At 35.5% G+C, this 72089-nt stretch overlaps 4 protein-coding genes and 1 long non-coding RNA gene across 10 annotated transcripts; 3 read left to right on the top strand and 2 right to left on the bottom strand.

The window, feature by feature from the left end:
* The first annotated feature begins 3280 nt into the window (after window positions 1-3280).
* LOC127809921 (S-adenosylmethionine synthase 2-like) lies at window positions 3281-6828 on the top strand. Its single transcript, XM_052349097.1, has 2 exons — window positions 3281-3424; window positions 5282-6828. Exon 2 carries the CDS (start codon window positions 5291-5293, stop codon window positions 6473-6475), a length of 1185 nt encoding a protein of 394 aa, XP_052205057.1. The 5' UTR covers window positions 3281-3424; window positions 5282-5290; the 3' UTR covers window positions 6476-6828.
* A 1882-nt stretch (window positions 6829-8710) lies between these two features.
* LOC127810323 (probable receptor-like protein kinase At2g42960) lies at window positions 8711-40621 on the bottom strand. 2 transcript variants are annotated; one of them, XM_052349740.1, is made up of 8 exons: window positions 40112-40621; window positions 38852-39538; window positions 38644-38748; window positions 38298-38420; window positions 38058-38228; window positions 37790-37919; window positions 36743-36955; window positions 8711-9214 (listed from the first exon to the last, which is right to left on the bottom strand). In XM_052349740.1, the coding sequence occupies exons 2-8, from the start codon at window positions 39517-39519 to the stop codon at window positions 9116-9118; spliced, it is 1509 nt and encodes a 502-aa protein (XP_052205700.1). In that variant the 5' UTR covers window positions 39520-39538; window positions 40112-40621; the 3' UTR covers window positions 8711-9115. The 2 variants fall into 2 exon arrangements, with proteins under 2 accessions (XP_052205700.1, XP_052205699.1); XM_052349739.1 differs by lacking the exon at window positions 8711-9214 and adding an exon at window positions 34658-35164 and having other exon boundaries at window positions 40112-40556.
* Window positions 14215-14881, top strand: LOC127810324 (uncharacterized). The gene is made up of 2 exons (XR_008025405.1): window positions 14215-14347; window positions 14428-14881. It is a non-coding gene; the product is annotated as an uncharacterized LOC127810324 (long non-coding RNA).
* Window positions 40622-44989: 4368 nt separating the features above from the next.
* On the top strand, window positions 44990-46742 carry LOC127809969 (PLASMODESMATA CALLOSE-BINDING PROTEIN 1-like). The gene is made up of 4 exons (XM_052349177.1): window positions 44990-45301; window positions 45401-45943; window positions 46054-46168; window positions 46260-46742. Exons 1-4 carry the CDS (start codon window positions 45244-45246, stop codon window positions 46444-46446), a joined length of 903 nt encoding a protein of 300 aa, XP_052205137.1. The 5' UTR covers window positions 44990-45243; the 3' UTR covers window positions 46447-46742.
* A 1761-nt stretch (window positions 46743-48503) lies between these two features.
* LOC127809967 (nuclear envelope-associated protein 2-like) lies at window positions 48504-53095 on the bottom strand. Of its 5 annotated transcripts, none has more exons than XM_052349174.1 (6): window positions 52875-53095; window positions 52069-52334; window positions 51815-51922; window positions 49448-49909; window positions 49218-49319; window positions 48504-48931 (listed from the first exon to the last, which is right to left on the bottom strand). In XM_052349174.1, exons 2-6 carry the CDS (start codon window positions 52234-52236, stop codon window positions 48758-48760), a joined length of 1014 nt encoding a protein of 337 aa, XP_052205134.1. In that variant the 5' UTR covers window positions 52237-52334; window positions 52875-53095; the 3' UTR covers window positions 48504-48757. The 5 variants fall into 5 exon arrangements, with proteins under 5 accessions (XP_052205134.1, XP_052205133.1, XP_052205132.1 ...); XM_052349173.1 differs by having other exon boundaries at window positions 52870-53095; XM_052349172.1 differs by lacking the exon at window positions 52875-53095 and adding an exon at window positions 52484-52777.
* Between the last annotated feature and the right edge of the window lie 18994 nt (window positions 53096-72089).

Below are 72089 nucleotides of genomic sequence, written 5' to 3' on the forward strand. Positions count from 1 at the left end.
ATCATGCTCACTTGGCATGGCACGTGTCGTACAATAACAATATTTATAAGATTCACTTACACAAATAAGTAATATATATATATATTTACAAGTAAGTCTCATAAATATTATTTATTATTAAATGACATCTAATGTGTTAAGTCAGTATGAACACAATTCATCTAAATCGATTATATATATTGAATAAAATTACACCCAATTGAATCAATTTGAAGCTAATTGCTAAGATTGGAAGGAATGAATAAAATTTTAAATTCATGAATATAATTAAATTATTTTTAGGATTAACCCTTAATTTAAATGGAAGAGATAACTTTTAGACAAATAAATATATCTATTCATTTATTTTATCATAACTACTCTTCGTGGTTCTGTCATCTCTTCCTCTCAAAAATATATTAAGTTACTCTAAAAGGAAATTTTAAAAAATTGTTGATTGTAAATTTCTGTTTCTTTAACAAATTTTGGAGATAATTTGTTATTAACCCTATAACAAAAAAAAAAAATAACATAGAAAATCGAGAGGTCTCCGTCGCAATTAGCCTTCAGCTCTAAACGTCTCACTTTCTCTATAAACTCATGATTTGCTTATTCTCTATCCTGTCCTAGATGAATGAATAGGTCAATTATAGGCCGAAATTTAAGAATTGACCTTTTAAATAAACACAATTAATATACAATCTTGTTTGAGGATGGAATCAGGCCAATGCCTCCGCCTTATCCCAAACTTCAGAATGTGTGAGAAGGACCAACTTGGAAAGGTTGCTATAGTAAATTGGCAGTGGTCAAAGTTATGTTATAGCTCTTTGCATATTTTTCTCTTCTACCAAATAATATAAATTGTTAAATTAACAATGACAATTATGAAACGCTACTCATCATTTGCTCAATTTTGACTAAAAAACTAAACGGTCAAACTCAAATAAGCACCCAAATATTTTTAAAAAATAAAAAAAAATATGGATAAGATAAGAATAATATAATAAACAATAAAAATATTTAAAAAAAAAATAAAACTCTTCCCTTTGACTTATCTCGAAGATTAAATTCAAAGCAGTGGATTTGAATCTTCAAATCCGATAGGGTCCGGATGACATGGTGGGGTTGACCTTGGACCCGACCCTGATGGTTACACCCGTAAAAACAATCTATTCGATCTTAAGCTCCGTACCGAACAAGCCGTTTACTGATCATCATGAACAGCCGCCGCGTTGATCACGCACGTGATTAAACTATTCTCTTCAATTCCTAAGTAAAGTCCGGGTCAATCCGGTTGTTGATTAATTATTAGTACACTCGGTGCACTTGATTATTTACGGGAAATTCACGCGGCCAGAAGCCGCGACCCCACGAACCGGACCGGGTTTGTTCGGTGGGGGTTGGTGGAACCGGTTCGTACTTCGTACCAACCCGAACCACCGAAGGAGCAATGGCCAATAGGGTCGTTGTCGCTCAACGACTCCGCACGATCTCAGCCGTCCGGTTCCCCCCACCATCCCACGGCTTACATTCCGGATCATCTCTCAACTACCCCTCCCTCCCATTACTCAATTCGGGGCCCCACGCGTCGTTATCCCTTAATTAATACAAAAAAATACTATTTAAATGTTAAATACTGTTTTAACATTTATAGCATGTTTAAGTTTGATATCTTATAAATTTACATGAATACGACATGAAATATAAAATATCAATATAAATTATGATGATAAATATTAAATTTAAATATCTAAATAATATTTCTGTTTAAATAACGTTTGTTAAAATGAATAAGATAAGATTATATCAAAATAACATTAGAATATTTTTCAAACCAAAATATGGAACGGTCAAAATAAGACTGAAATGCATTTCACGATTTTTATCAAACTATTTATTAAATCTTTTAGAATATACTGGAAGATATATTTATCATTTTTTTCTTATATATAAAATCTAAAATATGCTTATCTTAAGAGGAAAAAAGATAAATATATCTGAAAAATGACAAATAAGAAGTCACGTGACTTATTTTTTAATAGTTATCATATAAGTTTAACAAACACATTGAAAATAACAAAAGTTTGAAATGTTTTTCACATTTTACCTTTTTCGATCTATATCTGTTGATGTACGAAAATCGTCAACTGGAGTCCGAGAGCTCACAATGCGACAACGGGTGCCAAAGAATAAGGAACAGAAGCAAAAGAACAAACAAGAAGCACACAAGATTTTTACGTGGTTCGGCCTGAATCGTGCCTAGTCCACGACTGTTCTTTGGTTATTCTAGCAGAGTCACAGTATGTAATTCAATCATCCTTTTTTTTACAGTAACGTATCCTCCTTTATAAATAGAGTCGTGTTGTTTACAATTCGAATCAGTTCTAAGTATGGAAAGAGTTCATTCCGTTGATGGCGCTTTCCTTATCGTTCGGAATATCATGATAGGTTCCTTCTTTTCAGGGATTTGAATTACTCCTAATAGGCAGGTGTATATCGTTTCCGATTATCTCGCGATCTTTTGGCTGTTCTAATCTTTGGCGCGTCTTTCGGCGAAGCTGAAGTCGTGATGTTGTGATACTGGGATGTTGTTTCGAGTGAGTTCGCTGTCTTCAAACGACCTGACTTTTTACCGTGAGACTCTTCATTAGTGGTCCTCGATCTCTAGGTCTGGCGGGCCTCTAAGGAATTCCGGCCGGTCTATTGGGCCTTGGGTATTTTGAGTTCACCCTGCAGGACCGGGTCCAGCCCGTTAGCTGATTCCCGAAGATCGCCCATAACATTATCTTAATTAACAAACACTATTTTAATAAATTCAAAATTATCCGAATCAAAAAATTATGCCACTTAACATTTAGATTCTCTATTTTAGTATAAACAATTATATTGGTGTTGTTTAAGATAAAACAAAAGTTTAAATTCATGAATATTTATATTAAATTCACTCATATAAATTCTATAAAAAGGTTTTTTGGCTTAATAGTTTTTCGAACTTCCAACATCTAAGTGAGTCAAACTCATAATTTTGTTCTTGTATTTTTATGTCTTTTTTGTGATTATTTAATTTTTTTGTTATTTTAATTATATTAGTAGATGATATTAAATAAACTCTCAGTCCCACCCCAAAATTTCTATTTATTACTAATTTAAAAACTAAATAAAGAGAGATACTGACTAACGAGGATATACGCAGCGTAGACCGTAGCAAAAACGTTAAGGTACAACGAACGTGGACAGAGACGACTGAGATTTTAAAATTATCACTATTAGTATTTGTAAAGATTATGAGAATATTGTCACTCCGGAAAAACTCTATAAATATGGGACCCCTGGCGGCTTACCAAAGCACTGGGGTTGTCCGAACCGAATCATCTCGCAATATCTCCCTCTTCTCTGCGCTGTCTCCGTCGGCTGTGGCTGTGGCCGTGGGGTTTATCGTTTTCAGGTACAGAGTTTGATTCTCTCTGTGATTTCGATTTTGTAAACATTACTCGCATACTCTAGAGAAATCAGATCTGGCGGTAATGGTGTTGATTTTTGTTCCGTCAGTGAGATCTTCCGAGATAGCTTCCAGATCTGGATAGTCCTTGTGATTCTGTTTCGATTTGTGGTTGTTTTTTTGGTTTCTTCTTGCTGGATCAGTATTTTGCGCTTTGAACTACTTCTTGCATACGCTCAAGTGTTTTTTCAATCTTCGTTTCCTGGTTTTGGCTTCTGGAATCCGCTGGTTTTTCGAGGTTTTACTTTTTCGTGAACTTGTTTTTGGCTTTGGAAGCTCGTTTGCGTCTTCTTGATGCTGGAGCTCTTTGAAGCGGTTGGAAAAACATCTACGTCCGTGGATCTAACTTTTTGGCACATTTGGCTAGATTTTTCGGCATGGTAGTCTTGAATCCTTCATCTTCATCTAGCTTACGTGAACTTCTGCCTTTTTTGTTTATTGGCCTTATTATGTGTATGTCCAAATAGGATTTGGTGAAACAGTACAAGCTTTTTTATTCGGTTAGATCTTGTAATTCAAGTGCCCATTTGGCTTAGATCGAGTTGATAGCGAAGGGGTTGGATTATCATTCAACTTTGTTTCATAATTTCTTAGGTTGAATTGAAATAAGTACGTATTATTACGTGCAACTCTAGCGCAAGTGTTAAGAATTGTTTTTGTTTTTTCCATTCCTTTAAGGCCTAAATGGATGTGTCCTATTGCATAGCGGGGGCTTCTTTCTCTTTTCTTTCTGCCGTAAGCGTGAAGCGTGAGTGGCAATATGGGAGATATCCACCTAAGCGTAACATCTTGCCTATAGTTAGGGAAGGGGGCCAGTGGAACATTTTTTAATGATTATATCAGCATGCCACAAACATTTAGGCATTTCCAACTTGGCGGGTTCTAGTGGATCTGCCTCAAACCACCCTAAATGGTTCATCAGTTGGCGACAAATAGGAGGCCTATCTTCAAAAATGTCCAACCGTAAAGAATCTAAAATTAGACTTTCAACCTACAGATCCAATCTGATCTGAATTTGCTGCATAGAATTTTCATAAATTGATCCCAAAAAAACTGGACCCTTTCCCACACAAAAACATGGACTCATGCATGTTCATTAGCATTAACTCCTCTTTATTCTGCTATGATTTGCATATATTCGAATTCCTGATAGATTTTTTATTCCATCCTGTGCCGGACCACTGCCTTATTTTGGGAGTATCTTTGTTTCCTTGGGTGCCAATATCCTTTTTGCATAGTTGCTCCACTCGGCCTGTTTGTAATTTTAGAAAGAAAATTCCAGTGGACCACCTATAAGTATAGAAGTAAAAGAAATTGCAATTATACACCTAAAAGTTATCCGATTCTGGATTCCCAGATGTTTGTATGGTTCGTTGCAGAATGATGTTCAGAGACCTATCTGGAGGCTTTAACTTTATCCTTGTTGTCCCCGACCACTGTCTGATATTAGCTTCCCAACTATCTGTTCCACACTTTAGCTTTTTTACTTTTTATCTTTTATCTTTCTCTTTTTCTTTATTTTTTTGGGTGGGTGTTCTGAACAGCCTAGCACCCTGTTTTGGGATTTCTCAGTTATCCAATATTTTCATAATTTCTTGAAGCATCTTTGTATATAGCAAATTATTCTTTCATTGGTAAAATGAAACTAATTCTTTATTCCCATCAATCAATATGGGTTATCCCTTTGTTCTTGGCCTTCAACAGGATACATTTCGTTGACATATCCTTCTTTTTTTTCCACTTGCTTGGTGCCGGAGGAATATTCCTCTAATGATTCACTTTATGGTTGCTTTGCGTTTTCAGTTTCGGAGAATGGATACCTTTCTTTTCACCTCTGAGTCTGTGAATGAGGGACACCCAGACAAGCTCTGTGATCAGATTTCTGATGCGGTTCTTGATGCCTGCCTTGAGCTAGATCCAGACAGCAAGGTTGCTTGTGAGACTTGCACCAAGACTAACATGGTCATGGTCTTCGGTGAGATCACAACCAAAGCCAATGTAGACTATGAGAAGATTGCGCGTGACACTTGCCGCAACATTGGATTTGTTTCCGAAGATGTGGGTCTTGATGCTGATAATTGCAAGGTTCTAGTCTGTATTGAGCAACAGAGCCCTGATATCGCCCAGGGTGTCCATGGTCATCTCACCAAGCGCCCTGAGGAGATAGGTGCTGGTGACCAGGGTCACATGTTTGGCTATGCCACCGATGAAACCCCAGAGCTGATGCCCCTCAGCCACGTCCTTGCAACTAAGCTGGGTGCTCGCCTCACTGAAGTGCGCAAGAATGGAACTTGCCCCTGGTTGAGACCCGATGGCAAAACTCAAGTCACTGTTGAGTATCAGAATGACAATGGTGCCAGGGTTCCAATTCGGGTTCATACCGTTCTCATCTCCACTCAGCACGATGAGACTGTTACTAATGATGAGATTGCTGCTGACCTCAAGGAGTATGTGATTAAGCCTGTCATCCCACAGAAGTACCTTGACGAGAAGACAATCTTCCACCTCAACCCCTCTGGCCGATTCGTCATTGGTGGGCCGCATGGTGATGCAGGCCTTACTGGACGCAAAATCATCATCGACACCTATGGTGGTTGGGGAGCCCATGGTGGTGGTGCATTTTCCGGAAAGGACCCCACCAAGGTGGACCGAAGTGGAGCCTATATCGTCAGGCAGGCCGCCAAGAGCATTGTTGCCAATGGCCTTGCTCGCCGTTGCATTGTGCAGGTCTCCTACGCCATTGGCGTGCCTGAGCCACTATCAGTGTTCGTCGACACATATGGAACCGGAAAGATCCCAGACAAGGAGATCCTGAAAATTGTGAAGGAGAGCTTCGACTTCAGGCCTGGAATGATTTCAATCAACCTGGATCTGAAGAGGGGTGGCAAGGGAAGGTTCTTGAAGACAGCTGCCTACGGTCACTTTGGAAGAGACGATCCTGACTTCACATGGGAGGTGGTGAAGCCCCTCAAGTGGGAGAAACCCCAGGCCTCCTAATCCATCAAGATTAAATCTGCCTCTGCTGCTATTGCCATATGCTATATATATCATCATCATCATCTAACCAAAGAATCGGCATTATATTCCTATTTAAGCTTTGCTTGGTAATGTTTTCTATTTCTTGTCAATTTTATTCCCCTTGTTTTCATGTCTGTTTTTGCTCATTGTAAGAACATGATGAAAGAATCTGTCATAATTGCTAGAAGAAGCATGTATTAATCTAGGAAAAGAGCATATTGTGTTGCCAGAAAAAAAATAGCAAAAATGTGAGAAGGGGCCCAGCAGCAGCTGCAGCCTCATTATTGTATTATTAGTGATTTATATATATATTGTATTTTTTTGGGTAGCAAGGTCAAGGTGCCTTTCACATAATTGCGATATTGTTTTTAGTAAGTGGCCTATGTATACATTTCCCTTTTGGCGGATTAAGGAGGGAAAAGTAATCAAATTATACATTTCCCTTTTGGCGGATTAAGGAGGGAAAAGTAATCAAATTAATTTTTTATTTCCAAGTGAGCAATAGACACGATAGAACATAGAACCCAAGAATATTAAACAATGGGTATTCATTATACCATTTTAATTAAGTCAATGGCACATTTAAAACTTTTCTTTGAATTGGTTACTCCACAAACAATTTGGCCATTAGGTTTTCATAAGAGTGTCTCCAATGCATTGTCAAATTGCTCGCCAAGCTAAATAGATAGTGAGTTGTGTCGATTTGGAGGCTTCCAACATTGTTTGTCATTGCTGAAGTTTTGGTAAAGCCCAATCCTCTCACCAAATTTGACTATCGATTTTGGCCAAATCACTCTTGCTATCTCTCCCCACAATGGTCATCTCAATGCCTGAAGAGATCCACCATTGTAGCAGATTGAAGATCATCTAAAAGAGAAAATCGATTGGAGAAGACAATTGACAAACGCAACAGAACATATACAGATGTAACAACAATAAGTAGCAAATCATGTGTGCTGATGACCACTAGATTCGATAGCGACAACGAGTAACTTGTTTGACGACAACCACGAAAGGAACAAATCGATCTGGGTTTATGATTATTGATTTTGGGGAATTTTTTATTTATTTGTATATTAAATTAGTGATATTATGTATTTTTATATTTGACTATTGATTTGTATATTTAATTATTAATTTTGTGTATGAGCATTTGATTATTAATTTTGTGTATACATATATTTGATTATTTTATGTATTAAGTGTTCAAAAATAATTCCATGGCTAGATTATTTTGTGATATTATTATAATTTTAATTTTAACATATTAAAATATTAAATTTATTATTATGAAATTATTTCAAACAAATTTTTAAACAATTATATTTAAAAAATCTTACTAAATTGATTTAAAATATATTAAATATTATTAAAATTTAATATTGTAATATTTATTATTAAATTATTAAAAAATAAAAAAAATATAGTAGTGAAAATTATGAGTAAGTTAAAATAAATATAATTAAAATTTATTAATAAATAAATGAAATGAAATAGGGAATCAAATAGAGAGGAGAATAGAAGTGTGGTTGAAGCAAATACAATTTTTGAGATAAAATTAAAATAAAGAGTGAATTATTTATAATACAATGGGGAACAAAATAGAGGGTGGTTAAAATTAGTTTATTGTATATAAAACAAAAGCAACTTGGAAAGCCAGAAAGATGGTGCTCTTTGGTTATCATCTCTTTTTATTTTTTTACCCTTTTTGTTTTTACTAGTTTTAGAAAGTGAAATTTTGGGGTTAATTATCGTCTGATCTATGCTATAGTTATGCTCTCTCGAGATAGTCGTAACAATCTTCAAGCCCGAACTTATCTAAACTAATTCTTAGAAAATGAGTGAGAATGAGTGAGATCTTGTTCCTTAGTAAATTCTCTAATGTTTAAATCAGTTATTATGTTCGGAACAATACAATAATAATGTAATAAATACATAATAAAGTCATACCTTCTCTTAAGAGACGGCACCTTTATATGAGCATACCAAAAGATCATTTTAAGTCAAAATAATGCCGGTAAATGGTCAAATTCGATACTTTGAATGGATTGGACAAGCCAACAATGGACTCGGCCTCGAGCCCTCTTTGGTACTCCTTGTTTGGATAGTTTTGGCGTAGTTTGTGGAATCAATTTTCCCAACAGGTTGTCCTAATTTATACAGCATTAAAAGCCAGAAAATCAACTACAATCAGTTGACCCTTCAACAACACACAATGAGCAACAGTTTAATCATCTTCCAAAGCAGAGAGTCTCTCATACACTGAAAACGCCCGCTAAAAGAACCTGTACACACATACTCAATGGTTTTGGTTTGCACAAATATCAACACCTCCATACAAAAACCAATCATCTCTCCATCTACTTTAAATACACAAATGGAATACAACAGATAAAGAAGAAAGAATTGAATTCCTTCTATTCCCCCTTTCACACAAGCAAGCCCCTTGCCTTTATTTTCTCTTCTTAACAAGCTGCTACAGATCGGCTTAGGATGGAAAACCAGACATTTCAGAAAGGTTGGAAGAATAGTAAGGCATTACCATTCGAGGATACGATCCCTAGATCTTTGAAAGAATGACATGATTCAGTTATGCTCTGCTCTGTAGTGTCCACTCTCTCATCTTGTATCTTGATTTTCGCTCTTGTCAGTGTCGTAATTCTCCTTCTGGGATTCGATCACCATGCTACCTGCTTGAGTTCTCCGGTGCCTTCGATCCTAAAATTTAGGAGTAAACACAATTAATATGCGCTCACAAGCTTACAAGGCTCAAGATCAGGACATGGTTGTGCACAGAAGGAAGGATACTGATAAATTAGCTTGAAAAGGTTTGAAAAACAAAGACCATCATGCAAGAACAACTACATAATTCCTGTATTATCTCTTAAATTAGACTTTATATAGATACAACCAGGGGCGGATCCAGTGATGGATTTGGGGGAGGGCTGGCCCCCAGATCCAGAAGCTATTTCAGCCTCTAACGATCCAAATCCCATGACAGATTTGGAGGAGGGCTGGAGCGGGCATGAGCTGCAGCCCGTGCCTGCCCCCCTAGATCCGCCCCTGGATACAAAAATAGTTTATTCACAGAAAGACAGGGAGACTTCAATTTGTATACACAACTAGGAAAAGAAAACCAGTAAGTGTTTGCTGGGTTCGAATTCACAGGTAAGAACCAGAGATGAAAAAAGGATTCTAAATCATAATAATATGAGGGCATTATAACTGTAGAAACATGTTTCTAGAACAAATTAATGTAATCTGTGCGTGCGTTTCACTAGCAAAAACCAACTCATTATAGTAAGGAAGTCAGTTCTTGCATAGAACTCTTGTGAGATTCAACTCATTAAGCAATCTCTTCACCTCCAAAAAGCAACTTGGAAAGTGTAAACAACAACAACATATCCAGCATTTATCACACTGTGGGGTCGGCTACATGAATTCTAGACTTTCATGTATTTATGTCTTTTGTCATATCTTCATTTAGATCTATACACTTTATATCAAACTTTAATGTCTCTCTCAAAATCTTCTTGGATCTGCCTCTACCTCTTTTTTTGACTAATTGTTCCATTTCATCAACTCTCCTCACATGAGCGTCTCTTGATCTCCTTCTCACATGACCAAACTATTTTAGCCTAGTCTCTCTCATATTCTTCTCGATTGGCACTACTCCTACTTTATTATGAATAACTTCATTTTTAATTTTATCTTTTCTTGTATGGTCGCACATCTATTTTAACATCATTATCTCCGCTACGCTCGTCTTTTGCTCATGCTGGTATTTGACTGCCCAACATTCTGAACCATACAACAAGACTGATCTTATAGCTATCCTATAAAATTTTTCTTTCAGTTTTAATGGAATTTTACCATCACATAACACCCCCGATGCATTTATTTATTTTAGCCAACCTGCCCTAATTCTATGTGTGTCATCCTCATGAATTTCTCCATCTTTTTGAATCACTGATCCCAAATATCGAAAATGGTCAAGATTTGGTCTTCCAATTTTATTATAACATCCTCCATTCTTACATTTTTACTAAATTTACATTCCACATATTCTGTTTTCTTTCTACTTAATTTAAATCCCTTAGATTCTAATTTGTTTCTCCACAACTCAAGCTTAGTATTCACTCATTTTGTTTCATCCACCAACACTATGTCGTCTGCAAATAGCATATACCATGGCACCTCTGTCTGAATATCTTTAGTGAGTTCATTTATTACTAAAGCAAATAAGTATGGACTTAGTGCAGACCTTGATTCAGTCCTATTGTAATTTTAAATAGTTCAGTATCCCCTCCGCATGTCCTGACCTTTGTTTTTGCACCGTGATACATGTCCTTAAGGGCTTGCATATAGGCTATTCGAACTCCTTTCTTCTCTAAAACCCTCCATAATACTTCTCTAGAGACCCTATCATAGGTGTTTTCTAGATCTGTAAACATCATATGTAGATTCTCCAACTGTAGCAATCTTTCTGGATTGTACACAAAAGTACACTTCAAGTACAATGGAACAAGGTAGAAGAACTAAAGCACGAATTCGTGTCTCCTGCAGCGCCATTAAAATGACCAGGAGACAGAGAAATAAACAGAACAGAACAATCAAGTCTGAGTTGCATTCTTTAGAGAAGCAAACATATAATCGAGGAAAAGGGTAACAAACACGAAATTGAGGGATGCCATTAAAAAAAATGGACAAAATGAAAAGCATGTGCTGGCACAGCCACATATTTTAAGTCCTAAGACGTATACATATACGCCCTTGAAGTTGGCATAATCTCTTTCTTAATACTCATTACTGAATCTCCTTATTATATCTCATTACTGATGATGAGGCCCAATTCATGCACAAGTCAAAATCAATCCATCCAAAAGGCTACTCTGACACAGTCGAAAGATACTCAACTTAAAAAATTTAAATTGTTCCAGTCAATGTAAAGAGATGCATGGAGAAGCACAGAAATGGATGTAAGCATATGGCAGGATGGAAGAATTTGAATGAGTTCTTAAGGTGTTGTGGGGATGCAGTAACATTCACATGAAAGACCAAACAGGTAGAAGAATTTTACCAGATAAGACAAAGGGTTAAATGGAGAAAAGAGGCACGGTAATGTGAATGAAATGTACCAAACAAGATATTTTTGAACAAAGAAAGTTTCTTAAGTAATTCGAGTGAAATTTAGCAGGCAGATATTTTTTTTATTCAAAAAAGCAAGCACAGAAAGTCAAAATGATTTGAGTAAAATTGTACAGGCAGTCATTTTCTTTTTTGAAAAATTCAAACATAATTCAGGAACAAACCTCTCTTGGTATTGGATATTCCTCTGATTCAAGCATACGAACAACTAATTGGCTCATCTTGGGCCTTTTGTCAGAATTTGGGTCAACACATCTCAAAGCAGTCAGAAGAGCTCGTTTAAGGGCTCTTGTGGATGGCCTGATTTCAATATTAGGGTCCACCACTTCCTCAGAGCGCCTGCTTCCAACCATCATTTTCAGCCAATCAACCAGATTAATTAACCTGCATTCATTATATGGTTTATGTTCAATGCTGTGGAACCGTGAATGCTGAAACAACAGCAGTATCAAATGCAAAGAAATTAGATAAAACAAAAAAGAAGAAAAAAGCTTACAGTGGAATATTTAACAAAAGAAATGAAGTTCCATAAGTGCTATTTTGTACCTTTACCTAGGGAAGTAGTCATGCTTTTGAATGATAATTGAACTTCTTGTTTCTCTCTCAATTTTCTGATCTTTGTCGTTTCCCTTTGATTCTCTCTCTATCTCTGTTCTGTCTATAATTCTCTCCCAATTATTGTCGTTATCTCCCTCTTTCAATCTAATTCCCCCACGATTTCTTCCAAATTCCTACTCAAACCCTAGGATCGTGACAGTAGGGTCTCTCTATCTACATATTCTTCCCTACTTCATCCTCTTTCTTCTTTGTTCTTGTATCTCAATGCTGCCCCTGTGCCAGAATGCCCTCTTCCTTGCCATTCACTTCTCTGCCTTCTGCTCTGCTGCATATTTTTCTTTAATTTGTGCAGCTTCTCCCCCCTATCTATCTCCTATGTCTTTTCTTCCTCTCTGTTATTGCTGCAATTCTCCTGTTTCGTTTCTGCCTTTTCTCTCACGAACACACTGTCATGTTGCCACCGTGCAGTTTTTGATTGTGTTGTGTTCTCTCAAACTACTTCTTTTTGGTTAGGAGAGAACTACCTAGTTGTCTTGATTTTTATTAAATGGTGTACAATCAAAGAAACTTTTAGGGATATGAAAACATTGTACAACTGAATTTCCAGTGTGAATATATTGTCATTAAAAGCAGGTTTATAAGAGAAATAAACAATAGAAGAATGTCACAAATTTTTTATTTGCTGCTAAAGGAATAAAATAACAACAGCAGCAATCATAAGTCTTAATCCCACTAGACGGGTTTGGCTATATGAACTCTAGACCTCCAGCCTACTAAAGGAAATAATAATAATAATACTAAAATTTAAACAAACATCTATATTGTGATTTAAATATAATAATTCTTGTAGATTAAATAAGAAAAATGACCAATTCCTAAAATCAATCAGTTGAACATGTTTAATAATCTAAATATATTGTTCCTTAATTAGAAAAACAGTAATGGGTCAGTGAACTTACTATTCCCAGGACATCACTCACATCAACAGATGCAAATTCACAGGATAGTGCAGGAAAGCTACACAAACAATTTAAGGAATGTTAGTTGCAAACACACCAAAGTGGATTCACGTGGCTGAAAAGAAAGTAAAGCATTTTTACTAAAAATGATATGCACAGCACGCAGTCCCAGCTCCTATAGAATAGCATCAACTAAGAAAATACTTAGAAATAAATTTATAAAATAGCATCAACTGAGAGCATGGGGCACAGCTGCTACAAACTAAATTTGCACAAGTTTGTTAGGCGCTATCACCATGCCCATAAGCCCATGCTTGCACATGTCGTCACTGGGTTCATGAGGGGCTCAGTAATAGCCCAAAAAACAGAAGTTTCAGTCTTCCCCAGTCCAATCCAATCACTCACTGCATTTATGACATGTCCTGTGTATTGAGGAAGTGGTCCCACCTCCCAAGGGGTAGGGATGTGCTATGTATTAGAAGGGATGCAGCTCACAGAAACCCTCCATTCAAGTCAAAGAACATAACCTTACATCCCTTTATTTACCAAAGCAAGACTAGTTGGGTTTTTACAGCTGCTTCTAGCAATTTTTTTTTCCTTTATCCAAGAAAAGAACCAACCAATGAAAATGAGAAAACTAGAATGTATTTTCTTATGAGAATAGAGCTGCAATTATAAAGCCACACCTGATTAAATTCTATCCGCAAGAATTCCCCATCGACTCCTGTCAACAATGAATAATGCTAGATGTCTCGGGACTCTTACAGGGACTCTTACAGAAAAAATTTTATTTTTTTTATTTTTATTTTCTTCTCTCAACATTTACGTCCCGGATAATGCTACACGACCAATGTGGCCGACAATGTTGTTGACAATGTGGGATAAAATTACATTTATATCCCTTGAGACAATTACAAGTATACCCCTGAAATATCATAAAGTCAGACTCGACTTCATCTCAGGTTAGGGTTTTACTGTGCGCCCAAAATCCACTCTTTGTCTCACTCTCTCTCTCTCCCTAGGCCTTCATCTTCATCCTCAGATCGGTGCTTGAGATAGAGGACGCAAAAATCAAAAAAAGGCTTAACGGTGGATGCAGAAATTAGATCAGTGACGATAGATGCAAAAATCATATCGGTGGACGCGCATGAGACGGATCTCCCTCGTTCCCGCCGGCATCTGCAAGGTCCACTATCACTCTCTGTCTCTGTCTCATCTTCATCCGCATTCTCTCTCTCTCTGATTGTGTGCCCAAACGGCCTGCAGTAGGGTTCTCTGTGTCCCTAAAAACCAAGCTAAGACGCCCTATTTTCGGATAGATCTCTCATCTTCATCTTCATCTGCAAGGTGCACGCTCTCTATCTCTCTCTATCGACACAAAATATATATAAATTGTATTACAATGTGAGATTCTTGCATTTTTTTAATTGAGATTCCGTTGGTTGAGGCATTAATGGAGATGAGGTAAATAAGAGCATCATCGAATATGAAAACCTCACTGTTTAGGAACACTTGCAGTGAACAGATGGTGAAATATATTCTGTTAACCCTCCCCTACGGAACTCTTACTGTTTAATCGGGAGAAGAAATTGTTTGTTCTCACATATAAATTTTTTTAATTGCTTACTTGCAGTGAATAGATGGTGAAATACATTTTGTAAATTGTTTGTTCTCACAGTAATAAGGCATTACTGTTTACTGTTTAGGAACACTTGCAGTGCATAGATAGTTGAGGCATACATGTTTACTGTAAAGATTACTGTTTATTTAATACTAAACCCACATAAATTCCATTACCCCCCCCCCCCCCGCCGTTGACCGTTTGGTTTGATTATGTGAATACATTTTTTGTTCTTGAATTTGTTGTGAGTTGTTGCCGTGAATATAATTTATTATCTATATTTTCTTGTAGATAATCAATTCTATTTTACAAAACAAAGAAAACAAAAGTATAAAGCTAATTGGTAATAGTAATTATTAATTTACTATGATTTCTAGCAAAATAAATTGGTATCATACACAACCACAAAATGTGACACCAAATCCACCATTCTGTCCACTAGTTGGATAAACATAGGCTTTCTAATCACTGAGACAAATGTATGTGCATCATAAATTAAAATTACTAAATCTATTCGCTGAGCCAAATTAATTAATGTGCATCATAAACATTTTCAATTAAACTTATATGTATTTATGCTAAACTTACGGAGGACCTGGAGGCTTCACGTGGTGGAGAGACACCAAGGCTTCGCATGCCGAAGGTCGAGAGGGAGAGAGAGACTGAGAGATAGGGGGATCGGATGCTGGAGACGTCAGATCCAGACCAGCGAGAGGAAGAGAGAGGCTAGCGGTGTTAGGGACGCCAAAGATTTACCGTCAGATCCAGACCAACAAGAGGCAGAGAGAGGCTAGTAGTGTTGGGGACGTCGGAGATTTGCTGGAGAAGGCGACGTGGCGGCGGAGGAGAGACGAATCCGACGGTTGCTGGAGACACGGCGACAAAGGCGAAGAGACAAAGAGATGGGGAGGCCGAGCTCGACAGAAAGAGAGGGAGGTCGAGGTTGAGGTCGAGGGGGAGAAGGAGAGGGTGAGGTCCGACAGAGAAAGGGCGAGGTCGACAGATTGCAGTGAAGAGACAGAGTGGGAGGTCGAGGTCGAGAGCGAGAAGGAGAGGGAGGTCCGAGAAAGAGAGAGGCAAATAGGTCCGAGAGAGAGAGAGAGGCAAATTTGTGGGTCTCCCAGTTTGAGCGGGGACTCAAAATAATTGGGCAAGAATTAGCCTTCAATTTCTCCCGAGAATTTAGTTTAAATCTCGCAAGTATCCCACACTGTCTACAACATTGTTGGCCACATTGGCCGTGTAGCATTATCCTTATGCCACCCTCCCTCTTTCCCCCTCTCTCCCCGCGACCCCTTGCCTCCCACCTCCGCCGTTCGCCAGAACCCCATCTTGGCCCAGCCCCATCATCGCCCCCTCCCCTCTCGGCTTAGCCTCGCCGTCGACGCCCCTCCCTCCCCCGTGACCCACCACCCCCTTCTCAGCCTAGCCCTGCCGTCGACGCCCCTCTCCATTGTCCCTGCCACCCCCTTCTCTTGTTGGCTTGTTCTCTATAACAGAATCCTCCCAAATCCCATGAGATTGAGTAGGATAATGAATGTAGATGACATATCTTTGCCTACCAAACAATCTTATTCTTTATGTTAAAATGCCAAGGAAATTTGGTCCATTTGTGGAAGCAAAAAATTGCTCTAGAAGCAGCTGGATATGCCTTTTTGAGGACTGGTTATCCGAGCTTGAAACCAACTGCAAAAAGAAGAAATATAACCACACTTATGAACGTGTTAAGAGGTGAAAGCAACAATAATAGGTTGGGCAAGATTACAAATTGAGATTTAAGGAATAAACACAATGCAAATTGTTTGCACTACACCCATATTGGGTTGGAGTTGCAAGGAGAGGTAATACATGGACAGCGGGAACATAGGTCTAATATCTAACTTTGAACCAAAGAGGGTTCAAAACCTGTAGAATCCACAAAATTTCACCCTTTAACTTCTTATGCTATCGAGCTACCAAAATGAATATGAGTACACGATTATTAACACCCCACAAAAATTAGGGAAACTTTGTATATTGCAAAATTTCATCTCCTACACAAAGAGAAGAAAACAGAAACACAAGGTTTTCTCCCAACAATTTATCTGCCATGAGTTTCATACTCACAGTGGCAACTTCCAGTTAGCATATACAGTTTTGTAGCCATACTAATGCAAAAGAACACCAAAAAGAGAAGAAAAAAGAATCGCCATATAATCCATGGAATGTTTATGGGAATTTTGAGCGTGAATAAGTCAAGAACATGACAGGTCAATTGGAAATGAAGAGTATATAACATTTCATAATCTAGGCCGCTTTGAAGGAGATTGTAGCAACGTTGGTGATGAAGATGGTATGGGGGTCGATGTTCGATCGCAGGCATGCAATGTTGGCGACAACGATATCAAGGGAGATGATCATCTTGTTGCAGCGACAGCCGAGGGGGCGACGATGGGGCTGGGACGGAGGTGGGTGGCAAGGGGTTGCGGGGAGAGACGGGGAGATGGAGGGGGGTGGGGGGGTTGTAAATGAAAAGAAAATAAAAATTAAAAAAAAATCTGTAAGACTCCCTATAAAAGTCTTGGGACATCGAGCATTTTTCAATGAATCATGCTAGATGTACATCACTTTTGTATATCTTGGACTACGTGAAAGGGTATTATAACCAAAATATCCCTCATCTCCATGCACGCACTTCTATGCGCCTCATCAGGGACTTTTGCACCTCATCAGTGATATTTTACTCTTGAGTAATAAAATGGTTTTGATAATGACTATATGAAAATCAATCTATGTGGATTATATGAATGAGAAAATGAATTTTTAGTATATAAGTCTTAAAGCAAGATATGAAATCCTATAAAGGAAATATTGAGTATGGCTTGTTGAGAGAGATTTGTTTTAAAATATACTTTTAATAATCTCATTTTGCTTTCAAAATAATCAAAATGAGCTTTCAAAATAATCAAAATGAGGATTCAAAAGAATCAAATGAGGATTTGATAAATTTTCAATCTTTTCAAAAGGATAGTCGACTATGTTTTTCATTCTGTTAACTATGCCTGAAAATAGTCGACTATTCTGTTTGATCTGTCGACTATTCAAGGCATTTGTTGACTATTTTAGCATCTGTCGACTATCAAGTAAGGATAGTCGATTATGCCTTTTGGTCTGTCGACTATTTTTGTTCATAACTTTCAAAATTTTCTTCACATTTTTGCATCTGTCGACTATTGGAATGTGTCTATCGACTATTGAAAATTTGTGTTATAAGATAGTCGACTATTCGTTTTGTCTGTCGACTATTTCTTGCTTTACATGTAAAAATAGTCAACTAATCCTTTTCTCTGTCGACTATTGTGTTTCACAAAATTTTATAACAGCTAGTTTTTCAACTCCAACGGTCACAAAAACGGCTAGTTTCTTCTTCAATCTTTATGGATGCTTAAATATACAACTCATGGATGATCAAGGAGAGGCTAATGGACGGAAACGAGATGATCTAGCAATTGCAAACAATTTTATTCGAGCTTACAGTGTTTGGGCTTTCATTGTTTTATTTTTCTCCAAGGCTTTGCTGTTCTATCATTGTAAATTTATTGTTAAGCCTTGTTTTTCATTGTGAGAGAACTTGTAACTAAGAGTGTTAACTCTTAGCTTATCTCTTTCATTTGTATCGTTTCTATTTTCCTAGCTTGTGTAGCTAGAGGGCCCATTAAATTGGGAGGTTGTATTTCCTAGCTTGTGTAGCTAGAGGGCCTACTTGTGTAAGTAGGAGGTTTTAGTGAATTGGTTTAAAATCCTTAGTGGGAGCTAAGGTAGTGGATTAGGCTTGGTTTAAGTCGAACCACTATAAATCTTTTGTGTCTTTTATTCTTCTTGCTTTACATTTATCATCTCATATGTTCTATGTTTTAAGTCACTAAAACCTCAATTGGGTCAAAAAGTTTTCAAGTTCTATCAAGAGTTTTAATTATACCAATTCACCCCCCCTCTTGGTGTGTGCCATAACATCTCCCGCTCCAACAATCAGGGACTTTTTTGTCATTGGTACACCTTTATGTAGCCAATAGTATTTTCCTTTTTCAATTCTTTTTTTTCTTCCTTTACAAGGCCCAAGGAAATATACCCGCCAAAGCCATCTTCTTCTCTCTCTCCCTGCTACCCGCTTAAAGCCATCTTCCCTCTCTCACTTGTTCTCCCCTTCGTAGACACCTTCGACCCAGTCGTCTTTCCCTCTCCGATCAACGTCGGCCACCCCTCTCACGGCCAGTGTCTATCTATCTATCTATCTCTCTCGCCCAAACAAACATTGTTGCCCCCACCTGCCTCTCTCGCCCAAACAAACATTGTTGCCCCCACCTGCCTCTCTCTCTCCAAACACTGTCGCCCCACCCGCCGACCACTGCTTGTCTCTCTCTTGCCCAAAACAACATTGTCGCCCCCACCCGCCTCTCCCTCTCACTACGACCTTTGACTCCAACTGTCAGCCACCTCTCTCACGACCACCATGTCTCTCTTTCTCTCAAGGGGCTGCAAGTGTTATTGGATGCCCCTACTTTGCCTCCTCCAAACACACACAGCTTCAACAACAGGCATGCCAAGGTCATTTGGAACTGTCCCTTGTCCAAGATGTTTGTTTATAAATAGAGCAGCCCACAAAAATCCAGCTCGACCACAAAGAAGATCATAGCACATTCCAAAACCTCCTTCCTCAGGGCCAACTAGGAGGGCTCTTTCTTATGCAATCTAGAGAAAGTGCATTGGATAAATGTTAAGACAACTTGTCCAAAATTAGATGCAAGTATCTCATATTTATTACGAAGAAACTAAGAACTTTACATGCAATCAAGAACTCTGGGAATCATGGTTTATCTACTGAGGTGGTTACTCTGACAGATTGAATGGTTGTGAAAAACTAAAAGACCATGTTTGTAGACCAGAAATGAGTGGCTGCTTGAATGATACAAATTAATGTTGGTAAGTAATCATACAAGGATCATATATATTGATGTAATAATCACATTTTAATTATAGACAAACCTGGTAATGTGATGTTGTAATTCGTATTTGTAGGAGTGCTAAAAATCATTTTCATCTTATTATTTGGAACTGGCAAAATACAGGTTTGGATTGTTTTTCCGCTATTAAATCTATGTTAGGGGTTGATTATTTTGTTTCAAACTTCGTGTTGGTATTGGTTTCTTTTTGGACATTATTATTTTTTTTAATAGCTCTATAAGATGCAGGATAACTTCATTGCCATATCTAACTTAAACTCAATGTAGCACGGTGGCTGGCATGTGGGGGCGACAATGTTGTTTTGGGCAAGAGAGAGAAAGATAGAAGGTGGCCGGTGGCTGGGGGAACGGTGTTTAGAGAGTGAGAGGCAAGTGGTGGCGACTGTAACGCCCCGTTTTTTCGAGCGTTAAATAACTTATGAATTTTGGGAATATTTTTTTTTCAATATAAACCATTTCCCGATAATCCCGTTTTACCTTCCCAACATACTAAATAAGAATCAATAAGCCAATACAGATAATCATCATAAATGCAGAAGATAAAATCGAAACCTGATATGGTATAGAATCGTAATCCACTTTAATCATAAAATAAGAATTCGTACCATTACATCTTTAAATACTTAATTACATGGAGATTCATCATCAAGAGATAACAACTAAATACCTCAAATGATACAATCTAAAGATACCTCAAAAATACATTAAACTGTAACAATTATACATGATCGTTAATATAATAATATATCATGATTCCTCATGAGGAAGCAAATACCGGGATAACTCGCCAAACCCATCGGCCACGTCATCACGTGTTGTTACGTCTTAATCATCTCCTTACCATATTTGCAAGTCTTAACTGGAACATTGAATATTCCAATGGCATAACCCATTAGAAGATGAAGCTTCTAGTGAGGGTTTAAAAACATGATACACGAATGTATGATGCAAATACATGAACAAACATTTTCCCTAATGTAACTTCTCAGGCCCAACCCGACACGGAACCCTTGACAGAATCATGAACCTCTGCAGGATAAGCCTAACGTTGTTCCATCAATTGCTCTTGGGGAATTACAGCTACACTCTGAGGGTGGCATCCCATTCCCATGCACAAATATCAATATGACAATAATATCGTACCATGCAAATATCATGATTTTCCATGAAATGTGATAAATTGAATTATATCTTTCGTAAATATCATGCATATATAAGCAATCATATTTTTCATAAATATCATGCACAATAAACAACTATATCATATTTGATAGGATAACTCACATTTTGAGATAAACTCAATTTTTCTCGAAAAGCGCGTATCATCTCAATATGCATGCCCGACCTCGATTTCAGTGCAAACTCTCAAAAGTTGCACCAATCACATCATCTCGATCACCTAAATAATAAAAATGATATTTAATCACTAAATATCCCAATATTCTATTTTCTTCCTATTTTCCTTTATTTTCCTTCATAAAAATCCCAATAAATACCATCGAGACTATTTTCTCAAATCTATCTTCACAACAATTCATAATATACTATGAACTTCAAAGGAAAATTATTGAACTTATTCGGATGTTGCATTTTCACGCAAAATGAGGCTATTTGGTGCAAATATCGAGACATTAGAAAGGCAAATACCAAAACTTTTTGCATAAAACCTCATAAAATATTTTTCCAGATTTTTAGGAACTTTTTTCAAATTTTTCAGAGGCCCCACGCACCCGTACACGCCTGCACGTGCCTAGGGCAATTGGGCGTGCATGAAGACCAATGCGTCGCCGGCACGCACCGGTCATCTTCTCCAGCGACGGCCTTACCAACGATGCTAGTTTCTTCCACCCCTCAAAAGCCTTCATCCAGTCGATCACCATGGCGCCTCTTGTGCCTCGAAAGGAGCACCGAAAGGGCTCCGATTTGCCGGCTAAAGGCTCGGCCAAACCGCCGGCCTCCAAACTCCTGCGAGCCTCAAATCGCCTTCAAACGACTTCCAAAATGCATCAAAATACACAGAAATGATCCACTACTCATGGGCAACAAAAGCCCCTTATTCTCATTGCCCAATTCGTTTATTAAAGCTCTCGATTTGAAGATTCATTTCTTCCCATTTTCGGTCATCGTGGAACCCTTATTTATAGGCATTTTCGATGCTTCAAATGCCTGAGATCAGCCAACTCATGAGCCTTAGAGCTTAAAACTACCCTAGATCAACCTGATAGCATCATTACCTGACCACGAAAAGGAAATTTTCAGGCACTCAATCGCGCGACCACTTTCGGTCGCATTTCTTCATTTTTCTGGCACCCTCCTGGTTGTTGTCGGCCAAGCCCTTTACCAAAATTCATCCTCGACCAACCTTCATGCAAACCCAGTGGCTTTCGGCGACTCTCGTGGCCTGGTCAGTTTCCCATTATTGCCATCTTTGAGTTTTTTGCACTTTGGCCCATCAACTTTTGGCCTTTTTTACTTAGCCCTTGAACTTTCCAATGTTGTATTTAAGATCCTCCAGTCCTAAAACATCAATTTGACCCTCGAAAATTCCAAAAAAATATCGTTTTGACCTCCTTCTAACAATTTTAAAAAACTGCACTTAGGCCCGAATCTTTGTTCTGACCCTAAACCCTTTCGTTTCTTCCTGAAGCTGAAGGGTTGTTTCTTATGAAAAATCGAAGCCCCCTCAAGCTTTTGTTGACTTCCTGAAAGTCGTCTATAACAATTCGGTATTGCAGCCTAATTAGGAGCTGCATTTTAGCTGTATCGAAAATCATTCTCAATCTCATTTAGTTTGATGCCATAAATCATGCCTCGAAATACTCATCACGGTCATATTAATTTCCTGAGACATCTTGACTCTAGGGCACTCCCTGTAGTCGATTCGGTCAATTTTTTTGGCTATTTAGATACAAATCTTCCTTGAAATTTCATTTTCTTAATAAAACGCTTATTCTCCAATAATCCCAATTTATTGGGTATTATAGCGACGGTGTTGTTTTAGGCGAGAGAGACAGACGATGGCTGGCGGCTGGGGCGACGGTGTTCAAAAAGGGAAAGGTAGTTGGGAGCAACGGTGTTGTTTTTGGGCGAAAGACAAACAGACAGACAGACAGTGGTCATCAGAGGGGTGGCCGACAGCTGGGCCGATGGTGATCGGAGAAGGAGAGGTGGCTAGGCCGACGGTGTCTACAAAAATGGGCGCAAGAGAGAAAAAGAGTTTGCCGTCATGTATAAGAGAGAGGAAGAGAGGGAGAGAGAGAAGATGGCTTTGGGCGAGTAGTAAAGAGAGAGATAAGAAGATGGCTTTGGACGAGTACATTTCCTTGGGCTTTGCAAAGGAAGAAAAATAATTTTAAATACTTTTGGTAGCCCAGGGTGTAACCCGTGGCGTACCTATAGCATTACTCAAAAGAATTTAAAAATAAATTTAAAATACTTTTGATAGCCGAGAGTGTAGCCCCTGGCATACCTATGACATTACTTATTGAGTCGTTTTGCACGGCCCGACGGGCCTACCGAGCAACTCACAGAAAGAGGACAAAAAAATGATTTTGTCCCTGCCCGCTTTGTAAATTTGCAAAGCAGGCCATTGCCCCCGCCCTACTACTCTCGTCTCCCCTGGCCGTTGCCGTCGTCACAGCTAGCTAGGTGAGTTGGTACCCATCTAGTAGTCGGCCCACCAATTCGAGCCGTGCAGAACGACTCACAGAAAGAGGACAAAAAAACGATTTTTTCCCTGCCCGCTTTGCAAATTTGCAAAGCAGGCCATTGCCCCCACCCTGCTGCTTTCGTCTCCCCTGGTCGTTGCCGTCGTCACAGCTAGCTAGGTGAGTTGGTACCCATCCAGTAGTCGGCCCATGAATTCGACAAAAAAGTCTGGTCTTCTTCTCCTTCTTGGCAGCATGCAAAACCAACAACTGGGCAAGCAACTCAACTCAGACTCTCATTTCTGACATGTAATTCAAAGCGTGAATTTAATTAACGGAAAGATTAGAGCATTGAAGTTCGACACTCTCATTCGGAATCAGGAGAAGGAAGACGTGACGGTAAACGTTAAAGCCAATCGTGTCGCACGCCTTGTTAGTAAATACACGAATATACGCGAATTATTCCATTTTTTATTAAAAGTATTATATTTACATATTTTTCAAACATACGGATTAATTCGCATATTTTACACTTAAGAAGTATAATACACGTATCAACCGAATTTTTAAAAATTCGGCCAACTCCAAATGCAGCAAATTAACAATGAGATTTTTTTTATTATTATTATGACTAATGGCCCATAATAATTTTATTATTTAATATATTTATAATCACCACTAAAGAAACATGTCCACTTATTGTTTCTACTTTTCCACTTTCCAATTCCACTCACATGTCCTTTAGTTATTTTTAAATATTAATAAATATTATTATTCATTCCTCCCATATATGTCTCTATCATGTCTTAACAATTATTATTTTATAATATTGATAAAAATATAGAATTATATTTTTATGTTTAATGAGTTATTTTTTTTATTTATTAAGAATATATTTTTGTGTATATATATATATATATAATATGCCAAATTTTTATTGCCGAATTTATTCAGTTAAAACGTTTTAAACACGAATTAAGTCTTTACCGAATATTTTTCAAATGATGAATATTTGATCGAATTTTTTACCATATTTAAAATGTATTAAACCGAATAATACTCGTATTTTTATCGTTCCAAATTTTTCTCATTCCCTGTATTGCTAACAAGGGTCCCACGTGGAACCCCGAGACGTTGAATTGCAACCGAAGTCTGATCAATTACGTTACGCCTCTTGAAACATCAGGTACCGCCTGCCTAAGTGTTTATGGTTTTTAATAATATTTTTATAATATAAATTAAAAAATAAAAAATTTTATATGTAAAAACAATCTATTCAGTCTTATGGGGTGGTTGTCGCTCACCAACCCCCTCGATGATCTCAGCCGTCCAATTCCCCCCACCATCCCACGGCTTAAATTCCGGATTCATCTCTCAACAAGCCTGCCCTTCGGGGCCCCGAGCCTTGTTATCCCTTGATTAATACAAAAAATACTATTTAAATGTTAAATACTATTTTAACATTTATAGCATGTTTAAGTTTGATATCTTATAAATTTACATTAATACAACATAAAATATAAAATATCAATATAAATTATTATCATAAATATTAAATTTAAATATCTAAATAATATTTTATTTAAATAACATTTATTAAAATGAGTAAGATAAGATTGTAGGTTGAAATACTTTTCGAACTAAAATATAGAATGGTCAAGATAAAAGTGAAATGTATTTTAAGATTTTTATTAAATTTTTTAGAATACATCGAGGATATTTTGATAATTTTTTTTTTTATCTGTAAGATCTAAAATATGCTTATCTTAAGAGAAAAAAATATGAATATATCTGAAAAATGACAAATAAATAAAAAATCACGTGACTTGTTTTCTAATGATTATTAGATAAATTTAACAAACACATTGAAAAGAATAAAAATCTAAAATATTTTTCACATCTTATCTTTTTAGATATATATTTTAGTTAACAAATACTATCTTAGTAAATTTAAAATTATCCGAATAAAAAAATATGCCACTTAATATTTAGATTCTCACTTTTAATATAAACAATTATATTGGTGTTGTTTAAGATAAAGCCTAAGTTTAAATTTATAAATATTTATAATAAATTCACTCATCCAAATTCTATAACGGGCCTTTTGGCTTTGAGTTTGAGTAGCTGAGCGTTTGATATTTTTTCAAACTTCCAACAAGTGAGTCAAACTTATATTTATATTTATATTTTTATGTTTTTTTTTTGTGATTATTTAAATTTTTTATTATTTTAATTATATTACTGGATTATATTAAATAAACTCTTAATTAGAGGTGTCAAAAGGGCTGGGCTTTGGCCCGACCCGTTATTGTTCAAACAGGCCAGGCCGAGCCCGGCCCCCATTAGAGGGCCGGACTCGGCCAAAGAAATTGGGCCCACGACCCGGTCCGTCTAAGGGCCCGACCCGTGGCCTTTATGGGCCGGGCCCATGAGGCCCTTACGGGCCAATAAGGCCCTTACTCATTTTTTTTTTAATTTTGTTATTCTTTAGTAATTATTGATATTGGATACTAAAAAATTTAATTTCACAATATATATAAATAATAACCATCAATTTATTTAAAATTTTTAAGTTAAATTTTTTATATATTTAAATTATAAATAAACATTCTCCTTTTTATATGTACATTATTTTTCATATCAATTTACAAGAAAAATTATAAGACATATATAATTTTGAAATATAAAATAATGAAATAATATTTAAAACTTAAGAATTAAGATAGAAAATATTTTTAAAAGAAAAAAAATTAATTTTTATATATGTATTATTTTGATATTTATATATGTATATATTATATGTATTATTTTTAAAAAAATTATTTAAAAAAAGAAAAAGATAAAAAAGGCCAGGCCCGCTAGACGCTGTGGGCTAAGGGCCTGGTCTAGCCCCTTTGTAGGGGGGCCGTGGGCCGGGCCCTATCCATGGCAAAAGGGCCCAAGCCCGGCCCGGCTTGTTTAAAAAGCCTGTGGGCCGACTCGGGCCGGACCGGGCCGGCCCTTTTGACACCTATACTCTCAACCCCACCTCAAAATTTTTATTTATTACTAATTTAAAAATTAAATAAAAAAAGATAGTAATAACGTTAAGGTACAACCAACGTGGACAAAGAGAGAGTTTAAAATTATCACTACTAGTATTTGGAAAGATTATGAAAATAAAGAATTTATATGTTACCCACGTCGGGTAACCTTATTTTACCCCGACGTGAACCCATCCAACACCAAATTCCCTCCCAACCCCATACCACCCCCCCTCCTCTAAAGATGTCAAAAAGGTCAGGCTATGGCCTGGGACATCATTGTCCAAAAGGGCCTGCTCAACCCATCTAAGGCCCTAGCTTGTGGCCTATTAGGCCCGACCCATTGGGACTTTATGGGATCAGCCCATGAGACCCTTATGGGATCAACCCATGAGGCCCTTATGGGCCCATCCAGTTAGCCCCGTTAATGAAAAATCATTTATTAAAGTGATCTAATAAAAATTCATGTCAAAAAATCTAAAAAAATGCTAAGATTATTATAGATGGTTGCTAGCTCATGTAAAAAATTTAAAAAAATTATTTATTGAACTTTTTCAAGTGATGGCTTGAAGAGAGAGGAGTAGGCCATTTGTTTACCGAACGGATCAAACCTCTATAAATTGTAGTGACATTTGCTCATTTATTTTTTAACTATATTATTCTTTATTAATTATTGGTATTGGATGCAAAAAAATTTACATTTCACAATATATATATATATAATAACCATCAATATATTTAAAATTTTTAAACTAATTTTTTTATATATTTAAATTATAAATAAACATTCTTTTTTTTTTATGTGCATTATTTTTTATATCAATTCATAAAAAAATTTACAAAATATACAGAATTTTAAAATATAAAATGATGAAATAATATTTAAAACTTAAAATAAAAAATTATTTATTCCTAATGATCAGGCTCGATAGGCCTGACTTACCAAGGCCTGTGGGTCAGGCCCACCAAGCCCAGCCCAGCCCACTAGGCCTTGTGGGCTAAGGGCCCGGCCTGGCCCGACCCTCTAGCCTACGAGCTGGCCCATCTTCTAAAGGGAGCTGTGAGTCGGGCTGGGCCCTACCCACGACAAAAAAATCGGACCGGGCTTGACCCTTTCAATAAATGGGCCGACTTATTTAAAAAGCCTATGAGTTGACCCAGCCAGCAGGTGATGGTGGATCAAGAATCTCAATGTTCTCTCTCTTAACCCACCAACATGCAAGTTGCATGTTGGTGGGTCAAGAGAGAGAAAGAACGTTTGCAATTGGTGGGTTAAGAGAGAGAGAACGTTGAGATTCTTTTAGGTTTGTGGGTCAAAAGAGAGAGAACGTTGAGAACTTGCATATTGGTGGATCAAGAGAGAGAGAACGTTGAGATTCTTTCAGGTTGGTGGGTCAAGAGAGGGAGAAAGAGGGAGAAGACAAAACAAAATATTAAAAAAAAGTGTGAAAATGGGTTTCACGTCCCTGCTGGAGATGAATTGCAGATTGGTGGATGGGGCCCGCGTCGGGCAAGCGGGCAACATATCCGGAAAACTGTATAAATATGGGACGCCAGGCGGTCTAGCGAAGCGCTGGGGTTGTCAGAACCGAACATCTCGCACTACCAAACTGTGGAGTTTATCGTTTTCACGTACAGAGTTTGATTCTCTCTGTGATTTCGATTTTGTAAACATTACTCGCATGCTCTAGAGAAATCAGATCTGGCGGTAATGGTGTTGATTTTTGTATCTCCTCCATCTTTTTCTTTAGGTTGAGTTTCCATATCTTTTTCTTTAGCTTGAGTTTCAGATGGGTTCAGCCATCTCTATTGAAATTCACGAAATGGAGGGGGAGATATACAGAAGCGGAGTGTAAAAAGCTGAAGAAAAAGATGGAGGAGATCCAAAAAACCTAAAGAAAAAGATGGAGGAGATCCAAAAGTCTGTGTCATTTTCCAATTGAAACTCACGAAGTGGAGGCGCAATTCCATTCAGAATAAACAGGGGGTAAAATGGTCGTTCAAATATTGGGGGCAGAATAGTCATTTAACCCACTTGTAAACTCGACCTTCCCATCTCTCTGTCTCTTCACCTTCGTCGCCGTGTCTCCAGCAACCGCCGGATCCGTCTCTCCTCCTCCGCCGCCGCCGCATCGCGTTGTCTAACAGCCGTCGGATCCCTATCGCCTCCTTCGCCGTGTCGCCTTCTCCAGCAACGACCACCATCTCCGGCGTCCCCAACACTGCCGGCCTCTCATTCGCCTGGTCTGGATCTGACATACATATTCCCCTCTCTCTCTCTCGACATCCCCCCCTCTCTCTCTGTCTCTTTGCAGTGGCCAAGACGGCGACCGAGGAAGCATATCACGTCGTCAAAACAGGTTCCGTTTTTCTGTCGTTCTTCGCCTTCGTCTATGTGTCCATCCAGGTCTTGACTGCTTTGATATCTGAATTTAGGGACTTTAATATTTAACATCCGAATTAATTAACTTCTTCGAGTGAGCTATATGTGATGGAATATTAATGGGTTTTCCTGATATTGACTGCGCAGGTGGGTTAAACAGATGGAAAAGGTGTAATTTACACTCACCTGTATAAACTGTTAGGACTTAGTTGTATGAATCAAATGATGTTTTTAGATGATACTTAGTATGATGCCAAATTTTTCTGTCGCCTTTTGAAGAGTTAATCTAAATTTAATGGCCTGTTGTCAATGTTACTAGTTCGTTATTATGTTTTATGTTCATTTGATGTTATTTATTTAATGCGTTGATGTAACATGGTTTTTGCATGGAGTATTTCTCAACACAAGCTTGAGAATTCGGTGAGAACTCCTTGCCTTCTACCTCATTTCAACTACAGTTTATTAAGGTTTTCTTTTTACTGTCGATGGAAAATTCTCCTTATTTGATTTTGAGCACTATCTGTGTTTGAGTGATGCTCCACTTGATTGAAACTTGTCCTGTATGTACTCTTGTTTGTAATCCTCACAAATCTGTAGATTGTTCCGTCTTTGGGTACACCCTGCTTATATGGGCTGTCAACGTTGATTCATTAGTCCACTGAGATGTGAATATCTGGGATCTCATACCTGATTCCTAGTGGTGGACTATCTAAAAAGCAGGCATATTATGGATCAAATTGTGTAACTAATGCAATGGCGCCGTTGGAATGCTAACCCCAGTAGTAAGGAAGATGCTTATGCAACTTATGGCAATGGCACTCTGCTTGTTTTCCCATTGTGACATGGTTATTGCTTTATTGGTTATACAAACAACTATTTTCTGGCAATAATAGGGAAAGCCTTCTTAGAATTGGCAAGCTTGCTATTTTGTGATCAGAATGTTACGTGTTTGAGTTGTAGAAATAGCCTTTTCCTGACTCTAGTAAAGCAAGCAGTAGGGATGCTCTTCAATAGCAAGGAAAATGCTTTTCCTGCTAATGGAAATATTGCTGCTTTTGGAGGGATTTAGAGGCCAACATTCTTATTTGCCGCTTGCAGCAGTTTTCATACAACTCTTCTAGCAGTAATAACTTGAAAGTTAAAGGAAGGTGCTTATTGGGGTAAGTAACATTCAAATTTGGAACTTGTTAAATGTGAGAGCTTATTTATTGGATGTCGAGCAGCTCTCGTGTGATTGGTAGCATGATTTACCGGAAATGCACTGCGAGGAACTATAGCTGGAGTATATGTAGGAATGGAATATGGCGTGGAGAGAATACGTGGCACCAAGGACTGTTTAATTTCTACAGTTAGCTGTTTAATTTCATACCATCTTGTCGTCCATGTATAAATTAAAAATTCTTTTCAAATTCCCCAAGGACAACTAGCCTCTTGAGTTCATGTTGAACTTTGTAACACGTTTTAATGTTTTGGCTAGTCATTTTGAGTTTGAGCTAGTAATCTTGAGTGAAAAAGGTAAAATTCCTCACCTCAAGAGCCCCCACACATTGCCCCACGTACGTGAGAGGGATTAATCACGATACACGACAATCCCTAAAATAGGAAGCACAATGCATAATGCCCACAAGTAACCACCCCAAGATGATGAATTGAGCTAGTAATCTTGAATTGACTTCGTCTTGTCTCGTACATTCTTTTATCTTTCAAAATTTCATGTGTTGTAGAAGAATGCAATGCTTGGAGACGCCTTGACTGGGGCTTGGTATCTGTTGCTGTCAACAATAACGGAGACAAGATTTCAGATCTAACTCTTATAATGTTTTAAATAGAATGTCCAAAAGAAAAAAAAATGGTCTAATTTTCAACATAGGGACAGATGGACATGATAGAACATAGAACCGAAGAATATTAAACAAGGGATATTCATTATACCATTTTAATTAAGTCAAGGGCACATTTAAAACTTTTCTTTGAATTGGTTACTCCACAATCAATTAGGCTATTAGGTTTTCATAAGACTCTCTTCAATGCAACGTCAAATTACTCACTAAGCCAAATAGATAGCAAGCCGTGTCGATTTGGAGGCCTTTAACATTTTAGAGGCCATTGCCAAATTTGCTTTCCAAAGTTTTGGCAAAGTCCAATCCCCTCATCAGATTTGGCAATTGATTTCGGCCAAACCACCATCGCTATCTCTTTCCCACAATGACCATCTCAACGCCAAAAAAGGCCCGCTGTTGTAGCAGATTAAAGATCAAAGATTCAAGTAATTGTCTAAAAGAGAAAATTAACTAGAGAAGACAACCGACAAACACGACAGAACATACGTTGACGTAACAATGACAAGTAGCAGACCAAGTGTGCCAACGACCACGAGATCCGACGGCAGCCACAATAGGAACAAACCAATCTAGGTTTGTGATTTTTGATATTGGGGATTTATTTATTTATTTGTGTATTAAATTAGTGATATTGTGTATTTTTATATTTGATTATTGATTTGTGTATTTAATTATTGATTTTGTGTATGTGAGCATTTGATTATTAATTTTGTGTATATGTATATTTGATTATTTTATGTATTAAGTGTTCAAAAATAATCCCACGACTAGATTATTTTGTGATATTGTTGTAATTTTAATTTTAACATATTAAAATGTTAAATTTATTATTACGAAATTATTTCAAACAAATTTGTTAAATAATTATATTTAGAATATATTAAGTATTAGTAAAATTTAATATTGTAATATTTATTATTAAATTATAAAATAAATAATAAATTTTTATAGTAGTGAAAATTATAAGTTAAAATAAATATAATTAAAATTTATTAATAAATAAATAAAATAGGGAATTAAGAAAAATGTTATTGATACATTATGGGCTAGGGAAATTCTATTTGCAACTATAGTTTTTGCTCTCCATAACCCACTTTTAATATTCCTAAAATATCTTGAGATGAAAACTCATATTTGCCCTTCATTTAAATCGTTGACGATCAATCACTCACCATTACTCCTCAAGAGTGCGTGCATCCACTTTCTCACCCACCATCAACACAACTACTTTATTCTATTATTCAAATAGCAACAGTTATAGTAGATTGATATAAAATAGCAAAAAATTATTAATATTTTTAAAAATTAAAATAATTTCTCAATATTATCAAATAACATGCATTTATATAATTTATTTTTAAAAATAACATAATTTATAACATCGATCACTAGTTAAATCACATAATTTATATATACTACGGATGAATTAAATCACATAATTTACATATACTACGGATGAATTAAATCACATAATTTACATACACAACAATGGATGAATTAAAAAAATAATATTAATTAAAAAATAAAAAATACCATTCGGGGGTGCCTTGAAGCCCGGAACGCCAAGGTTCGGGGCCTGGGGGATGCCCCGAACCTTGGGGTTCGGGCAATTTGGGATTCCCTAAATCCCGGGGTTCGGGGCATCTCCTAGCCCCCGAACCCTAAAATTCGGGAGGTTCAAAGAACTCCGAATCAATGGATTCGGAGAAAATCAATTCTCCTGAACCCTAAAAATCAATTCTCATGGCTCATAAGAATATATATATATTTTACATATTTCAATTCTCCCGAAGCTTAGTGTTCAGAGAATATATATATATATATTATAATATGTATATATATAATAGTTTATGTAATATATATAATTATAACTATATATATTATACATATAATATGTATGTATATATATAGATAATAAAATTTTAGTTTTCTTATAAAATATAGTTATAATATATATATATATAATTATAATATTACAAATACTATGAGAATGACTTCATATTACATAGCCATACATATATATTACATACATATATATGTTGTGTTTCTTTTGAATCCATTGATTTAATTCATTCGTAGTATATGTAAATTATGTTATTGAACTAGGGATTGATATTATAAATGATGTTGTTTTTAAATATAAATTATATAGATGCATGCTATTTGATAATATTGAAAAATTATTTTAATTTTTAAAAATATTAATAATTTTCTATTGTCTTATATCCATTTAGCTATAGTTGCTGCTATTTGAATAATAGAGTGGGTTTATTGCGTGTGAAGATATCTTTTGAGGGATGGGTGTTTGGAGGGTATGTTTGGAATATGGATGGTTGTAAAAAGAAATTACTTTGGTTGTAAATAGCAAAAATTAAAATTTTACTTACGCTGAAGAGTAAAAATTATGGTTGCAAATAGAATTTCCCTATGAGTTACACCTTAGGCTATATAATGTAGCTAAAATGTTTAAAATACCTTTCATCCAAAGTGGTGAAATGAGATGGTGAGACATATGATTAAAATACACCTTATCTAAGAAGGTGAGGCTGCGCGAGATGGTGAGGTACGAGAAATATTTTTATCATTTGTGATGCATTGTATAACCCAAGGGAGTACCAATAATATGGTTCGGGAATCAAATAGAAAGGAGAATAACGAACATGGTTGAAACAAACATAATTTTCGAGATAAGATTAGAATAGGAAGTGAATTATTTATAATATAATATGGAGCAAAATAGAGTGGTTGGAATCAACCTAATGCATATAATACAAAATATAAGGGTGTGTTCTCTTTATTTTTTAATTTTCAGTTTTGAATTTTGAATTTATTTTTAGTTTTCTATTTTGATAGTCTGTTTTTAAAAAATTAAAAACACGTTGTCTTTATCATTTTGAAAAACTATTTCTCAAAACAGAAAATTAGAAAACGCGTTCTCTTTGAAATTTTGAAAATAAATTTTTAATAATATTTTATTAAAAAAATATTATTTAGTAAATTAGAAATATTTAATGTTAATATATTATTAAAAAATATATAAATTTTGAAGTTAATGAATTTTATAATATTTTTTCTCATTACAATAGTAAAATATAAATAAATACATAAAAAAATGTATTTTGAGTTTAGAGTTTGTTTTGAATGAGAACACTCAAAACAATTTTTTGTTGTTTTGAGTTTTCTTTACAATTTTTTTTTGTTTTCAAAAATGAATTTTTAAAAACAGTAAGGAGAACGCGTTTTGATTATTTTAGAAAATTGAAAACTAAAAATGACTTAAAAACAATAAAGAGAACGCAACCTAATTTTTTTGGAAGGAAAAGGAAACAAACATAAAAATAATTTATATACATTTTTTGCTACAATTATTTTTCTTTCAACACAACTTTGTTCCAACCTCCAAGTGTTGGCAGTTTGTTCCATCTTTTGCCTAAACATGAAAAGCCAGAAAGATGGTCCTCTTTGGTTATCAACTTATCATCTCTGTTTTTATATTTTTACTTAGTTTTTTTTGGCTAGTTTTAGAAAGTGAAGTGTTGGAAGCGATGATTATCATCCGATACATACTATAGTTACGCTGTCTTTGAATTTTTTTCATTTTTTAGATAGTCTTAACAATTCTCGAGTCCAACTTATCTAAACTAATTCTTCTTAGAAAAGAAGAGTAAGGCCTTATTCCTTAATAAATTTTCTAATACTTAAATCAATTATTATACTTGATAATAATAATAATAATAAAGTCATATATTGCTCGTAAGAGATCACGCCTTTATATGGACAAACCAAAAGATAATTTTAAGTCAAAATAATGCCTCGTAAATGGTCACCAACAATGGACTCGACCTCGAGCCCCTCTTTGGTACTCCTTGTTTGGATAGTTTTGGCGTAGTTTGTGGAATCAATTTTCCCAACAGGTTGTCCTAATTTATACAGCATTAAAAGCCAGAAAATAAACTACAATCAGTTGACCCTTCAACAACATACAATGAGCAACAGTTTAATCATCTTCCAAAGCAGAGAGTCTCTCATACACTGAAAACGCCCGCTAAAAGAACCTGTACACACATACTCAATGGTTTTGGTTTGCACAAATATCAACACCTCCATACAAAAACCAATCATCTCTCCATCTACTTTAAATACACAAATGGAATACAACAGATAAAGAAGAAAGAATTGAATTCCTTCTATTCCCCCTTTCACACAAGCAAAGCCCCTTGCCTCTATTTTCTCTTCTTAACAAGCTGCTACAGATCGGCTTAGGATGGAAAACCAGACATTTCAGAAGGTTGGAAGAATAGTAGGGCATTACCATTCGAGGATACGATCCCCAGATCTTTGAAAGAACGACATGATTCGGTTATGCTCTGCTCTGTAGTGTCCACTCTCTCATCTCGTATCTTGATTTTCGCTCTTGTCAGTGTCGTAATTCTCCTTCTGGGATTCGATCTCCATGCTACCTGCTTGAGTCCTCCTGTGCCTCCGATCCTAAAATTTAGGAGTAAATACAATTAATATGCGCTCACAATAAAATTAGAAGGAAGGATACTGATAAATTAGCTTGAAAAAGTTTGAAAAACAAAGACCACCATGCAAGAACAACTACATAATTCCTGTATTATCTCTAAATTAGACTTTATATAGATACAACAATAGTTTCTTCACAGAAAGACAGGGAGACTTCGATTTGTATACACAACTAGGAAAAGAAAACCACTAAGCGCTTGCTGGGTTCGAATTCACAGGTAAGAACCAGAGATGAAAAAAGGATTCTAAATCATAATAATACAAGGGCATTATAACTGTAGAAACATGTCTCTAGAACAAATTAATGTAATCTGTGCGTGAACTTCACTAGCAAAAACCAGCTCATTATAATAAGGGAGTCAGTTCTTGCGTAGAACTCTTGTGAGATTCAACCTATTAAGCAATCTCTTCACCTCCAAAGAGCAACTTGGAAAGTGTAAATATGGCAAATATTAGCCTAACAATTTACAGATGTAAAAGAAGTAAAAGCAATGCTTTATTCTGCACTCTTACTAACCATGGAGCTATGTTGTTTGGAATCATATCAACAGTTCTACAGCTCTAAGAAGTTCTTACCAAGAAATAATGCTAGAGAGAATTTTAATTAATCATTGGCTTATCCATTTGTCTTAAAACCAAGGAAACCAAGTATAAACGCTTGCATATATCTCCAATTGTAGCAATCTTTCTGGATTGTACACAAAAGTACACTTCAAGTATAATGGAACAAGGTAGAAGAACTAAATCACAAATTAGTGTCTCCTGCAGCGCCATTAAAATGACCAGGAGACAGAAATAAACAGAACAGAACAATCAAGTCTGAGTTGCATTCTTTAGAGAAGCAAGCATATAATCAAGGAAAAGGGAAACAAACACGAAATTGAGGGATGCCATTAAAAAAATGGACAAAATGAAAAGCATGTGCTGGCACAGCCACATATTGTAAGTCCTAAGACATATACATATACGCCCTTGAAGTTGGCATAATCTCTTTCTTAATACTCATTACTGAATCTCCTCATTATTTCTCATTACTGACGATGAGGCCCAATTCATGCACAAGTCAAAATCAATCCATCCAAAAGGCTACTCTGAAACAGTCAAAAGATACTCAACTTAAAAAATTTAAATTGTTCCAGTCAATGTAGAGAGATGCATGGAGAAGCACAGAAATGGATGTAAGTATATAGCAGGAGGGAAGAATTTGAATGAGTTCTTAAGGTGTTGTGGGGATGCAGTAACATTCACATGAAAGACCAAACGGGTAGAAGAATTTTACCAGATAAGAGATAAAGGGTTAAATGGAGAAAAGAGGCACGGTAATGTGAATGAAATGTATGATAACCAAACAAGATATTAAGTAATTCGAGTAATTCGAATTACTCGAGTGAAAGTTTCTTAAGTAATTCAAGTGAAATTTAGCAGGCAGTTATTTTTTTATTCAAAAAAGCAAGCACAGAAAGTCAAAATGATTTGAGCAAAATTGTACAGGCAGTCGTTTTCTTTTTTGAAAAATTCAAACATAATTCAGGAACAAACCTCTCTTGGTATTGGATATTCCTCTGATTCAAGCATACGAACAACTTGGCTCATCTTGGGCCTTTTGTCAGAATCTGGGTCAACACATCTCAAAGCAGTCAGAAGAGCTCGTTTAAGGGCTCTTGTGGATGGCCTGGTTTCAATATTAGGGTCCACCACTTCCTCAGAGCGCCTGCTTCCAACCATCATTTTCAGCCAATCAACCAGATTAACCTGCATTCATTATATGGTTTATGTTCAATGCTGTGGAACCATGAAAGCTGAAACAACAGCAGTATCAAATGCAAAGAAATTAGATAAAACAAAAAAGAAGAAAAAAGCTTACAGTGGAATATTTAACAAAAGAAATGAAGTTCCATAAGTGCTATCTCAAAAGATTGGGAGGCTTCACCCAATAGATAACAATTAATATAACTACACTTTGGAGGCTTCACCCAATAGATAACAATTAATATAACCACACTTTCTTACACATTTCCATCTGATGACATATTCAAGATCTCCTAGGGGATATAAATGATCTAGAAAGAAACTGAAATGAGCATGTGTTGGACAAACTAATAAGCATATGGAGCCTATCACTCATGAAATGGATATCCACAAACTTCTAAAGAGTAAGTACAAAACAAATATCTCAATCAACATATTGAAAGCACAAATAATTGGAAGAACAGACTTAATTAGTTTGAGGAGTAACTAGGTGTACGATGGTTAAGTAAATGAATGATTATTCTAGATGAACACATACCTTAAGTCAAGTCTGAAATAGAACACTAGTACTGTTGTATTGTGAAAGAAAATAAACATTTTGCCGTTAGTATCAAATCACCAATTACAGCCCAGATAGATAGTCTCATCAATAAAGTTAAACTGCAGGTGAATATTGTCTTGTTAATAGTTGCATTGGTAATGTTATTCCGATGAATATTATAGTGGCATATGGCTGCATACAGTTTTTCTATACCATATCCAAATTACAGAACTGAAAACAAATATTTTTCCAGCAACATGTAAGAGATGCATGTACTGAATTATAACAACTGTTACCTCTTGGGCAGGACGACCGTAGTCCACTGGATCTCGGCCTGTAATTGCTTCCAGGAGCACCACCCCGAAGCTATAGACATCACTCTTTTCATTCAAAAGGCCTGTATTTGCATATTCAGGAGCCACATATCTGCATAACCATGGAGAAAAGAAAGTAAATACAAAATATGTAGAAGTTCCACCAAATTAAACTTACAGACAATATTCGCAAATTTGATCAATTAGGAAGAAAGAAAAGAACCAGCACAAACAAAGAATAAAAGTATACCCAAAGGTTCCCATGACCCTTGTTGTGATGTGACTTTTTCCAGCACCAAGTAGCTTCGCCAGGCCGAAATCAGAAACCTTTGCATTGAAGTCATCATCAATCAATATATTGCTTGATTTTATGTCTCTGTGTACCACTTTCGGCTCAATTGCCTCATGCAAGTAGGCAAGGCTGCAAGAAGTGCAAACTTACAATGAGATATATAATTTTCAAAAAGAGATAAAGGATGAATTAACTCACGCCTTAGCTGTGCCAAGGAGAATCTTCATCCTGGCCTCCCAAGTAAGATGTCCATGCTGGCGCATGGCTCCATGAAGCCATTGTTCCAAATTGCCATTGTTGACGTACTCATAGACTAACAACCTGAAATATTAAAATTATGTGAGGCAAGTACCATTTCTAATGTCTTAAAACTAGCCAGGAACCCGTATCTTACATGGAAGCACTAAATGCCACTGGACATAAGTTTGAGAGCACAGAAGAATTCTTCCCTTTGAGAAGTTTTTCATTTTAACATTTCTTTTACATATGCATAGCAACAGAAAGATAATCAAGAGTTCTAACCTACTTGAAATGAAAATGGTACCTATGAGTTCCTTCAATGCAGTATCCCAAGAGTCGAACTAAATTTTTGTGACGCACGTGGCCAATAGCTTCAACTTCCACTCTAAATTCCTTCTCTGCTTGGCCCCTGTAGGAAACTTTTAAGTGCTCAACGCAGAAAACTGACAAGATCCAGAAGGATAAATCAAAACAGTTCCAAAACAAAAAATGTAGATGATTCTCAAACATACAGATTGTTGAGAAGCCTTTTGACTGCAACTGGCGTCCCATTAATCAACAGTCCCCGATAAACAACTCCATATCCACCCTCACCAAGGACATTCTCCTTTGAAAATCGGTTTGTTGCTAGTTCAAGATCCCTTAAGGTAAACCAGTGACCCCAACCCAAATGAGAGAATTCAGGAAGACCAACTAGAGGAGAAGGAGCAGTTATTGGATGGGAAGAAGAAGGCTTATACACACCAAAGTTGGCAGAGCTCCCTTCTTCTCCTGACAGAGACCCTGCGCCATCTTTATCGAAATGATGAAATGAACCTGACTGGCTGCTGTTTTCACCATTCTTCTTTTTCCCCGTGCCTAGATGTACCAAGACCTTGTCTGATTCTTTATCACTGGATTTGTCATGAATGGTGAGCAGAATCCCATCATGTGGAGCAAATTCGTTTCTGGACACTTGCTCCACCCGTACCTCTTTAATTTCCTTAGAAACAGTGGGAATTTGGCTAAATGGAAACGTGTCACTAGCTTTCCTCGACTTCTTTCGTGAAGTAAGATAAAATGTTAACGCAGAGAGGATAACTATAATAAACAATCCGACAAATATCCCAATCACTTCCCAGACTTTGAGACCAAAAATGGCAGTTTTTTTGGATAGTCCAGTATTTAGATCGTTAGCCATGTTTTAGAAGTCAAGACACCTGCAAATCAGAGAACAAAGGTGACAACAACTTTTTGATGAAAAACATGTGTTTGGCATTGAAATCAATATTATTATTTCTTCACCCCATTGAAAGGTCAAAACTTTTGAATGAATAAACTTTTAGTGTCTTGCTATCTTAATACATCACCTAAACAATGATGCAAACTTGTCATATGACTAAAATTTCCTTGTGAAGCATTAGAAAGGCAAGAAGAAAAGGAAAAGGTTCACTATTTCCCTTCAGAATTGGCGAATTAAAGGAGACAAAAGAGAAAAGAATGGAAAAACACAGACCACATAACTGGACAAGCTGATGCAGCAAGCAACAATATCAAATTAGAAAGGAGAAAAAACATTTCAATCACTGGATCAAGAGATCAGAATCAAAATGGGAATTTGGTAACCAAGGACCATTTTCAGTTTCCGATATAATTAGCTACCAATATAGACAACAGCTTTCAATTGGATAAAATCTGCAAATGACTGCATAAGAAACAAAAAACCCGAAACTTGAAAAACCAAGAGCACATCTGACATCTCATTGTTTCTACAAATTTGTTAACTTGCTTACCTCTCTTGAGTTGAGAATGTGTAGAAAACAGCCTTCAGATCCCAGATCTCCGAAAACCCATCACCATTCTTGCTCCACAAACCTCAGATCTCAGCCCAAAACAACCCATTTCAAGCAAGAATCCATCCCAAGAAACCCAAATGAACCCAGTTGAGAAAACCGGTTATATAGCCATTTTGGTTAGATTTGGTGTCTGGGTCTAGGCCGTAGAGGCAAATGTAAGTCTGAATCTAAGCTGGGATGGTGCTTTCACGCACCACCTTTGCCCTGCCTTCTTAGAAAAACCCTAACCCAGAAGAGAAACTAGAAATGCTGGCTTGGCCAAGGCAGTAGAATGAGGGGCAAGATTAGAAGAAGAAAGGGTGGAGTTATCATTGGTAGGTGATGGGAAAATGCCTCGCAAACAGTAAAAAAGAGGAAGATATAATTTGAAGGTACTCTTTGGTTTCATGTGAAGAGGACGGATTATCAGAAAAAAATAATAAAAAATTCAATCTTGATTTCTATTTGGTGATCGAATGCATTGAACTAAAACCTTATTCTTTTAATGGGTATTTTTGCTTTGATTAGCTGGAGGTTTTGTGATTTCTTTCGTGGGTCAAACGTTAGTAAACAAAGTATTAAGCTGATTTGGAAGGGAAAGTGGTAACTGTTGTTGGATCGTTCAAAACGAGGAGCTGATTATTCACTTCCAAAATTCCAAGCAAAGTCGCAAACCATTTCCTTTCGGGCAAATGCGAGGCCTTTCGTTTCGAACAATCTGTTCTTTTTTTGGCAAAATCTTATTCTAATAATATTTATCTATGAAAATTATTCAAATCATCTATTATAAAGAGTATTCGATCCCTTGCTTGTAAAATGAGTCTTACTCAATTATTCAATTATTGAGTTTCGGCTCTAATCTTCTCTTCTTATAAATATTGTCTAAAAGTCAATAATAAGAGTTTTTTACTATATTTTTGTTATTCAAAACTCGAGTTCAAATGCTTGATCATAAAGTTATAAATTATTTTTCAAGGAAAAATTTTAATCTAATGTTTATGTTTCTTATTAAATTTTTATTATTTAAAACTCATGAAAAAGTTCAAGCATTGGATCACCAAATTATAACTGTTCTCAATGTGAAAATTTCAATCTATCGTTTTGATTTCTTACTATACTTTAAAAATATTTGATTTTTCAAAAAATTAAAAACTTACTAATAAATAATTTTTGATATTATTTTATCAAGCACTCTCTAAATTTTACCAAACAAACTATGCCCTAAACCACTCTAAACAAACCCACAACTCTTTTTAGCATTCGATTGTTCAAAACTAAATAGATCAAATTTATATTAAAAAATGAACTGAATCGATAGAATAGATTTTCAAATCAAACAAATTAAAAAAAATAAAGTGCAAACACAATATTATTTTTTATATTTTAGTTAATTTGATTATTTTTATTTTTTTTAAATTGAATCGAATTAAAATAATCGAAATTGTCAAACTTAAAAATCAAACCGAATCAATATATAACATAAACTAAATCAAATCAAATTGATAATTTTAATCTATTCTATTCAATTCAATTCAATTATTTTAATTTAATCCAAATGTCACTCAATCTACTTTTAACCCTTATTAAGCCTTTGGGCTGGGGGGTGGATTGGCATGAATGTATAGTTTTATTACTCATGTCTTGGGAGTCGTCAAACCTAATCATCAATGTTGATAGCCTCAAGCAAACAAACCCTATTTCATATCATTGGGCATATATAATTTAAACTAATGGTGTGGCTCGGCTTGTATTTGTATAAATTAATTAAAACATATATTTGATCTTTTAATTTTAGTTTTTATAAATAATATTTATATAAAGATAAATAATTAGTATTAAATTAATTTTATGTTAAATGTGAATTTTTTTAAAAAAAATCACTTTATCGATAGAATTTCGTAACACCAAAATGATATATTTATTTATTTATATAATAAAGTAAATATACAAATTAGCGAGTTAAATTTTTCTCTCAATTAAGAAGATTGTGGGACACTCTGGCATCTAATAAATAAAAGTTAAAAATTATTATAATAATTGATAAGATTGTAACTTGCATTTATAATAAATATTAATGTAATAATGTTACATATAAGATTACTATAATTCCACATTAATATTAACACCATATAAAAAGATTATTAATATTAAGTTATTGATAATGTATCTTTTTCTCAATGATTTTTCTCAAGGATTCGGTTATTGAATCAATAGAATTATTCAAACCATATAAATTAAAACTATGTTAACAATCAAATCAAACCAACCAAATAGATTCTCAAACCGAAAAATCAAAAAAACTCAATCTACCAAAAAATTTAAAAAAAATAGAAAAACCAAAATAATGAAATGTAAAAATGATGTCATTTTTAATATTTCAGTTGATTCGATTGTTTTTTTTTAATACATAGATCGAAATGAATCAAAATAACTAAAATTGTTAAATTTGAAAACTGAGCTGAACCCAACTGATAATTTTGGCTGATTCGATTCGGTTTAATTATTTTAATTTTATGATTTGTAACATATACTCTGTTTTAAATGTTGGTAATGATAATGTGAAAAGTCTTGTCAATATAATTCATTACAAATGTTATTTTGACACTTAATCGTGATATTTTTAATAACACACGTACATTAATGCACATTACATATGAAAAAAAAAAAACTAAAAATAGGATATGCCCTTAATTTAACTTTTTCTTAACCCAAAAAAGTAGAGGAAAAAAAAAAGCAAAGAAAAAATGGAGTGCATATTTGGTTGTGTTTTTATTTGTCATGAATCCAATTACATGGGAGCACTCTTCCATGTTAGAAAGCATAGAATGTTTTAATAAACATAATTATATTGGGTTTAGGCATAATTAAGGGGCATGAACATGGGAAGCATGCTTAATTAGGTAGTTGAACTTATTATCCCCATCATGGGATGGGGAATAAAGTTATAAGAAATGTTAGAAATTATATGAATTCTTATACTAATAGTATAATTAAAAGGAAAGATATTTATTAAAATAGTTCATAATATAGCAGTATATTTGTCAAAAATTTATGTGTTCTTAACGAGTATGGATGACTTGTGAGTGAGTCGTTGACTATATCTAATGAGCTTACGTAATATCAATTGAACCATCTCAAGTGATAGTTTGATGGGTAGTGTAAGTTGGACATATTGTCTTATGAGTTTGAGATTGTTGGTTCGAGTTGTGGTCGGTCTCACCATTACTTTAGTAGCCAAACCCTATATGTTGCACAAGCACAAGAGGAAAATAATTGATAATACAATAAATCATTAATAATAAAAAATGACTTACGTGACCTAATTCATCTGTGAAAAGGTCAACATCTTGTGAAGTGTATTAAAAGTTTAGGAACATGCAATTTGAGCAGAAACCTATTCAGATGTATGCTTAGTAATACTACATTGGAATGTATCTGTGGAAGACTCTTTGATTTTTAGGTCAAAGTCGATCAAACTAACTAATAAAAGTAACAAGAGTATGAATTGGAGGAGTATTGTAAGATATCAAAAATAACTTAAAAGGGGCCTTTGCCTTATTATGCATGAGAAAGTATAGTGAAGTTAGACTCACATCACATGTGATTAGAATCAAATGTGACTTTATCCTCAAATCTAACATCTTTAATTTCATTGACAAACCAACAAATCAAATGCAGAAAGCAAATTTTGCATGTGCCCATAGTCTGTTTGTTCACTGCTTTTCTCTATCCCTCTCTTTTCCTTTAAAGTGTTGTAATGTTTCCTTCCATCAGATCAGCTTATGGACTCACTCTCTTGCTTTTGCCAGAGAAACCCCTCTCAGAAAAAAGTGCTTTTGATCCAACTCAAAGAAGAGCAGGATAAATTGTTCCCTCCCTTTCCCCCCAAACCACCACATGGCTTGTTCTCAATCTTTTTTGTATTTTTGTTAAAGGAGAATGAAAGGTGTTAAAATAAATAAAACTTAAAAAAAAACTCATATATGCACTCGTCTTGATAAAAAATTCGTGCATTGAGAATATTCTTTTTATATTTTGATAATAATTTTGAGTTCGATCGAGTCGTCTTATTAGAAGAAAATACCCCCTTTGCCCCTACTTTGAGTAGGGGTAAAGTGGGTATTTACTAGTTTACTAAAGTCTCCTGCTTCTTTTTTTTCTTTGATGGATCTAATCAGATGGAACTTTCACTTACAAAAATTGCATGGTACTTATCCTCTCCAGAAGGAGAGAAAAAAGCCAATCTTTTTGCATATTGACTATCATATATATGCTTCTGTTTGTATACTCTTTAATTTTGATTTGGGTAGTGGATTTAGTGGATGCCCAGCTCTTAGTGGGCCCAGGCAAGCAACAAAACAAGACCATAAGGAACCAAAAGAAAATATATACATTTACATATATATATATATACACGTATATCTTTCACATCTACAAAAACACGATTAAGATAGTTTAATTACTTAAGGAGAAAATCGATAAAGGCATCTATAGAAAGAGTGAATGAGAAGATTAAGAAAAAATTTGATGAAAAATTGTTAAGTATGATATGAGCTAATAAGGGTTAATGTCACAAACTAATTGGCATAATCAGACTAAGGCTTATCTTATACTAAGAAGTTGAGTTGAATAAGAAGGGTTGGGCACCGAGTCCTAGTAAGAGTTAAAAGATGACATAATGTTAAACTTTCAACTTTCATCAAAGAAAAATAAAAGACAAATCCAGTCTGTGGCCAGACAAAGCAAGCTACTTTAATTTGGCTGTTTATTATATTGTACAAGGATATCAATGTTTCATGCCACTACTCAACCAAGGCTGCTTTTATTTCTGCAAAGGAAAGAAAAGAAGAAATTGGAAAGGCATACATGGATAGATGATTCTCTCCACTTTCTTAGAGGTTCAACATTTTCAGACTTCATCCTTCATGCCAAAGGAATCTCACCTTTCTTCATACATCATTGCAAAACTCTCTCCCCCCCCCCCTCTCTCTCTCTCTCTCTCTCTTTCTCCCTAACTGTTTGCTTGGCATTAAAGCTCCATTGGGATCCCTCTCCCAATACCCAGAAACAAACCTAAAGCTCTATTTAAAATGACTCAAGGAATTTCAACTTACCTCTTCTTTTTTTGCCTCCCCTTCTGCTCCTCTGGTTTGTAAAGTGGACATTCTTCATGTTTTATTTGCTACTGTTTCAATAGTAGTTGGTATATTCTGAATTCACTTATGAATATAACTTGCTGGTTTGCAGGACTATCCTATGAAGCAAGTTTCCCAACCAAAGCAGTGATCATTCCTCCAGAAAATGATCCAGCACCGGCAGTTGTCACCGTGCCATCATCGACCAATCCTGTCACCATAACACAAGTTCTTGTGCCTTTTCAAGATCCTGTCAATTTGCCGGGACCAGCCACCAATCCGGTTACAACGCCGGGAACAATTCCAGGGGCGCAGCCAGTCACCAACCCGGTAACAACTTACCCAGCTCCATCAGCAGGAGTGCCCTTGATGACAGCTCCTCCAGCTGCAGTAACCGGTGATCCTGCAGTTTCAGGGCAGGGCTGGTGTGTGGCAAGGAGTGGCACACCGGAGGCTGCACTTCAGGCGGGGCTTGATTATGCCTGTGGGAGTGGAGGTGCTGATTGCGCAACGATCCAGCAGGGCTCCAGCTGCTACGAACCAAACACGCTCGAAAACCACGCTTCCTACGCCTTCAACAGCTATTATCAGAGGAACCCTGCTCGATCCAGCTGTGACTTTGGAGGGACAGCCATGATAACCAACGTGAATCCAAGTAAGGGCCGCCTTCTTTCACTCTGTTTCTTACATATGGATAGAATCTGTAAGATGCTCCAATGGATCAAACCTGTCTCCTGATCTCCTCCCATGTAAAACCATTTGCAGGCTCCGGCACCTGCATTTATCCATCCTCATCCTCATCCTCATCAGGTCCATCTCCAATGGCAGGGACGAATCCATCGCCAACAACAGCATCGTCATCAGTACCAGCATTACCTGGGTACAGTGTTCTAGTAGTAATCTATGCTGCAATTTATTTGGCATGGACAAAATAACACTTGCCTTTTTGTCTTTATCAACTCCATTTCCAGCTTCAGTCCTCCTCCCCCAGTGGTAAGTACAGGCAATCCTCCTGCCTCAGGCAGCACAGCAGAGTTCTATGGAAGTCCCCCCAGCATTGCCTCTTCAACATCCATGGCCCCCAGTTTACAACCCTTCATTGGCTGCGCCATTCTAGTAACATCTCTAGCCACGGCAAGATTAATCTCGGTCCAGTAGACGCATAATGTCACCATGGACAACCGAAAGATCAGAAGAAGATCTAGGCCATTCCAGACCATACAGATCGATGGTCACAAGAAGACAGACACAAGTAGTGATAGTGAAGGTCTTTAGGAACAAATATAACAGCTATATATCCTGCTCAGACACTAGCCAGTTTTCTAACAAGTGAAGATGTGATGCTAAATGTAGTGCCTAGGTTGAACATTGTACGTATGAAGTATTGCTTTCATGTTAGGTTGCAAACATGTGTGTTATTATATGAAGACAGCCAAGTTGGGTTCTAGATAAAAGGGTTTCCAATCCCCCCCCCCCCCCCCCCTTTTTTTTTTTTTTAATTCTGATCTTAGGGCAACTTTGTTTATCAATTACAGCAAAATTACTGCACATTATCACTCTCAAGGAGTTCGTACCAGGGCAAAGTAACAGCTAATTGCTTTAATGCCTTGCAAGTATGAAAGATCCCATCCTAGCAGTGGTTAGACAGTTTTGATTTAAATATATTGCTGTGCATTTCAGCTAAATAAGTGCATTATGAAGCAGGCAATTCCTAAGGTATCCAGGGTAATGGTGCCCTCTACCTCCAAAGTGTAAGTAGTGTGACACCACACTCTTACCCCTTATTTATACAGGGCAGGCACTCTTTTTTGTAGCAGTGCCTTTGAGAAGCTCAGAATTTCAAAAATTAGGGTTTTAGAGGTGAAGATTCTGAGATGTCAGTGGTCTTAGTGGGCCCCTGCACCCCTTACACTTGGTGCCTATATCCAGCATATCATAGAACTTAAAAGGAAAAAGCACAGCAGGCCCGTTGGGCCTGCCCGGAAGGCCCATTGGTCAGGCCAACAAGTCAAGTTCGGCCGAACCTTAGGGTGTCATGGCACAATGCAGGCCAGCACAACACAATCCAACCCGTTTTGACAACTCAAGTCTCAACCTTCCTTGAATCAGACTAGGGTTGAGTATTTCGTTCCATTATCAAACTGATTAAAATGCTGAAATTGAAATAACTAAATTGATTAAATAAATATAAAAGTTGAACAAATCGAAAATCAAAAAAATCGAACTGATCAAAATAACCAAACAAATACGAAAAAAAAGTCAAACTAATCAAAAAAAATCCAAAAATCAAAAATAAGTGTTACTCGAGTAACAACAACTTTTATTCGATTAAATTTTGTGAACAAATGTTAATCTAGAAATAATATTCAATTACAAAATTTATTACTCAAATAAGAATAGGTGTTACTCAAATAAAAAGAATATTACTAGGTTAATAACAATTCACTCAATTAACCTTCATAATCAAATTTTTATTCAAAAATATTATTAAATTAAAAAAATATGCTTCTCAAGTAAAAATGATATTACTCGATTAAAAAATCTCTTCTTCAAGTAAAAATGATATTACACAACTAAAACATTTATCTTACTCGAGTGAAAATGACATTTTGATTGATTCAGTTGTTTCGATTTTTTTCAATACAAAAAATAAATCAAATCAAAATAATCAAAATTATTAAATTTAAAAATTAAACCGTATCAATCCTTAACTTGAACCAAACCACACTAATAATTTCGATCAATTATTTTATTATCTCGGTTGAACCGAAATTTGCTCGCCCGAAATCAGACCATTTCTTTAGTACTACCTGCATTCACTTGGAGGATATTAAACAGAACAATTTTCCTAAATTGTCATGTTCCAGTAAAAGTTGGAATAACAAGTAGTAAGAGACACCAACCTCGGAGATGACCTTAAATGCCATGTGGATCCTCTTTCTCACTCTGAGATTAGAAATCTGAGATCCATACATGCAAAGATAAGAGATCCCTTGGAATATGAGCACTTAAAAGAATAAATGGTTGTCATTTGGTATTTCAACATTATAAAAGCAGGGATGTGGGACTGCCCTACCACAGCCAAGAAATGAACCTAACGTGTACTTCCCACAGGCAACAGCAAAATTATTAGAATTTGACTGGACTTTGCAAGAAAGGTCACCCATCACTCATTGCACCTAATAATTCATTGAAAAAAGACATGATTAAACAAATTTAGCTAACCAAACCGTATGGAGATGATTTCATTGGAACCAAAGCCATTAAAGTCAACTTAAAATTTGGAGCAACAAAAAAAGGGTCTCTGCTGGGACACATGAATTGCCCATAAACAGCTGTGAAGATCCAGACCCCCAGACCAGTATTTCTACAAAGAAAATGGCATCTCCCGCCGCTTTCTTTCATCTCCGGATACTGACTTCCTATGAACTGTTGATATTTTGTACAAGGATATCAAACTAATACTAATTTACCGCTTCGAGAACATGACCAATATCAACATGGACATAGAAGCCACAATTTTGAAACCAGAAGTTTCCCAGAAATTCTGCTTCTCTGCACCTGCATCTCTACCCTGACCCTGCTGTTTTGTTGCTAGCTGGTCCCTGAGTTCTTTAAGAGCTTTGTCCCGCCGCTCACCCATCTATTGCAATGGGGAAAAAAAAAATGGAGCTGAAATGTAAATGATGTACCCGGGCATGCTATAAGGAGCATTACTCAATGAAGGCAACCATGATGGAATGTTGAAGCATATAGCTAACTAACATGCCTCATAAGGTTCTCATACGTACTGAATTTGAAGCATATGGGATGACAAGCAAATGAATACATCCGAAAGGTCAAATGACAACGATGTATGCATTCGTTTTTCAGAATCAATGAAACAAAAATTTAAAAAAAAATGACATAGTTGATAGTGGGGACATTACCCTTTGGAGCTTCCGTGTCTGAGCCCGAGCTTCTTGCAAGCAGAATTCCAACTTCATTACCCTCTTTTTTAACTCTTGATCCGTTCTCTTATGTTTTTCCAACTGTTGCAACAAGAAAAAAAAAAACTCGTGGATAAACCAGACTTGCATATATTATGGACAAACATATATCCAAGATATTGAACTGAAGAGCAAAAAATAGAACTTAGCAACTAAAAACAGAAATTTACCTGTGATTCCAATTCCTTGGTTTTGAGCTTCCAGTGAGCAGACATCATCCTGATCTCATCTCTCAGTTTGGCTATTTCTTCATCCTTTGCGGTCAAAAGCCTATTAATATTTTCAAAGTTTTTTGGAGAAACCTCATCTAATATTTTCCTTAGTTCACAATCTTTGCTTGCTCCAGAATTGGTTATGGCTTGCATGATATCATGCTCGATTCGGAAAACTTCATCCTTAAGTTGTTTTTGAGAGAATTCTCTTGCTTGAAGATCTTTCTGCAGAAGATCTAACTGCTCTCCCAGCCTAATAACACGAACCTCATGCTCTTTTAACGAACTATTCCTCTCATTTAATTCCTTTAACAGTGTCGAACACTGATCTTGAGCCGACTGAGCTGATGCCGCACTTGCTTCTGCAGTTGCTTGAGTGGCTAAAAGCTGGGACCTCAGATCATCCAACTCCTTCAGATGCTGCACAGCAATTAGGCAATTATATTGAAGATCAGAAATGAAGCAACACCTTAGACCAATTGTTATAGGTTATAAAGTCAATGCCCAGCAATTATTATATGCAGCATCTTCATCAGTATCAAATAATGAATGCAGAAGTGCATATAGTAAATGTGAAAGTAAGACCAATAAGCTAGTAACATACACGCAGCAAGCACGAGCTCAAAACGGGTAAATGAGACATCTACACAAGTAACATTAATGAAGGAAAACACTTCCGTAAATTAAATTCCATAGCTGGTCTTCCTTCAATAGAAGTAAAAAAATTATGCTTCTGAATCTATAAAATAAAATTCTACGAAACAAGAACGCATTGAAAAATTAATGATCTAAGCATTGGATTTTTTTTTAAAATTTGATGTGAATTCATGGAATTAATGATCTAAGTACAGAGGTCATAAATACAAACATTAAAATGATATTTATTGAGAATCATAAAGAACAGAAAATTAAGAACCAAAATGAGTTCATGTTTAAATTTATCATAGAATTTATCACCATGTCTTCTTTTTTTTGTGTGTAAATCTATCACCATTTTTTTTTTGTGTGTAAATTTATCACCATGTCACTAACATCTATACCAACAAGTGTTACTACAAGAAAAATACAAACTACACAATATTTTTTTCTGACACAATAAAGAAGCCTCGGTGCACATTGTATACACTTTCTGCTAAATTTGCCCCATAACGCTTGCTCAGTTCTTTGCAATGGCAGTGTTCAAAATTTAACTTAGAAATATCCATCTCGGAATAAAACTTCAAACAGAAAATAGAATAAGCAGTATTGTCTAATATTACTGAAATTCATGAATTTTGTTAAATTCTTCCGCTCGCCAAAACAAAACTCAAATAGATAATAGTTAAGAGGAAATTTCAACACCATGGAGTTTTCCCATTTACCAGACAACCATGCTAGTCCCACATTGACAGCCTAAGTCTTTCTTTCCAAGGCAATTCTATACAGGAACACTCCACGAGGTTAATCAAACAGTAAAGTCATCAAAAAGTACTCGGCCAATCCCACCTTCTTCAGGCATGGAATACATCACACCCATATATCATAAGCTCTCCAAAATCAGTAGAACAGTTCCATTACAAAAAATTCTAGACTGGGGAGTGGGGGGGAATGCATGTACCAAAAGCAAATCATTGCAAATTACAAGTATAATGTAAAATGTTAGATATTCAAAAAAGATGCATCCCCAAAACAGGATCATGGATATTTTTAGGTAAATGTCAAAAATGCCCTAAATTTGTAGAAAAAAAATAAAAAAAGCACCCGCAAACAGCTGCAAACTGTCTTGTTCTACCCAATAGAAAAGGCAGTGCCTTTCAGCCATTCAAAGTGCTAACAAAAACAATAGTCTATAGCACTCGTTAGGAGCGATTCAAAGATCGGTATTTCGTCCTCATGTTTGCGGGTGTACCTGGAATTGAAACTGGCTACTAGGTTCCTGATTTACCTCTTCTGCTATCGTGGTGGGGCCGAATAGCAGGGACACTCATAATGATATGTAATCCAAAAAAAAATAATAATAATAATCTGTATATCGGTGTGAAACTTATATAATACCCAACCAGCCAAAAGACAAACAAGAAAAAACAAAAGGGCGCCTAAAAAGCAGGGCACCATATGCTTTCAGTACATTAAAGCCTCAAAACAGCAAGATGCTGCAGACATGAACTCAAGCAGATCACTCGAGCAAAATCAACCAGAAACCTTAATCATGGATTAATCACCCAATTCATCAGATCTAACATAAATTTGAAATAAATCAATAAGTGAACAGAAGCTCTCTAAAGGAGTGAACAGATCAATATTTGAATGAAATAGTAGAAATCCTGCAAAAGTTCCAAGAGGCACCTGTTCGGCAGTTGATGATTGTGCTTGAAGCTGCCTATTTCTTTCCTCCAAACTCTTCTGCAGTCTACACATCTCGTCCTCCATGTTCTTGGCTTTTGTCTCGGCTTCCTGTTAAATCCCCCAAAGATCAGATCAAAGGAAAGCCAAACCAAAAATTTGACGGCCCACAAACAAGACAACCTTTACAGAGATGAACAAAAAGATTGAAATGATTTCATTTCACAAACAAAGGCATAAAGAAACAAATCACTTGCCTGTCTCGTTAGGGTTTCGCGAGCAAAAGACTGCTCCTGAGAAGCGAGACGGCACCGAACCTCCTTGAGTTCCGCCGCCAGCGACACGACGTTTCGCCGGAAGCTCTGCTTCTTCTCATTCAGATCCTTCAACAACGGGTCAATATCTTTCCCCCCTGAACTCGCCATCGCCAGGAACACTAATTCAAATCAACACACATATTCGGTGTGGTACTCCTTTGACGAAGAGTCGAACCCAGATTGTAGGCGAAGCTACAGCCACATCTCTGCATGTGATTGGAGTAGTTACGCGTTCAATACGAGCATTAATTGTGACCTCTAAAAAACAAAAGAAAAGAAGAAAATTTGAAATACAGTAATTTTCAAGAACAGTAAATCGGCTTTGAAGATTTTAAAGTGAAATTCAAAAACAAACCGAGACGGATAGTCTCTTGGAGAGCTTCTAGGCCACATATTTTCTTCCATAAAGCCGCCATGAAATCACAAAAAAAAACTCGATTCTTAACAAGCAAACAAACACTAGCTGCAGTTCAATTTTCTACCTGAACAAGCAACAATACTTCCAAGAAACTAAGTCAACATATATTGACAAACATATAAATATTCACATAATATGTATATATATAATAATACTAACAACCAGATCTGTAATTTGCATGTAAGCATATAGATACATAAAACAAACTATATATTCTCAAAGATCACCAAACACAGCATACATCTGAACATATATACAAATAACAACATAATTCCAGGCTAGAGAATGATTGAGAAAGAAGAAGGAAAGAACACATGCTGTACCGTACAGGTGTTCGATTGACGATAATCAAACAGCTCCGCAATCGCGTAGAAGCAGCGATTCAAAAAGATAAGATTGTATATAAGGACAGCGACAAGCAACGGAACAGAAACGAAGGGAGAGCAGTCGGATTCAACGGCGGAGATCCATAAGCGGCGTTCGATCGGACGGAGAGGAGGAGAGGCGAGAGGCGGAGATGGTGGGCGTGAGTAGAGGCGATTCCTGCAATCAAGCTGCAGTATCTGAAGAGGTTCGGATTCGAGCGTTATTCGAAGGGTGGGCCCGAATCGGAGGTCCGAGCCTTGGGTTCGGAGATGACAAATTCCGAGCCCGGTCTTTGACTTGAGCGCGGCAAATCCAAATTTTGGACTGGTAGATGCCTTTGACGACGTGGCTGCGTAAGGACCGTTCGATATCTACTGATTGAAAAGAGATAAAAGTTAAAAGATTCCGACGTGGCCTAATCATATGACGCCGCGTGTTTCGTGCACCTGTTCAAAAACAACCTTTTGTTTTGGGTTGCCTTTGATGTATGGACGGACATGTCTCAAAGCAGCCATTTTCAAATGTCTCAGAATGTTGTTTCAGTGTTTCTCAAATCTTTCCTATACTGAAATTTTAAAAATATTTTTAAGTTATTTTTATAATTTTATAATCATTTTAATATCGTTTTGTAATATTAAACAAATATCAAAAACGTGTTTCTGATTTAAAAACTAACCAAGTTTTATCTGATAATAATTTTCTTTTTGTAAATTTAAATCATAGTTGGATGATAGAATTTATGTTATTTGAATGTATTATATAATTATTTTTTATTTTTAAATTGAATAATTATCTTTTATAATTTTTTATATTAAAAAATATATTTATAAAAAGATCTCTATATTTTTTTATTTATGTATTTCTATTTTTTAAATATTATTTTCTCGTTTTCATTTTGTATCGTATTCATTTTTTGTTTCTATTTTCATGCAATCTAATTGATTTTGCTTTTAATATCAATCTCTATTAATTTATGATAATGGTATTTGAGATCGATTATCACGTGTCACCTTAACAAATGGACCTCGGAAATAGAACTTCGAATTTGGCTATGTCGGGCCTCAAGAATACAACCTGCAAGACAAATGAGTGACGGGGCTAGAATCCCCCAAAGTAAACTCCAACGCTCAAGTCAGTAAAATAAATACTGGTAGTAGAAAATGTAAAAGTTAAAGACCTATCATACCTAGTGACTTCACCTCTATTTTTTATAAGCATATCTGTTATGGGGTATTCAAGATAAAATCTGAGATGGGCGGGCACGACTCCCAAGAACCCCTTGTCAAGCCGGAACGGGTCTCGCGATCTGGCCCAAATTTGTTGGACTCCACTCCGAATTATGGACTTGTCACATATCAATCTCTCTGGCGATTCACATGACGAGCGAGACTACTAGCGCGTAGAGTATTCTTATAATTTAAATAGTACCAAATCAATTTATCATCAACTGAAGCAAAAGATATGACCCTGTTAACATTAACACCAATGTAATTATCATTAATATCAGTAAGGGAAGGATGGAAACTTATATCAAATTCAACAAGAATAAATAAATCTTGAAGGTTTGATACCGGAAGGCCCATCGAAATTTTTTTGTTTTGAAGAATGGTTTGAAGGTCAAAAATTGAGGTTTAACATATTTATTTTTAGTATTTAATTTTTTTATTAATTGATAAAAGATATATTATATTTTAAAATATTTTATTGAGTGGTACGAGTATTTAGTATTAAAAATAAAATACATTAAATATATATTACCCAATACGCAAAATCTTTTTTTTAATTAATTATGGTTAAAACGTAATAAGTATTTATTTTCAAACAATATAAATAATCTATTTATGAAGAGTTTTTATACAATATGCTTTTTAATTATTTAAAAATTAAAATAATGGTCTAATAAATGTACAGTACCTTCAAATAATATATATTTATTACGCCTTATATTTAGTAAAGGATATCAGTAGCTTAGTGTTAGGGGTACACAAAAGTTTGGTTTAATCAAAATAATCGAACTGAACCAATCGAAATTGTATGTTCTGTTTAGTTTCAACTAAGGATTAGTTTGGTTTTATTATCAAATTTGACAATTTCGATTATTTTGGTTCGATTTAGTTTTTGTATTGAAAAAAATAGAAATAATTGAACCAACCGAAACTTTCAAAATTTTTTTTCGGTTTGTTCAATTCAGTTTTTTGGTTTTTTTTTTATTTGTTTAGTTTTTTGGGGTTTTTTTAGTTTTTCAATCAGTTCAATTTTTTCGTATTTATTCTATTTTTTTAGCTTTTGATTTGTTTGCTTTTTTTGTTTATTCGATGAGTTCGGTTCAATTCAATTTTTTACACAATCTATTTAGTTTTAGTATTTCGGACCGTTTGATAAACAAACAGACAGAATACTCCCTCCCTATTTAGGGACACTCTATAAGTGTACTTACTACACTTTATTTTCAGCATTAATATACTTTCATTAGTTGATAAAATATTTTAAAATATAATATATTTTTATCAACTAATAAAAGTTTTTAGCAATAAAAAAATATATTAAATGTAACTTAACGAGGGTCTCCTTAACAAAATCAAAAATTCAAAATTCAAAAATAAAATATAATTTGTTAAATTTAATGTCACCTTAATTTTGTACAGGTATTGATTTGGTAATTTATTGCATATGGAGAATGCATTTAGTGAGGTAGATTGATGTCATGAGTCTCGTGACACATTTAAAATTCAAAATTCTCTCATAAAGCGTTACCTTTAATATTTAAATAACATACCTATATGACTTTAATTTAAGGAGAAAATGACCATTAAAATTCAAAATTCTCTCATAAAGCGTTACCTTTAATGTTTAAATAACATACCTATATGACTTTAATTTAAGGAGAAAATGACCATCAATGGAGAATTGCACAATTTTTGTAACTGATAAATCTAATGGGATTATGATTTGTGATTTTTGGTTTTTTTGGGTAGTTAAAGGGAGGGATCCACCACTAATGTAATAATCGTGTAGTTATAGCAATTTTGCCCTATTAAGATTATTCGGTTTGGACTATAATTATTATCTAAAAATCTAGTCGTCACCTTGACTCTACCACAATATATAGTGTTGAGAATCGTACATGCACTCAGTAGGGGTGTGCATTTGGTACCCAAATGCTAAAATTAAATAGATTGAAATTATATAAAAAATTAAATCGAACCTACTAAACAAATACAAAAATCGAAAAAATTGAACAATACGAAAAAATTGAACTAACTGAAAAAATCGAAAAGTTACATGCGTAAGTTTTCAAATTATTTGAATAAGGTTTCCAAATTACTTAAGTAAATAGTAAAATTATGCAAATAATTCTATATAGTACTTGACTAAAAAAAGAATTAGTCGATTATTTTTTGAATAAGAGAGGAGCTATAAGACCCACCATTTATTACTCGAATATCTTTGAGATTATATGCGAATAATTCAATTATTACTTAACTAATGAACAATATTAGTTGAATAATTCATGAAATTATGTGAGTAATTACTACATCGTACTCAATTAACATACAATATTAATCGAGTAGTCAAAATTCTACTTGAGTAATTGGTCGGCTCAATTATTTTGATTTTTTTCAATATAAAAATTGAATCGAATCAAAATAATTGAAATTGTCAAATTAAAAATCGAACCGAACCGACTCTTAACTTGAACCAAATTGAACTGACAATTTCAATCGGTTCAATTCAATTATTTTGACAAAATCAAAATTTTGCTCACCCTAACTATTAAGTCTACCACCAAAAAATTTGGATTGTCACTCATGCAATAAATATAGTGTTGAGAACTATACATACCCTCACTATTAAGTCATTATACTTTAGTCTCCAAACCAAATTGGTTACTTCACTTTCAAAATGGTTAAATAAGCTGTTGTATTTTTAAGGGTTGTGGTCAAACTTGTCATTATACTTTGAAAAAAGCCAAACTACAATTATGTGAGGTTCTTCAAATGTGCATTTGTATCATAGGCCTAGTGAGAAACCCCCTCAATGGGGAGAATGAGAGCCTTGTGAGCTGAGATGCACCATGTAAGACAATGCAGGGTAATAGTTGTCTCTCTTCTCCCTTGTAATTTCTTGAAAGAATGGCTCAATCGGGTGTGCAACGTTTGTCGTACAAGTTGTTAATGTATAAGGTGTCTTTCCGGGAAGACTATATTGCCCGGCAGACCTTATCATTGTTGCTTTCAAGGAGAACATCTTATATTGGGAGAATTGCACTTCCTTCGAGGGAACTTTCTCTTCTTCCAATGATTTAGTTATTTTAAAAATTAATTTAATTGAAATAAATAAATTGTCAAAATTATTCAAAATAATTAGAATAATTAAAATTAATAAAAAAATAACTAATGTCAATAAAGTTTAGTATGAACATAAAACATTTTAGAAAATTTACAAAAATGTTATTTGGACACTTAAAAATAACACTTGATATAACGCTATTGTATTGATATATTATATACTTCTATTGATTAGACATGCAATATAATACACAATACATGAGTATCTCACTAAGTGTTATTTCTAAATATCTAAAAAATATTTTTGGAAAATTTAATCTTAAATAAATAATGTTCATATTTAGTGGTTAATTGGTTTTGTGTGTATATGCTAAGTTTCACTGAAACGAAAATAGAAAAAAAATATGATACGAAATGTTGACAAGGAAATGATATTTTTTTAAAATGTATGATACGAAATGTTGACAAGGAAATGATATTTTTTTAAAAAGTAAGAAACATAAATGCGGGAAAAACACATAAATAAAAAATATATATGGGCCTTTTGTAAATATAATTTTACTATAAAAATTATAAAAAAATAGTTATTGAATCTAAAAAGAAAGCATAAATTTCATAATACATACAAACAAATATAAACACAAGTTTTATTATTCATAAATCATGACTTACTAATTAAAAATAAATAATAAACTTAAATAAAGAAACTAATCAAATATAATACAAAATAATCAAACATAACATCATCTAACCTCTTTTTGAACTGGAAATTCCATCTCTAACCTATTCGGAAATGCGTTTTCAATCATTTTTTAATATTACAAAATTACCCCCAATTTTTATTTTTTGTTGATATTTCCCAGTGTTTCAATATGAAAAAAGTTTTAAAAATGTCAAAACGACACCCTTGAGGTGTTTCGTGCATCATAGTGTATATAATGTGAGAGATGGAAATTCAATCTTAAGTCCAATCTCGCAATTGGTTTGGACTAGACCACATGGTTATCTTTTATCAAGTTCGACCCAATAAGCAGGGCCTGCTAATGTATACATACAATTATATGTACACATCTAGTATGTATGCATTATACTGGATACATATGTATACACTGTACAGTCCATATATATGTGTAATATATATGTAGTATATACATTACACACTACGGCATATGTATCACATGTTGTGGGTCTGTGTGTGAGTATGTGCTCTAGTGTCCCACATCGACTGTGTAAAGAGAAAGGAATGGGTATTTATACTCCTTCCTTACACTTGGGGTTAGGCCTTAAGGGGCACCTAGATTTTGTAAACAGGCGAGCCCTTAGGCCTTCATACGCTCTCGTCCGTCCAATCGATAAGGTGGGTCGGCTGTCTATATATAGAGCAGACTTTCAAGTAATTACTTTATGTCACTTTAGTTGCTTCAAGCGTCAAAAATTTATGTCGACGATCAATGCTGGCTTGAATAACACGACTGCTCGGTGCCCTTGACTCAACTATATAAGGTTGGTCGAGCTTTGTTGTTTGCATCACCCATTTCAAAATTATTTCAATTTTGTATCTCGATTGTTTGTCTGTCATAGAGAACAAATACCTTAGAGAAGTTCTACTAGATCAGACTGTTCATGGTCATCGTTTGCCAAAGCTGACTATTGTATCCTATGTGGACAGTCATCGGAGCTTGCCAGTGACTGGAGCAAGGGCGTTTCTATCTTCAGGATAGCGTTTTCCAACGTGCCTCAGTCGTCAATTTCCTTCTGCTTCCTACTGAGTTTCCTATTCCAGTGGTGTACTTGCCGAATCGTTATCCTCCTGTTGTCGTTGCTTCATCAGAATCTGGGTTTGTAATATTGTATATCTTTATTTGCTTGTTGTTATTATACTGAAGTATACTGTTGTGGATTTTTCCTAATGGGGAGTTTGCTATAATCAGTGCCATTTGTATACAATTATTGTTACTGTTTCAACATTCTAAAGACAAAAAGAAAGGAAATAATAAAAAAAAAACATATGGCTTCCATCCTTACCAATGTTACTGCTGCCACCGCATCGACCTCTACTACAGACGTGCATAGCACAATTTATTATGGAGTTAAAATTTATCGCTTTGGATATAGCAGGTGAAGAACAGAATAGCTTCGAAATTTCCTTAAAGACATTCTGTTATGGCCAAATCCTGTAAACGCCATATGTATCTATTGTGACAACTTAGCTGCTTTGATACGAGTTAAAAATAATGTTTACAATGGGAAGTCAAAACATATAAGACGTAGGCATAATACTATAAGGTAGCTTCTTACCAACGGAATAATCTCCATTGACTATGTAAAATCTAAGGAAAATTTGGCCGATCCTTTGACCAAATGAGTGACAAGAAAGCAAATTACCTATACGTCTAAGGGAATGGGGCTAAAGCCCGTGGAATGAATTTTTCAATGGTAACCTAACCTAGTTGACTAGAGATCTCAAGATCTGGGTTAAATAGGCAAATTGGCTGGAATAATTTATAGTCAACACATTAAGGAACTTATAATTTCTTCCCCAGTTCCTAGTAGAGAAGAAAGTATGTGATCTGTCAGTGATACATGTAGTATTGATATCTTGTTAAAAGTGGAGTAACGACAGAGTACTCTTAATCAATGATTACCTATGTGAGAGTTGAAGTGGGTCGCTTCTATGATAACTATTCAAAGGGCTTGGGTTCTTTAGAGCTCTCATGAATTCAAGATGTCATCCAGGACCAAAATGGACACAATCATATAAAATTCATTCGTATAAGATGAGTTGTGTGTAATATATATTGTCTTGATTTACCACAAGAAGGATAGTTCAAGAGCTGACTTCACTATTTTTTTTGGTAAGTTCGATGGATATTCAATAAGGAAGGCTCAAGTCCAAAAGACACCTTAACTGACACATAACTTGTTTGTTTGCTCTCCATGGCGTCGTGTTAGTTTATTTGTTTTAGCACACTTACACTCATGCAAGGGATTGCTGTGGGTCTATGTGTGAGTGTAAGTGTGAGTGTGTGCTCTAGTGTCCCACATTGGTTGTGCAAAGAAAAGGAAGTGGGTATTTATACTCCTCCCTTACACTTGGGGTTTGGCCCTAAGAGGCACCCAAATTTTGCGAGTGAACGAGCCCCTAGACCCTCGCACGTCACCGCTCATTTGGTCGGTCAAGTTGGATGTCAATATATAAATTTGTTATATAATAAAATTTTAAATAATAATTATTTTATTTTCCTTTCTTCCCTTCCACATTTTCCATTGACATTTTATTTTTCAAGCACATTGGGATTCCAAGCAAACTTCCAAGTAATTACTTCCTATCGCTTTGGTTGCTTCAAACGTTGGAAATTTATGTCGACGATTAATACTTGCTTGAATGACACGACTACTCAGTGCCCTCGACTCAGCTATATAAGGTTGGTCAAGCTTTGCTGTTTACATTGCCCATTTTAGAATTCTTTTGAGTTTGTATCTCGACTATTTGTTTATCACAAAAAGCAAGTGCTTTAGAGAAGTTCTGTCAGATTTAGGCATTTGTGGTTATTGTTCACCAAAGTCGAACATTGTATCCTGCGTGGAGAGTCATCGGAGCCTGCAGTGGCCAGAGCAGGGCATTTCTATCTTTAAGATATCGCTTTCCAGTGTGCCTCAATCGTTGGTTTCCTTCTACTTCTTGTCAAGTTTCCTATTTCAGTGGTGTACTTGTCGAATTGTTATCCTTTTGTTGCCGCTGCTTCGCCAAAATCTGGGTTTACAATACTATATATCTTTATTTGCTTGTTGTTATTATACTGAAGTATACTATTGTGGAATTTTCCTTATGAGGAGTTTGCTATAATCAATTCCATTTGTATACATATTATTGTTACTGTTTCAACATCACATACATTGTTGTATGTATGACAATACGTAAATTGGACCGGTCCGATCCAGTTTGGTCTTACCCTTTTCGGTTTGATCTTTAATCCAAATTTTGATCTTGCCTAGGATTAATTGAACACCCCTATACAGTTAAAAAAAATAAAACGTGCTTAAGATTATTCTATAAGTTTTTAAAACATATTGCGTGAATTCAATCAACACAAATTACGTATATATGATCTCGTTTTACTAGAGTTTGAATTCTCATAACAAGTGAACTAGTATAGTTTGCTTTACCATTGTACTAATCCTTAAATGGTATTTGGTTAGATAGCATGTGTTAAAATAAACAAAATAATGGAGTATCAAGATAAGACTAGAATGTTTTCCGAACTAAGATATAAAATTGTCAAGATAAGACTGAGAAGTATTTCAAGATTTTTATGGAACTATTTGTTAAATTTTTTGAAATGTACTAGATGACACAAGCGTCATTTTTCTCTTATTTGTAAGGATCAAGATATATTTATCTTGAGGGAGGGAGAGATAAGTATATCTAGAAAAATCAAGATAAGAAATCACATGACTTCTTTTTTAAGTGTTATTAGATAAGTTTAACAAACACGTTGGAAAGGACAAACATTCGAAATGCTTCCCATATTTACTCTTTTTCACTTCATATCTTGATTAACAAATAATGTTTTAAGATTTAAAGGTAGTTAAGATAAATTTAAAATTATTTATCAACTTTTTGAAACTACTGGAAATGTTGAGATGGTCAGGTTGTTGTCTGATTTTAAAGCTAGTGGACTAATGATTTGTAAAAGCTTTATATGGTTAGCTTTTGATTTCTAAAGCCTTAAAGTTGAGCAAGCAAAAGACTGATATACCCTTAAACAAATTTCAAAATTTTAACCTATGCCCTTTTGTCTTCCTTATTATTGTTTGCTAGTTGTAAGTCATAACTACCATGGTTATAAGTCGTAACTACCATCAACCATCACCATTACAGTTGCCATCTCTTATAGTAGCAATAGTTCATTAAGTTTCGTATTGCTTTCGATTCCAAAATTGCTTGAATCCAACAAGTTAATGGGTTTCATTGGTAACTAGGATGCTTTCCCAATCACCAGTAGAGGCTTTTGTTTTTTTTTAAATTTATTTATGCATGATTATATTGATATAAATATATTTTTCACACCTTTTAACCAAACAAGTACTTAGAGTAGAACAATGACGCTTTAACAACCAACAAATCTTTTTATCTTGCGAGAGATGCTTTTGATATTTGAAATTGTTTTTGTTCGAACACAATAATAGAACTTATATTGAGGAATTCCTTTTCAAGCTACAAGAACTCTACAAAAATGAAATCAATCAGAAGGCACAAGGTATTTTCCTATGCAAATACTCTAATATCTAAGTCGAATTCATTAAAATCAAAAGAAGTTGTAGAGCTCTTGAATGAGTAAAATTGACTTACTTAGGAGGATGAATCCATCTCTATATATAGATGAAATTGATGGGAAATGATAACAATCATTGATATTTAGGGATCAAGATTACTTCGAATACTCCTTATTCATTATACTTGTTTTAACCTAGTCTTCAAAATAGTTCCCCCAAGAAGATCTTCAAGGGACGTGCTCACTTTTATATAGGTATCCATGCTAGGAAGGCATCCTTGAAAAGGCCTAATCAATAGCTAAGGCCAAAGTCAAATTATAATAAAAAATAAACTAAAATTAATAAAAAAGAAAAAAATGAAGAAGAAAGCATAGCAAGGTAGCGCCTACCCTAATAAATAAGGGCCGACAGCCTTGCTAATGGATCTTTTTTACTGTGCAAGGGGCCCATATTGCACGCATGAGCCTACCGTTGTGCCCACGCGGCCCTCCACAACCCTTTCGTGCAGTCACTTTCTACCAACCTTGTCGATCGCCTACCACACGTGCATCCTCAACAGCCACCTACACTAGTTGCATGCCTCGCACACCTTAGAGTGCCCACGACTAGTTATTCACATGCCCTAACCATGCCATGCACCCTCACATCCCTCGTAGCCTTTCACACACATCCGTCTTCAGAAGCCCACCCTTGAGTAGAGGATTCTTCAGCGTGCACGCCTCAGTCACATGCACGCCCATGCAAGCCCATTTGTCGCACGCCCTTCGACTGACACACCTGCGTGCCTCCTCATGTTGTGCTACGTGCCTTGCCACACCATGCATCATGCCACGTGTTCCTTCTTTATGAGCACACCTTTAGAGCATGTTGCCTCATGGCGGTAAGGCCAGCCTCCTAGGGCTCTCCTTTCTCACAGGACCTTTCCCGCCTTGGAAGGGTTTTTCACCTTGATCCCTCCATGCATGCCTAACCTCAAGACCACTGGATGTAGTAGGGGAGTCATGTGCTCCTTACATTCGTGTGTCACGTGCCAATCACGTGTCCCAATCACACCTGACCTCTATAAATACCCATTAATCCCTAGACCACTAACAAACCATTCCAACCACAAAGCTTTTTTCTCTACCCTTCCGTGTCACTTACCTAAAGGGTTCACCTAAACAGTTCATTCACACTGCTAACATGCGCACTTCTTTACAATACACCCATGGACCTTATCTGCACAACACACCTAAGCATACTACAACTAGACATCTCTACTTCTTCATAACCTATACTGACTTAGGCATCGGGGGGCTCACGTAGAAGAAATCCCCACATGCTTTCTAACTGTTTTTTTAAAGGGAATCACCAATACTATGGTATGGGCAAAAATAGATTTTTTTTCGTGTATTAGATACACACAGCGAAATATAATATACACATCATACATAGCTTGGGTATTTAAGCAACACGCATATACAACAAATAATGCATAAATAAATGCATACATGTTGCCTGATGAAGGGATGAAATACAAAACTGGTTTCTGTATTGAGACAGAGTCCACCTCACGTTGTGGTGATCCTAGTTGGTCCACACCTAATATGCAGTAGGGTATCGTTCCGGTTGCCTCTTCACGTGCTAGACATAGAGGATCTACGTATCACCAGTGCCTGTGTCTCTAAATTACGCGTGTAACAGTTACATGTATAATTTCTATGAATATACAGACTGAAGCAAAAAGAAAAAGAAGAAAAGCAACCTTAGAAGAAGAGAAGAGAGAGACAGAGACAAAAGCTTTGCCTCTACTCTTTTTAAACCAATCTCTCCCATTTTCTTTTATCTTCCGTGCAACCCTCCCTCACCCTCAATTATTATTTCAATAATTCAAGAGGTTACTATGTGATTTTACTATGCATTTTCACTATGCACTATACACCATGCACTATACAAATTTCGGCGCCACTTCTTATTGTGCAATTTTTAATTGATTTCATACTATGCACTATGCACTATTACTATACACTATGCATTTCAACTATGCACTATTGGCAAGGGCCAATGGTCAACATCTGACCAATCAATTCCAGAGACATTCTTGGACACACAATGTCAATACCAAATGCAATACTATATGGTGTGTGACTTTCTAGGTTCATTATCCACCAGTAATCAAATAACACCAAAATCATTTTCAATATCGATCAACCCCTTGACCTATCAATGAAACTTCTCCAAATCCCCACGACTTTTTGAGAGTTCTTGAATAGCTCCTAGTAGCGGTTCAGGACAGTATAAGTGGTAGTGAAGTCTCAGTTCAAGTTAACCTATTACAGTTGACGATTACCATGTGCATCATTCTTCCATTACCTAACGTCCCAACTGAGTGAGAGTCATGGAGTGACAAAGTCACAAACTCAGTAACTATGTGTCAGACCTCATTAATGTGACCAGATGACACCTCAAGAAACACCTTTCCTAACTTTTAATCTGCCCTGACCAGGGATTATTCTATCACATTAATAGTAGATCACATAGAACGTTCACCCCATCAAATACTGATGAGGGTGACGGATCCTATTCCCAACACCTGTCTCCATATACCAGTAATACGGAATCACATAGATGAACGTTCTCACCTCCCAATTGGATGGTTCAGTTCATTAGCAAATCTCGCACACCAATACACAAAACAACCACATTGGTTTAAGTCTAAGGATCAATACACCATTGCAAGCTGATGGCATGACCATTATCCACCAGGCCATGTGGTTAGTCATTGACGTCATATTCGGTTGATTGTTTCCTAACGACCACTTGCAGGTTTACCAGTGATATCTCATGTCATATGGCACGTGACACGCCATCCTCCCATCAATATCCCCATATTGAATGAGATAGTAACCTATGTGCTAGTCCATACTTGATTAATCAAAGTCCTCATTCAAAGAATCTAAGGACTAGGAATAGTTTAAGATATTTTGTAACCAGATAATCTTGTCACACAATCTCAACACTTTGAGAATAAGATTCTCATATAGAAGATCTAAGGTCTCATTCATATAATTAATTGAAGAAAATACGAATGAAAAAACCTTGTCTTTTATAGATTTATACAAAAACACAATTAATGCATTAAAACAAGCCCGCTAAATGTCATCCAAATCTAGTATCATGGCACACAACACTAACACTTTTACCCCACAGACCTCTCTAAAGACTCATTTGCAGACTCAACAGGCATCTTTTAGAGACTGATCCAAGTTACCCTTGTAACACCCTACCTTCTAGGGCGTTAAAATATATGCTAGGATATATATATATATATATATCTCAAACATGAATCACAATAAATCCTCAACATAACCTTTATAGATTAACACACCCAAACATAGAGAATGAATGATATACTTTAAACATAAGTGAAAGTAATATCAGAACCTGTAAAGAATCTTGAAAACATAACATACGTGGATACTTACACATCATTCACCCAACATAACATTACAAATACTATTAAAGCCTAAACAATACAGTCGAATGAAATAGATGGTCCTATCCCCGCATGAGACCCACAAAATTTCCGTCACGTTCATGTCTCGATCACCTGTTTGCCCTTCAGGCTGCTTGCCTCGCCTGGAACGTGGAATATTCCAGGGACATAGTCCAAATATTAAAAGATGTGTAATCTTCTAAGAGAGGGTTAAAATAATCATGAATGAATGATGCATGGACATATATAAACATATACCCTAGTGTAACTTTCTTGGCCTGACAGCTCGACATGGAATCCTAGGTAGAATCTCGAACTTTTGCAGGATTATCTTAACGTTGTTCCATCAATTTCCCTTGGGAAATTACGGCTACACTATCAGGGTGACATCCCAATCCCATGCACGAGTTTCAATATAATAATAATATCGTGCCATGCGAATATCATGACTTTCCATGCAATTAAATATTAACAAATATGACAAAGATGATCATAACATAAATAAATATCATGCATAGTAATAGTAATCATGTCATATATGGGTATTTGGGACAAAATCGCTCACCTTAAAATAGAAATTCGGCTTGCCTCGATTTGTGTGTCAATCTAAAAAATAATGCAAATCGTCAAGATCTTTGGCCAAATCACTTTATGCCCAATCATTTCCAAGAAAAATCAATAATCTAATTTTTTTCAGACTTTTTCTTATTTTTTCTCTATTTTTCGTCTATTTTTCATAATTATAAATTTTTCTAAAATTCAAAATAAATACCTAATTAAGTAATTTATTCAAATTTTATTCATTAAAATACTAAAATAACATTTCTAATCTTTAGAAAAATTTTGGGAATTTTCCAAAACCTCTTCCTATTTTTTTCTAATTAACTTTTATTTTAAAATTTTAAAATAATTATTTTCTCATGAAATTTCTCAAATAAAAATTCATAAAAGTAAGATATTATTTTTTCTTGTATTTCTAGACATTTTTTCAGAATTTTATCCCTCTTATTTTTATTTTTAATTTATTTTTCTTTATTTTTAGCATTTAAAATAATAAAAATTACTTTCGATCGTCTTTTCCCACGCCGGCACACCAGAAAATCAAACGGCTTATACCAAAAGATAGCCCACCTTGAATTGATCACCCTGACCAAATTTGAGCTTGAAAGAACACCCCAAAAACCTCTCTTCGGGCAAAAATCAGTCCGACTCTAGCAAGATTTGATTTTTCCGGCGAAGCTCAATTACCCCTTCAAACGGACTCCAAATGGTCTCAAACGTTCCAGATCAAAGATCCATGACCTCAGGATAAAAATCCCTATGGTATTAACCCTCGAATCATTCTCTAACCCCTTAGATCTGAAGGTTAAACTTTTGGAAAAAAACTTTCAATTTCGACCCCTATTTATACTCAAAATTGGACCTTAGAAATGGCTAATAATCGACACAATGAACACCCCAAGTACTAACCCATCCACTTTTGGCCACAATGGATCTAATCCAAAGCCAAAAATTGATAAAAATCATCCAACTACTTCATTAACATTGAGCCGAAATTTAGATACCATTCTTACTCGATTTTGGCTAATGGCCATAGCCAATCGACTCACCATCACGAGGGCCACCCATTGGCGAGCTTCCCGACAGTCGGTAGGCACTGCCGGCAATGACAGTGACGACCGACCAAGCCCATCCCCTACTTTTGAGAAATTGCACTTTAGCCTCCAAGAAAATTCCAAATTTCATTATAACCTTACCTTTGCACCCCTAAAGAATCTAAAAACTCTTATAGGCCACTCAAGTTCTAAAATTTCCATTTACCCCTCAAAAACTTAGAAATTACGTCGCTTTGGTCTCCCTCGGGTAGTTTTAAGAAATTACATTTTGGCCCAATTTATCGATTTTATCAAAAATCCTTTTGTTTTCAACTCGAAACCACTTAAGGGTTATTCCTTACACAAAATTTAACTCCTCTAAGGGCTCTGTTAACTTTCGAGAGTCCCTTTTGGAAATTCAGTTTCTCAGGTTGAAACTTCGTTGTACCGAAAATTGCCTCGAATTTGACTTCTTTTAATGTTAAAAATCATGCCTCTAGACACTCGATATGAGAATACCCGATTCCTTAGGTATCTCATCTCCTGGGCCCTCCCTCTGACTGATTCGATCAATTTTTTGGGCTATTCTGATACCAATTTCCACAAAACCTTGATTTTTGCTTACAAATCCCTATTTCAAAAGTGACCCAAAGGTCTTGGGTATTACAACCCTTGCCTCTTCAGTGCTTTCTCCACTTGTTCCCTCGAACAACGAGTCGAGCCCTCGACTGTCGGTCTCCTCCGACAACTCCTTACTATTTTTTCTCGCTTGGCTCAGCCGATTGTTTGTCAAGATTTCTCTACATACAAATTCAATTGTTATATTCTGACAACAATACTATTATATGTATTGTTGTATACATTAAACAATTATATGCATACATCCAATATATGTGTAGTATACCACATACTTATGTATACACTATACAACGCATGTAAATTGAACTAGTCCGATCCAATTTGGTCATACCTATTTTCGTTTGATCTTTAATCCAAATTTTGATCTTGACTAGGATTAATTGAACACTCCTATGGTGTTAAAAAAACAAAACATACTTAAGATTCTATAACTTTTAAAATATATTGCGTGAATTCAATTGACACAAATTGCATATATATATGATCTTGTTTTACAAGGGTTTGAATTCTCATGACAAAGTAGACTAGTATAGTTTGTTTTACTATTGTACTAATCCTTAAATGGTATTTTGGAACTATTGAAAGTGTTGGGATGGTCAAGTTGGTGCCCGGCTTTAAAGCTAAGAGACTAGTGATTTGTGAAAACTTTATATGGTTAGCTTTTGATTTCTAAAGTTCTAAAGTTGATGGAAAAAGTTAAAGTTAAACAAGGAAAAGACTAATATATCCTTAAACAAATCTAAAAATTTCAACCTATGCCCCTTTATCTTCCTTGCCATTTTTTTGCTAGTTGTAGCTGTTGACTGCCATCACCATTACAGTTGCTATTGCCTATACTGGCAGTAGTTTGTCGGTTTTGTATCACCATTGTTTCTTCTCTATCTCTTTGGGTTCAGAATTGTTGGAATCTAACAATTTGGAACCTTTAGAACCAATCGCTAATGGGTTTCATCGACGATTGAGATGTTTTTCCAATCATCGATAAAGGCTTCGGGTTTTTATTTTTTTAATTTTTTTATTTATGATTATATTCATATAAATATATGGTTTATACAAATATATCATTAGATATATATATATATATATAAATGTATTAACAAAGCATAAATTTAAACATAAATTTTTAAATCATAAATGTATTTTTTAGAATAGAACAACGATACTTTAACAACCAACAAAGTTTTTTATCTTATGGGAGATGCTTTCGATATTTGAAATTGTTTTTGCTTGAAAACAATAATAAAACTTATACTAAGGAATTTGTCTTCAAGCTCTAAGAAGTTTACAAAAACGAAATTGATCAGAAGACAATACTCCAATATCTAAGTCAAATTCATTGAAATCAAAGGAAGTTGCAAAGCCCTTAAATGAGTAAAATTGGCTTACTTAGGAGGATGAATCCTCCTCTATTTATAGATCAAATTGATGGGATGTGATAACAATCCCTGATATTTAGGGATCAATATTACTTTGAATATACTCCTTATTCATTATACTTGTTGTAACCTAGCATTCGAAACAATTCTCTTGAAGAAGTTCTCGGCAAGATCTTCAAGGGAGGTGCCCGTTTTCGTATAAGTATTCGCGCTCGAAAAACGTTCTCAAAAAGACCTAAAACAAATACTTAGAATAGAATAACGAAGCTTTAACAACCAACAAAGCTTTTATCTTATGAAAAATCCATTTGAGATTTGAAATTGTTCTTGCTTGAAAACACTAAGGATGCGTTTGATTACAATGGTGGAATTTGAGTGGAAAGAAAATGAATTACAGGGAATTGAATGATCTAGAATTAAATTCTAAGGAAAATATCAATTGAAAGTGTTTGATTGGCTTAATTTTCTACCTAGAAATTGTTATATTTTTTCAACTTTTGGTATTTGATTGTTATAATTTTTCATAAAAATAATTATATATACACATGCAAATAATTAATAAATACACAAATTAATAATCAATACATAAAATAAATTAAATATACATACACAAAATATTTAAAAAATAAATTAATACATACAAAAATATATATACACACAGCAAAGAGGATGAAGAGCCGCTCCTGCCATCGCTGCTGTCAATGGCCGCCGCAGCCACAGTCGTCATCAATGGCTACCGTTGCCGCCCTCGCTGTTCACTCCTTGGTCGCGCACCGTCACTCCGTCGCTAGCTGTTGTTTGCTCGCCTTTTCTCTCGCTCGCTCCATCGCTGGCCGTAGATCACTCGATTTTTCTCTCTCTTGCTCGTCGCTCACACTCGCTCTCAGCCATGGCTTCCCACTAAGCTCCAATCGCTGCCCCTCCCTCTTTCTTGCTCCATCACTGGCCGTAGATTGCTCGCTCTCTCTCTCTCTTGCTTGTTACTCGCACTTGCTATCTCTCTCGCTCACACTCATTCTCAGCCATGGTTTCCCACTGAGCTCTAGTCGTTGCCCCTCCCCCTCTCTCGTTGCAAATCGAAGGTTTCCCTCATGCCTAGAAAACAATTTCTCTTCCCCACCCTAAGAATTTATTTTCCAGCAAAAGTGAGAAAAGAGGGTCACGTGACCCTTAAGTAAGAATTTAATTTACCTAAAAAATTAAGCAATAAAACACTACAAAAACTAGAATTTAGATGAAAAATAGTCATTTTCTATAAAAAATATGCCCAATCAACAAGCCCTAATAGAATTTATATCGTGGAATTCATCTTCAAATTTCAAGAATTTTGTAAAAATAAATGAAATTGATGAGAAGGCAAAGGAAAATGGTATTTTCCCTATAAATATTTTAATGTGTAAGTCAAATTCATCAAAATAAAAAAAATTACAGAACTCTTAAATAGATAAGTAAAATTGACTGACTTAAGAAGATAAATCCTCATCTATTTATAAATAAAATTGATAAAAAGATTTTAATATTCGTGGAGTACATTCTATCCATTGCCCAGTTGTCAAAGAAGATTTTAAAATTACTATTTACACTGCTCTACCTCGTCTCGTGGAGGATACCCACAAAGGTCAGATTCGTCATTGTACAAGAAATGCAAAAGGCTTTCAATTCCAGCCACTTTTTCCAAGCCAATTGGTTTATTTCTTTCCACTCCACGTGTACAGGGAAGACCGAACAAGGTCATTCTTGTAAATTTGGCGAAAGTTGCGTGGGCATTATCGTCAATGCAAGCCGCCCAATTGAGTTTTCCAATTTACACGGATGGCCGATCCTCCAATTGAAATCGTAATTTTCCAACCAAATCCATTTCATTCGATTACTTTTTATTAAATTAAATTTGATTTTATTACCCATCTTTTAATTTAGATTCCGCAATTAAAATTCTGATTCAGTTCGATTTTTGTTTTCCTTAATTTGATTTGGGAATTAAATTATTTTTATAACCGATCAAAATTATTTAATGCTCGCTGCTAAACAATAATGCATTTACTTTTAAGTTATGTCCGATTTAAAGTATTTAAAACAATGTCATTTGAAATTATGAATTTGAAATATTTATTATCATCGTTCGGAATTGGTCGATGGTGATTCGTAGATCCACAATGATAAAAATGAACACAAATGTAAAGAGAAGGAATAAATGAAGACCAATAATAGGTTACACACAAGGAAGTTTTTACGTGATTCGATCAGAATGATACATAGTCCACAACTGTTCTTTGGTTATTACGACAGAGTAAAAGTATATTATTATTATCCATGCTCCTTACAATGGTCTTTTTGACCCCTATTTATAGTGTGAGGTGTTTATAATTTTCATAAAATTCATAAATGGAAGGATAATGTCACGGGAGACAAAATGTCCTTATCAATTCCATAAAACCAAGAGTGAATTCCGTCTTATCTGGGATTTGGTTTGCCTCAAGTAAAATAGATGGATCATGTCTCCGTTTATTCAACAACTTTGTTGTTATG

This window comes from Diospyros lotus, chromosome 9 (assembly GCF_014633365.1).
Source record: "Diospyros lotus cultivar Yz01 chromosome 9, ASM1463336v1, whole genome shotgun sequence".
Lineage (NCBI taxonomy): Eukaryota > Viridiplantae > Streptophyta > Magnoliopsida > Ericales > Ebenaceae > Diospyros > Diospyros lotus.

Bases quoted from the DNA above. Each gene is read 5' to 3' on its own strand.
- LOC127809921 (XM_052349097.1), top strand. From the start codon at position 5,291: ATGGATACCTTTCTTTTCACCTCTGAGTCTGTGAATGAGGGACACCCA.
- LOC127810323 (XM_052349740.1), bottom strand. From the start codon at position 39,519: ATGGCTAACGATCTAAATACTGGACTATCCAAAAAAACTGCCATTTTT. The intron at 36,956-37,789 runs GTAACAGTTGTT...TAATGAATGCAG, and splicing joins ACGGTCGTCCTGCCCAAGAG to GTTAATCTGGTTGATTGGCT. The intron at 9,215-36,742 runs GTTTGTTCCTGA...CCTAAATTTTAG, and splicing joins AATATCCAATACCAAGAGAG to GATCGAAGGCACCGGAGAAC.
- LOC127809969 (XM_052349177.1), top strand. From the start codon at position 45,244: ATGACTCAAGGAATTTCAACTTACCTCTTCTTTTTTTGCCTCCCCTTC. The intron at 45,302-45,400 runs GTTTGTAAAGTG...GCTGGTTTGCAG, and splicing joins CCTCCCCTTCTGCTCCTCTG to GACTATCCTATGAAGCAAGT. The intron at 45,944-46,053 runs GTAAGGGCCGCC...AACCATTTGCAG, and splicing joins GATAACCAACGTGAATCCAA to GCTCCGGCACCTGCATTTAT.
- LOC127809967 (XM_052349174.1), bottom strand. From the start codon at position 52,236: ATGGCGAGTTCAGGGGGGAAAGATATTGACCCGTTGTTGAAGGATCTG. The intron at 51,923-52,068 runs GCAAGTGATTTG...GGGATTTAACAG, and splicing joins GCGAAACCCTAACGAGACAG to GAAGCCGAGACAAAAGCCAA. The intron at 49,320-49,447 runs GTAAATTTCTGT...TTGTTGCAACAG, and splicing joins CCAAGGAATTGGAATCACAG to TTGGAAAAACATAAGAGAAC.